Raw genomic sequence first — 72,089 nt, 5'->3', positions numbered from 1 at the left:
CAGTGATTCCATGAAAGTTAAAATGGCTTTATAGCATTGTTTCTAGAGTTTTTATTAATTACTGTGTTATAAGACCAATATGAGGCCTTGCCACCTCTTTTATACACTTCTCATCAAATCCATTCTGGAGCAGAGATCCCTGGGCTTAACTGGCCCATTGGCTCGATATTTTTACAGCATGTATTTAAAAGATGTGATTCAGCTACGGTGCATAAAATAATGAACACTTTGAGTTTTTACTACCTGGCTTGCTATAATGTTACTGAAACACAGTAACTTGTCTGTATATTTTATGTCCTTACAGCTGAATTTTATTTTTTTTTCCTAAAAGAAGTCCTCTTCTCTCCATTAAGGCTCGTAAGTTGCTTTCTACTAAGATGCACTGATTAGAAGGACATCAGCGACATGCTCTTCCATCAAAGAATGCATGTTGTTTATAAAAAAAGGAAAAAAAAAAAGTTATATTTCCAAAAGAAAAGTGTTGAAAACATTTTGACATTCTCATGGTTGTTTTTTTTTCAGTTATGATATAACACATTATTCCAAGAATAGGAAAATATTTCATTTTGAGATTATTTTATTTTTCTCTCTGTTTTAGTGCATACTATATGTTACTTCCCTTATTCACTGAAAAAGTACATATATCAAGTATGAATTCTGCTCTAGTATTAAAAAAAAATCAAGCTTAAAAAGCAAAGATTCGGTGTCTCAATGAAATAGAAACTTAATGCTTTGATGTTTCCTGTTAGCTATTTTCACAGCATTTGTTCCCTTGGAAATTTCAAAATTTTGGCTTGGGATTCCAATTCAGAGCACTGACCCATTTGAAAAGGTTGCAGTTCCCTGGGGAAAAGAGGGTATGTGCTGCACATGGGTGCAGCTGTAAACTCTGCACAGAGAACTCCAACGTTAAGGCAGACATCACGACCAGGTAAGGAAACTCCAGCAACAGGAAAAGCCCCTTGCAGAAGCTTGGACCTTTAGCTGGACCCTAAGCCTAACAGCCACTGTGTGATCTGCACCACTGTTATAAATGGGATGTGTAATCTTTAATCAGTGGTGAGACTTCTGAAATGAGCAAAAAAAAAAAGAAATTGCTCAACCATGAAAATAAGTAAATAAACACTAACCATAGGAAAAACTCAAGGTTACAGCAGCACTAAATGTTTCTTCTTTATTTTAGCAGTGTAGCTACATGTTAATTATATATATTGCTAAACATTTCACTGTGTGGTAAAGCAAGTGCACAATTCTATTTTAAAAAATATTACTCAGTGAAAGCGGCAGTCTGACCCAGCTGAATTGAAGCTGAGGTGTGGAGGGACCTGCAGTGTTTTCACTTGAATTAGACTATTTACGTACCAGCCAGGTGAGAAATAGCAACACCTAGATATGAGCAGTCAATTCTGAGACATTTGGTTTCACGTGAAGATAAAATATTATTTTCAGATGCTTTTTTTTTTTTTTCCCCCACTCTTTGCAGGGTAGGAGAAGGTCCTTGTGGGAAACTGGAAGGACAAGAACTGCTTGAAAGCCATCAAACCTGTTTCATTTCCAGCTCTTACTTTCAGTCAGAAGAGGGAAAGGAATGGATGTCCACACCACCAAGGGCTGGTGGATGGGATGGCAGCTGAAGCGGAAAGAAAAGGAAAGCTGACCAATCCTCAAATTACCCTGACCCTCAAAAAGCCAGCGAGCTGCTTCATGGGCGATTTCACAACTAAGCCATGAATGATCCAAAAAGCCTTTAAAGATTGTCTCTGACTTGTTTTGCTTGTTCATGAGAATATGTTGCTCCTGGGAAGTGATGTGGCCAGCATGTTGTGAGTCATGAATTGCACTGATTGCAAGCACAGCTGGGAATCCTCTTCAGCCATTCCCAATTGCTTCCTTTCTCTAGCCTATTTTATCATTTGATTTTTTACTGGCAGAAAAAAAAGTTACATTAAAAATAGGGCTTTGTTGCTTTTTCTGGCCCCAGCACTCCTTGGCAGCTGATTTTTTGTCTCTTTTTCCCTTTCTTTTCCTTTTTTTACATCTTCATTTATTTGGAGAACATCAGACCACCCTTCTCTGTCCAGAAATTCTCTCTGCTCCTCGTGACTCTGGCCACTTTCTGTGGCAATTCTTGTTCACAGCAGGTTGCCCCTGTATCCCACCCCTTTCTCCTTTCCCATTCTGCCTCCTGCCCTGCTCTTCCACGTCCACCCATTTTGTACACAGGCTCAGTGATGGAAATATCTTTAGTTAAGCCCTCTCATTGGCTTTCCGACAACTGGTAACTGAAACCCTGGCACTGTAACTCAGTAAAACCTTTTTGTGTTCTTCTTTGCTCCTTTTTATACAAAAGCCCAGAAATTTTCCCTGCAGGCTTGTAATTGTGCTGCCATTATAGGATAGCTCTTTTAAGCCAATCATTTGAAATGCCCATCTTTCTGTGCTCTGCATTATCTTGTGTTCAGAAAGAGCGAAGCTCCCTCTCTCCTTGCTGTGCAGACATCCCGATACAGAAATTAGGCTGTGCAAATCTGTCTCCTCAAAATCTAAAATAAGAAACGAGCCTCGCACCGAAGTCAGTGAAAAATCTCACATTGGCTTCAGATGGCTTTGAGTCAGAGCCTAAGGGTGAAGCTGAGGTCTGTGCGCCATTCAAGTTTCGTTTTGAACAAATTAATTGATGGGAATAGTTATTATTCGTTCTCAAGAGAAGAGCAGTAGCAACCTTGGAAAACTCATTCTGGGAACTGCAATGCAACGAGAGATTTGAGCACTGAGCCCCGCCGCCTTCCCTGCTCCCTCACACGTACCCAACAGCTGCCTCTGGCAAAAGGAGTCCTGCACTAAGCACTGCCTTTCAGCTCAAACAGTTATTTTGCCTGCAGCCCAAGCAATATTTGACACATATTGTATCCTGTTTCTGCTGCGTCAGCAGTGTTGTGTAAACACGTTAGCTCATCCAGGCATGAAACTCACAATTGTTTTCCCACTTGCAAAACAAACCACGTCCAATAAACCCAGGGGACGAGCCAGTTATTCAGATTTCTACTAAAGCAGCTCAACACAGGAGAAGTGGTTAATAGAGTTACTACTCTCCTCTGCGATCCGTCAGCTGCCTCTGATACCATGAAGTGTTGCTGACATGGCAGGAATAGATGACATTGCCTTTCAGCAGCCCCATCCTCTTCCCTCTGAGGGGACTAAGCAGGTTGAGAAGACTGATGGGTTGTCTCTCCTGATGGTAGCAGGGGTCTGGTTCCCTTTCTGCTCAGGGCACAGCAGAGGAAATAAAGCACCACAGCACAGCCTACAAATCCTACCTACCTGTGACTGGCTGCTGCCAACGCCGGCTGGATCCCAGGCTTGGAGGCTGGAGGGCTGATGTCACCCGGAGCAGACAGAGGTCAGGTTAGGCAGAGAGGTGGAAGTAACCTGGGGAAGAAAGAGCAAAAGATCTCTCAGCTTAGGGAGCATCCTCAAAGCAACCCTGTCACATTCATGCAGACCTGTTAGCTAGCAGAGCCCACTCCAGCCAGACTCCCATCCGTTTCGGAATGGGGAGGGATGGGAAGCAGCAGCCGGGAGATGTATTCACCATTCTGCTGTCTTAGATACACCACACCAGGTGCAGCATTTCAGAATGCCTTTTAGCCCTGCCGGCCATGAGAGCGTGATGGCCTGAACTCATCCCACCTCCCTGTAGGCACCCAACTCTTTCCCTGACTCGGGAGGAACAGAGAGAGACAGTCATCACTAGAAAGCTGTGCAAACGTCGGATGGGAAGAGATGCCCTCCTGCCAGTACCTTTCTCTCCATGAACTCACTGTGGTTAGGTGGGGCGTGCCTGAGAAGGATATGCGTGCATTTTGTCCTCTGCACTGATTTCTTTGCTCCCAGATTCAATTCCAGGTTCTTTTTTTCATTCATCACATGAGGTGTCACACAGACTTTGTGTAGGGCACAGGCTGAGAGCAGCCGAGGTGCTGGCAGCAGCATCCCCTTCACTGCCCCAAGCTCTCTCAGGGTTTGCCATGGGAGGCTGCTGCTGGTGCAGCTCGCTTGGCCTCCTACCTGTTGTCCCTTCCTAGGCCTCTGCACACATTCAAATTGTTTTGTAACACAAAACAAGCAAAACAAAACCTTTCTCAAAGGGTCTTTATAGAGAAGGAGATAAGGTCTTTGTGCAGATTCACCAGGGCTACCTGCCGCCTGTTTTCCCAGTACTGTCACATGCTATTAGTATGTCAACATATATTCTCTTTTATATCTGTCTGTCTAACAGCAATAGATTCTCTTTTTTTATATCAAGAAATGTCTTCATACACGAGGCAAGAATATTGAACGAATACCCTCCCTCAAATCACTGTGAAATAATGTCGTAAGATCTGTTGGGTCTTTTCCCATTATAAGAGTTTGAAGTCTGGTACTATGAGCCAATGAGTTTTAAGCAGCCTGTTTGCTAATTGGTATGTAGCTCCGTCACTTAGCCCTGGCCTTGACCCTGCTACCTCAACTGTCTCATATCCTATTGCCTAATAATTCCTCTGGGATGGAGGCAGAGGCTGCACCTGGTCGTTCTTTACTATCAGAAAGCACAGTCCTGGGATGCATCAGAAAGGATGAATTACACTGATTTGTAAGAATGTTGTGTATGGGCAAGACATGTTTTTCAGGACCTCTTAATATGCCTTTATCCTGCCACAGTAAAATATGCCACACAGTTTGTAGACTTTGTGCTCCAAAGATGGAAGGAAAGTATAAAATCATTTATGTCCTAAGGAACAGTTGTTTTAAATTCATTTCTGCTTTTATTAGGCATTCTTATTTATGTCTGAATCTGCAAAGAATATAATTCCAAAAGTGGGCAGATTCTGCACATGCCACAAAGCAGTTGATGGCAAATGACTGAAACTCAGAGTAAAATGTAAAAATAAATGGAAATCTTCTCAACACTGAAATTTTCTGAATTAATCTATGAAGCTTTACACATATTGAATACCAATAGAACTGGCAGTTCAGGATAAAATAATTGTATCTGGACTCATTTTGGCACAATCATCTTAAAATTATTAATTAAACTGCTGCATGGGGCAGCAAAGTCCATCTGAATACATCATCTTCTCCAGCCAAGGATCACAAACTTGTGGGAAAAAATGTGAGGACTCACATTGATTTTAATTAGAGTCAGGGTTTAACCCCATGGGTTTTTTTGTTAACTGAAAGATACATGTTGGACTTAAATGCCCTTATAATAATGAGTAATAGTTTTCCCAGTGAATCTGCTAAAAATACACCAATGTGATTTTAAGAAAGTAAATACTATATTGCCCTGGCACATACAGTAGGTTTCTTTTTCTCCTGGAAAGTGTCTAAAGTCTGAATGCCTGAAGTGGACTAAAAACGGGCCTAAAATGGCTGTTCTAAAGCTCCTTCTATAATCAGTGTACAGATGCTGCAGTACCACTAAGAATCGGGTCCCCCATATTTGACCATCAGATACTTACTGAATATTCTGGGATGCCTTTTCCTTCTAACCTCTGATTTGGTGATTGAATCCTCCTGAAAAGCCACAGAACAGAATTATTCTGCTGCACGAGGTAACTTGGGGATCTAAAGGTGTGCTTCAGAAGTGTCAGGGGGCTGAGCTTCAGGGGTTCAGCCTTTTACGGCGAGCTGCTGGGAAACAGAAACACAAGTGGTAAATCCCAGCTGAAGGAGCACAATCTTCCGCGATTCTGGTCATCTTCTTCTAGCTTCAGGATCAACTTTTGCTTTTAGAAACACTAACAGTTAAAACCTATTGAATCTTGGATGAACATTTACAAGAAGGGAGCATTTGTCCTTAAATACCAAAGGCTTTTGAAAAGCTCTGTCACTTCTTTCAGATGATGGAAAACAGCATTTGTGGAAGAAATGCTATTCTCTAATGAGTGCCTGCTTTAATCCAGAGCACACCAGAGGCTAAATAAACTGAGTGGGTTTAGCCAAATGTGCATACAGTTCACATAGGCCTTGCTCAGGCTAATGGATCATTGTTATGCCAGGATATAATGGATAAATTGGCAAGTGTCTGTCCCTTGCCTGTTTGATGCAGTCTCTGGATGAACCTGTAAGGCCACATTTGCTTGCTTTCTATAGTATTTTTTCTTACAGTCAAAACTTAATTTCTATTCTCAAAATGGCATAAAAAGTTCCAGAAATAATTCAAAGTAATTAAAAATAAAAGGGCAGGAATGCGGTGCCAGGGAGGGGAGCTTTTTCTCTTTTAGCCTCTTTTTGTGGATCCCATTGTGCCAAGACAGAAAACAGTGAGATGTTCAAATATTAATAAAGTGGTAGCACAGCCAAATTAAAATGCCCCAATTCTCATAAGTAATGTTTCCAGCAGAGCACAAAAGAATAATCAAGCCCCCAAACTAGTGAAGGAGAATTTATGACCCACCATCTGAGCTGCCAAGAACTCCCTACATGCCAGCACTGAGGATGGCACGGAATCGCTCTGCCTTTAAACTTCACCCAACTCTGCGCTACGGAAAGGATGCAGTGGGGAGTCTTCTGCTGGCTTCTTGAGGTCATTAGTCCCTTCTTAGGACTTACCTCTGTACCTGCACAAAGACGTGCAGCACAGTTTTCTTTAAAGCAGCAACTCTCAGAACAGGAGAAGCGGCACAAGTTGTGTTTAGAGTGCAGTCCCACGTGGTGATGCAGAAACAGCAGGTCCTGGAGCAATCAAAAGCAAAGTTGGACACCGAAACTGTACATCAGTTGGGAAAAATGGGATTTGTCTTTGCTTTTTGGGTTTTTTTTTTAAACAGCAGATTCAAGAGACTCTGTGTTTCTTGAAAGTGTTATTTAAGCAAACCAGACCAAATATAAAAACTTACATATTGACCTCCACATTTTGTATGTATTTGTCCTGTGTGTTGCAGACACCTAGGGCATGGCACTAGGTCTGGACTGGACTTTTCCTATGGTTCAGGCTAGACTTTAAGTTTTAGCTATGTACTATGGTATCATCCTGCATTTTGTGGGTTTTAGCATGAAGTGAGAAAACAAAACCCCAAACACTATCTTTTTAATATAGCTCTTCTCTGTGCTACTCCTCTCCCCCTTCCATATGTTAAGACAAATTGAGCTAACAGACAGACATCGTGGTCACCTTATTCCACAACTCAAATGACTTTGAAAGATAACAGTTTTCTTTACATGCTCTTCTACTGTCATGTATTCTGGTTCGTAACAAAGTTTTATTTATGTGCCTTTTCTTATTACATTCACTGGTCAGAAAAAACTTTCTCTTTCTGTACTGTTTTTCCAATCCAAAAACCTGTCCCACATACATTTCAGCTGTGATTTTGGTCCAATCTCTGACTGGGTGTAGAAGTGTTTTCTAATGTCAAGCACCCTAAATGAAGATTTTGAAAGGCAGCACCTATCATTTTATCCCTAAACTACCCCATGATAGACTTCTCTACCAAAGATCTGATCTCTGATATCTCTCTAAAATAGAGTCTGCCTTTTGCCAGAATTTTTCCCAGTGCATTTTCCGCTGATGTATCCAGCATTGAAATAGTCACAGTTAAGAGATACTTGAGTGATCTCACACAAATATTCCTACTGTCTCCCTCAAAGACTTTCTAGAGCTGTAGGACTAGAAAAAGAGAGACTTTGAGAATTAGTTCTGGTTTTCATGTTCCAATTCAGGCAGACAGCTGTGGTAACTACATGATAGCAAAATCAATGCTGACACAGCCATACATGGACAACATTTACAGAAATGTAAAAAGAAAGGTTCCTGGCCTAAGATTCCAGCCTAATTGAGCCAAATACTATAAACATGATAATTATTCCTTCTCACAGTGAAGTGAACAATTCAATTTGGAAGGAAAGATGTGCCATTCCTATTCCCTAGCCCTGCTGTTATTTTATTTTATATGCACTGTTACTGCTCATCACAGAGATTTTCTGCATTTAGTTAGGGAGTACCTTTGCCAGAGAGTTCAAATTACGGTCTAAACTCGGGTTAATGTGGCTTTTGAGGGCTTGCCTACACAGGGAAGTTAGAGTGCTATAATGGAAGCCATTAATTCCCATCACTAAGCCTTTCTGGACTCTCTGGGCTGGGCGCAGACCAGCACACGTTCGCTCGCTAGAGCTTGAGCTGGCTGGGCTTGAGAGAGCTCTGGTTTGACAGCTGTATAGCCTGCACAAGCAGAGCATTCCTCCCAAGCTCTGCAAGAAATCTGGCTGTGGCATCCCCGGCTTGGCACTCCTAGGCAAGAGACTGTCATCTTCTGGGAATGCTGGTGGGCCAGCCCCGTGGACTGCATGGTTGGCCATCCCTGCCACCCCTCCAAGGGCTCTTGTGGCTGCCAACACCAGCCACCTTGCTGCATCCCTTCTCCCCAGGCAGACAAGCCCACCACACACCAGCCTCACAGCAGAGCTTTCTGGGGAGGACACCCCCAAAAGTCTGCCATCCAACACCCTTTCCAGCTGCTGCTGTCGACAGTGTCAGCCTTATCTGCCCAACTGTCTACAAAAAAGTACCAAACTAGGGGACGTGTTGCTGCACTGTATTTCTTGACACTACAAAGCAGAAACGTTCCAGTCTAATAAAACCATGTAGTAGTTTAGCTATCTCCTCCCCTTAGCACCAAACACTACCACTCCTCAGTTTCTTGCAACGTTACCCATCAGTCACCCATCATCAGAAGGGAAAAGTGGTAAAAGGCTTTTCTCTCAGGAGAAGTGTGAACTTATTTGTTTAAATTTGTGCAGTGCTTGATTAATTTGGTGTCCTGGTCTTTGTGTCTTGATTCAAAGGAATAGCTACATTAGTCTGCAAAAAGTGGCATCTTACACGGTTTCTGTAAAGGAGGATGCTACTGCTTACCTGCTGTCCTCCAGCCTCCCACGCCCAGGCCAGCCTTGCATTCGCTGCCTCAACAGGCAACGCACATTCCGAGCTGCTCTGAGGACAAAAAAAGCAGAATAAACAATGATGAAAGAAGGCAGATGCAGAGAAAACATGTATTCTATCACCTCAGTACAGAGCAGGCCTGTTGCAAAAGCATGGAGCTTTCTCAAGCACAAAGATGGACTCAGCTCTGGTGCCTCTTCTAATGGGAGAGAATAAGTGTAGGGCTTTAACTTAGACTAAATATCTTGATGCAACATGGACAAGCCAGCACAGTTGAGCGTACCACGGGCTGGTCTGTGAGTAGATATCCTGCACTTCACCTCTCCCAAGCACAGCACAAAAGCACACACCTCAGGTGGATTAAGTGCCATCATTGCAGGTGGGAAGATGTTTTGAGTGCACCACTCATTTCACTATGTAGAAATACCCACAGACTTTTTTGAGGCAGTAGGTTTCTTAGCTAGACTAATTTGGTAGTAATTTTTACATCAAAGAAAAGTTGTCTCGGAGGTGAGAATGCTACTCACATTTGTATTATACCAAAGCTGAATGGAAGAACATGAGAGTGTTATTAGTGATTACTACTTGACCATCTCCCAGTTTTTGAGGAAGACTGATGTCTGATGTGGAAGGAGATGGCTAAATAAACTGCAGGTGTCGCAAGGTAGTTAGATAAATTGGGCCCAGAAAATTGCACTTTCTGTAAAGGAAGGTTAATAGTTGGTCAGGAAAACAGCCACTAATGGAGTGCGTACATGTGACAGAAAAGATTACTATCTTAAAAATCTATTTTTATATCTCTGCACCAAAATATCTGTGCTCCCCCTCTGATTCAACTGGCACAGAAAATTCTACAAAAAGCACAGTAAGTGTTTCCCCGAAATACTGTGATCAGTTATACATCCATGAAACCTTTGTCTTTTGTTTTATAAAGGCAAGGGACAGGAGGAAGCTTCACTTTATGGAGTTGAACTCCTTCAGTGAAAGCGGTAAGTCCTTGTTAAAAACTGCATGTAGGTTATGCATATGAAGGCTGGTTAAAGTAAGATTAAATGCTAATCAAAAGAAGATGGTATAACCCCTTGTGTTATTTTACAAGGGGACCCAGAGCATGCACAAACACTGCACCCCGTGGGCATGACATTCTGGGTCATGGTGAGGCCTTTTATGCCTCTTCCCAGAGTCCCTCTGATGTAGCCCAGCACAGGGCTGCTCTCGGCGCCCCTGCCCCAAAAGCCTACAGCAAAACTTACACCATCGTTGTCATGGGCCCCAGGTAAAAGAGGGAAGGAAAGAAGGAAGAAGGACAATAAGGTTTGGTAATATTCATCCTCAAACCAGACCTAGGGGAGTCTGAGTGCCTGCTGCACACGAGCCAGCTTCAGCGGTGGAGTTACATCAGACTGTCCTCCATTCCTGGATCCCCCATCCTGGAACCTCTTAGGAATCAGGATAAACCTCCCTCGTCCAAGATGGAAACAGCATCTTCTGTGCTAAACTAGTTGAGTCTTACTCATTCCCTTTTATTTCACACAAACGTTGGCAGAGGAGATTTGGATGTTAGGCATGTATTTCTAGCATAGGTTTTATGTATTTTTTTGTACCTTTGCCATTGAGATAAGTTGAGAAGAAATTCAGCATTCAGTATCACAAATGCTTTCTGCTTTACCTTTTCTTTCTCATTTCTCAGGTGTCCAAGGGCTTTGAGGGAAATGCATTTTGTATGTCACAAGGAAATACGGGAAGTGAACTTGACTTCATCAGCTCCCTCGTGTTTTGAGCTGATATTGTGCTTGTAGAAAGAAGTCTGTCTGTACGGGATGAGTTTTCATCAAATCTCGTGGAGGCTTTTTTGCTGGTATTCTCCTCCCAGACGAATCATACTGCAATCTATCACAATCCACGGAATGCTTAGCATACTTGCCAGGTTGCTTCGTAATTTTGTCATGCTTAAGTGGTGCTGATGAAAACATATTTTCATTCTGTTTGCTATTACAGCAATTGCCCTTATTAAGCTATACCTTTTTCACAGTTAGTATGGAAGAAGGCGAAGAAAAAAAATCCTTCTTTCAGTCACTGACACCTCAGCGATTTTGACTGCGGCAACTGAACGCCACAGATATTTCATTTGAAACTTCGAGTGAAAGTTGTGTTTGGCAGAAAAGGGCACAGCCATTTTGAGACATGTAAGATCCGTTCCCTTTTAGTCACAAATTCACAAGCTGTGGATGCTCCAATTTTCAAACATGCTTATTACAGTTAGCTCAGATCCCAAGTGCTCTGGCGTATATAATTCCTGAGAAAGCAGTTCTTCTGGCAGATTAAGGGAACAGTTTGCTTTTGCCTCAGGCCATTAACATTTTAATAAAATGGTCGTCAACTGTGATAACAATTTATCTTTAGGGGACTTTATCTATTATTAACCTTATTAAGTAACAAGTTTATTTTTGCTGACATTTAGATTTTCCAATCCTCATCAAGACTGATTCCATTTTTTTCTTTTAATTTCACGTTTCACACATAAAAGTGTGTTTTTCCAGTTTGCTTGGTTTGCTTTTGCACCGATTTTTCAACGCTTTCCATCTCCTCAGACTTAGGAGAAATACACAATCTCATCAGGAGTGGTTAGAAAAAGTCTTTTAGTCCTGTCTGCCAGTCAGTAGAGGTAAAACTCCAGTTCTTCACATCCTGATTTCTCAGGCACTGGGTTATCTGAAAATTATTTCTGTCCCCTAAAATCAAAATTCAGAGAAGAACTAAAATTTGTTTAGCAGAAGCTATAATCATCCAAGGTTTCAGATGTCTGCCAAGATACCAGGGTTACCATTATTCAGTGTAATTAATGCTTTCACCAATTTAGAAGACTGTACAAACATCATGGCCTCATGCTACTAGACAATGAGCGCTTTCAATGAGATGATGAATGCCTTTGCCTCCTATAGATTTATCAGTATCTTGCAGGTTCCGGATCCATGCTGGTCACGTATAGGAAAGGCTGAACCAGTTAAGAAAAAAACAGCTTTCAGCCCCAACTCTCCAGTGTGCCAGCTGACTAGAAACCACAGTCTATTACTGGAAGTGAACACAACTCCCATTTATTTTTTTTAAGTCTTCATAAGGGTTCATTTCATCCCTTCTTTCTATATACCCTCACTTATCCATGTTGCTACTGAGCTTGCAAGTAAAAGAAGTCCAAATGTGAGCTCAAAATTACTTCCTAAACTTCAGGGTTTTTATCTGCATATACATCACATTATTTCTACCTTCCTTGACAACTTCTAATTGCAGAAAATGGGAGAAAAAATGGGCCTTGTCTCTGCTTCCACTGTAATTTCAAATGCGACTGTAGTGTAGGGTGGAGATATTCAATCTACTTTCAAGTTAGTTTATATGGGAGGCAGGCTGGCTGCAACTGTCCTAGACTTGGTGTCAGTGAGTTTACCCCCTTCCTTGGCTGATTTACAGCCAAGTTGAACGTGCTGCACTGGCATCATGTCTGCTGCCTGGCAGACTGGATTCTCCTGGGTGGAAGTCTACACTGATGGTAGCAGGTCTCTGTGCTCCATGGTTGAGCCTACAGCGTAAACCAAGCAGGCCCAAAAATCATGAATTTGTGAACAAAGTCCTCTCTCCTACAGCATTTTAAATTTTTAAAACCTATCTAATAATAATCCATGAATCAACGTCAGTGGAATGAACAAAAACAGCGAACAGGTTCCTCCCCGGGTTATAAATAGAGATCAGTTTGAAAAGATTTATGGAGGATTCTGGTCTTAATAATTCACAATAATAATGATTTGTTATTAAAAAGCCATAAACTGTGACAAATACACAGGAAGCTCATTCAAACACATTCCTTTCAAATCATTCTGCATGAATCACGGACTTTGCAGAAGATGGCCTCTTGAGTCAGTAATAAAAGTCTGAAGGCTGGGATGGCATTCCTAACTCCACCACAAAATACGTTTCTGGCATTAGTTAAAAATTCTTTTGTGGGCTTCCTCATCCATCAGTCTCTGCCAACACTTTTATAAGAATATTATTTCATTCATATCAGTAGGACCTGATGTAAAAAGTGATCTCTGAATGAAAAACAGTCAGGATTGTCCTAAACCCTCAAATTAAAACCTAAAATCTTTTCCTCTGAAAAGATTCCTGGACTGAACATATGTCTGTTCCCTCTCAATCTAACAAGACAAGCCATGGGTCAAATCCATGTCAGCCACGAACTATGAGGAAATGCTAGTCTATAAGCAACCTCCAGGGGTATCGAAACTGTCGATTTCAGTTCTATTATAAAATTACCAAAAATGAAGAGTCTTCAGCGTCCTCTGCATGAGGACAATTTAGCTGACAGCCCTTCTCTTGGCAGCACTGTTCCCTAGGAACGTCCTCGAATGGAAGCTGTTGAGACTTGAGTGCTTGGCCTGCCTCAGGAGAACGATGAGCGGAAGACCTCCCTGCCAATACACTTCCAGCCGCACTTGCTAATTGTATTATTTGCTCTTTAAAATGCAATACCAGTGAAGCTGTCCTCACCACCACGAGCAGGCAGAATCACCTACATCTAATTCATCTCCTACTTTATTGCCCATTGAAAAGAAATGCAGGTTGCCCTAGTGGCATACAACAGGTGTCTGTGAGACAGCAACCATCCATTTCTACACAGCATACAAGTTTGATCTCGTTTGGCTAATTATCCCATTAACCTGTACCTAAAGATCCAATTACTGCAGCTGTGGGTGACTGCATAAAGGGCAACAGCGGGCCTGGAGTGTGGGATCTGTGTTAACCTTCTTTGGTGTGTTTGTATCTGCTTGAGCCAAACCGTCCCTTAGGAGACCCAGCAAAATTTGGATTTTTATTAAGATCATCAACAAATTGCATTTTCATTCTCTTTTTCTCTCTTTAAAAAAAAAAAAAAAAATAGAAAAAATTGGATTAGCATTGAAGTATTCAAATAGCAAGGGCCTGAGTTCAAAACCAGTCACAATTGGTGCACAAGCATGACCTGAATGGCTTTGTGGCAGGGTCTGTTTCTCAATGCAACTGGAAGAAGCTCCTAGAGGACCAGAACTCAAGCTGTATAAAACCCCTCTGTTTGCACTAGGGGCATGTGCATAGATCTTGTGCAAGAACATGAGTGTCTAGCCTGTTCCCTTCAACCATACCAACATTGACTTCATTCTTGCTTGGACAAGCAATAGTGGACATACAGCTTTCAGAACAGCACAGATGCCACTGGTACAGCAGATGTTGCTCCAGTCACTCACATAGAGACACGGGAAGTAAAATGCAATAAAAGGACCGTGTTGTTATTCTCACATCAAGTTCCAAAAGGAAGGTGGAAGAGAACACACCTGCAAAATGCATGCACTAAAAATCCCAGTGATATAAAAGATTCATAAACCTAACCAATACTCAAACCAGTACAAAAGATAAGATGAGGAGAGAAAGGGACCGTCTGTGAAATTAATGATAAGGAGCAATTATTTTGAATAGTACTAGAAATTACATAGAAGTAAACAAGAAAAAAGAACTTAACCTAACTAGAATCTTTAAGTTCCTTAGGGAGGGAAAGGTTGGTGAACACCCAGCATTACCTATAAGGACCTCTCAACCAGAAAGGAACAGGGCTGGCGGAAATGTATTCTGGGCATGCTTGAAGAAAAGGTTTATGATCTTTCAGGAAATATCTCCAACATCCCAGTAAGGAATATTTTGAGACAAGGAGGAATCCTGTTTCTCCTGATAGTGTTCTCCATTGCAAAGGATATTTATGTAATCCATTCAGTCACAGAGATTACCACTACCAAAAACTTCACAAGTGATTCTGGGAAGTACAGTCTGTGTATTCAGAATTTGGTGAAGATTTCTTATTTGGCAGTCATCCTACAAAGATCAAATCATTTATCCTGTCCTATTCTTAAAAACAGAGAATGAAATCCAGGCAGAAAGCAGCCTTCTCCATAAGAAATAGTTCCCCTCCTTACACCGGGAAATATTTTATTTTCTGCCTAAATAGGGAACAGCAAGGACCTAGAAAGCTACATGCCAGCAAGCAGCTCTTTTAATTAGACTTCTCTTCTGAATATCCTTTTGCACTAGTTTCCAGAAAACTTAGCAGACAGTGTTTTTCATTACTGGTACTCTCCCCATCTGTCCCTGTGTACAGGATATCTGTGCATGAAAAGAATTTGCAAGGCTGAAGCCAGAGTGGAGCCCGCTCGGAGATCATTATATTGGCGATTGCGGACAAAAGAGCAGTATAATTCCTTTCTATAGGATGAGAGTTATCTGCCGGTTGCCCAGCAACAGTTTGATTGACTGATTTTATTTTTCTTTTGGTAATGTTGGGTGTAATTTGTGGGCAGTGTTTCTAATCTCACATGGTCACAGGTTGGCGATTTTGTTTCTTGAGTTTCATTTCTTGTGCCTAGAGGCCACAATGCTGGGCATGTGTTATATCACAAAACAGCTGAGAAACAGGATTCCCAAACTAAGCCTCACCTGCTATACCTTTTATCTGGGCACTTTTGTTAACGCGTGGCTGGGATACACGCAGTGGTTTTGTATCAGCAGGAGTGATAGAGAAACCACACACGACCACCATTCCTACCTGCCCGGGGGCTTCCTGCAAACCCAGGTGTCGTATTTTCCACTCTCACACTCCCTTTCTGTCCTTTGCTGATCTTGCTGTCCAAGATGTTGGTGATAACCCTGAATTTTTCACAGCCTGCTGTAGAAAGGACACCACCTTTGTCTATACATCTGGCACTTTCCCCCCCCCCGGCCCCAGCCTTCTCAGATAAGTGCAGTTGAGCAGCTCTCACTGTCAGTCCCCAGAGCTATCAGGCTCAAAGGCAGCGCTTTCTCAGGCAAGGACTTTTGTTTGGAAACCCGCTCTTCTATATGCCTATTGATGCACACCTTCTGTGAGCTTCGGAGGGTGATTTAAGAATTTATTTGGTTTAGATTTTTGGTGATTCTGCAGTTGTTTGCTTTTTAATTTATCCGAATGCAAAGCTAACAAAAGGGTGACAATTTTAGCTGTACCCATGGTGGGTGGTGAGTTTTCGTGCTTTATTATTTTTACGAGAAGTGTTAATATGCAACTAACTGCTGTGTCAACAGGCACTCCAAATCTTTAAGTAACAATGCAGCAAAATATCCAGGTTTCAAGAGTACTTGTCTCTTTCTGTTTAGAAGCTGAAGAGGTTGTTATATTGCACCATGTACCAGGGAATATCACGTCCTACAATATGACATCATTTGACCTAACGTCATAGAAGCTGAGTGGCATCATGCATGAGCCAGCACAAAAAAAATCATGTAGAGGTTCCTGATCCTGTAAGTATTTAAATATGTATATGATAGGCAATAGACTAGCAATTGGCAGGTTACTCAGCTATTGCTTTAAAATGCAACTACCATAGTTCACAGAATCACAGAATTGTGGTGGTTGGAAGGGACCTCAGAGATCATCGAGTCCAACCACAAAAAAAAACCAAACCAAAACAAAACAAAAAAAAAAACAACAAAAAAAACCCACACCACCCACCACCTAAACACACAACAACAACCAAACCAAAAAACCATCACCCACCCACTCAGCAGCCCACGACAAAACCAATAATCTTGGGCACTAGAGCAGTTTGCCATGTCATTCCTCTTTTGTCACTGGCAAAAGAAAACCGGGTACCATTTGTAATACACAGGCCATTCCCAGGCAGGACAAAAGTGAAGCCTTTTTGCTCAAGCGTTTATATCTGATGCTATCTTGAACTTTGCTGATCTGGGTAAACCAGAAGCAGGAATGATCTTTGGTTTTGTTTCCATCACACCGTAACCCCTAACTGATACAGTTTTGCTGAACTGCAGCTCAGGCTTAGTCATCATCTATTTTTTCCCCTGGAGCCAAACACATACCTTTAATATTTTTTTTAAGTAGTTTAATATTGCCTGGTGGTGTTAGGCACCACCAATAGCACTTCCATGAAACAGCTCATATGACAGTTATGAAAACAATTTAAAAGCCCAGAAATATCAACTACAATGGTACAAGCCCTGCTTAGTCTGAAGCTACTGAAAATATTGATCTCACCTAAGAGAAGGTTGCTCTTTTGAAGCAACAAATTCCTGCAGGAAATCAGCATGCCACGTTGTGCTCAGGTGGTCACAATCCTTACTGTGCGTGCTTCCTTATCCAGGTCTCCTCTCTTCTCTGCCAGACTCATGGAAAGAGCTGTGGAAACAAGCTGAGGGGAATATGGGAAGCCCCACACCTTCCTTTCCAGCTTCCCAAACACCTTCTTAATTCATGCAGTTTTTCCTTCTTTAATGTCACGGCACAGTCACACAGGTAAAGAGACTCATTCTCATTTACCTGGAGACTTTCTCTAGGCTCTCCATCCCAAAGTCAAACTGTTGTCTATTTCAAGCAATTAAAAACAAAATCCACTTTGATGGAATACGTTTTTTGGTTTAAATTGTGAGATGTCTTGGGCAAACATTTGCACTTCCATATCTACCACGTAGAAAACTCTTTCACAGTTGCTAATGAAATAACAATACATATAGTGTTTTAGGAACTGACAACAGACATGCTATTATGCCAGGAGCTGGTACTGAACCATGTAAGCAGACACCAGTATGTGCAGCGTCAGACAATTTTCTGTTTAATGGTATAGGCAACTGATCTGCTGGACATCTTCAAGTTTTCATCTGTTTGGACCTGGGCCATTGGGTTCAGGTAGCCTTGTTAAAAAGGGATTTGCAGGTCTTTGCGGTGTTACAGCCCTGCCAAACTGGAAGCTACAGACAAGGTCAGTGTCTAGGACTCTCTTGTATTAAATGAGCAAGTAAGCTTATATGCATTGCAGATTCCCTGCCCATGAGATCTCTTGTCTAAAGCAATCTGCTGAAAGGTGATAGGGTTGAAGTGTAGGCTAGACAACATGCATATGGCAGAGGGTTTGTAATATTCTAAATAGCATCCACTGTGTTTTCTTGGGTCAACATACAAAGGGTGTTGGTAAATCAATAGTTTAATCCAAGTGTGACAAGACAATTTATCAAACCTCTTACAAAAATGCTTCTCTAGGAGACAAAGCAGGTTTGTGGCACTGCTGGCAGAAGCCACTTTGCACCACATGGCGTAACACAGCTATAGCCAGTGAGAGGTGCCTACAACTAGCCTGTCTGTGCTGGGAAATCCTAGCATTTGCACTTGGGAAATACTATTAAGCACACAGTGACGACTTGCATTGTAATATTATAACACAGAAGGGGTGGAAATAATGACTGTGTGCTCAACCTTAATTACACAGGGGAATTTGGTTTTGCTTTCGGTTGAAGAGGGTCTATTACTGCCTGGGCATTATAAAGACACATCTCACTGGTCTAAAAGACTTCAGCTCTTTCAAAGGCATGGTTAGGATGCTGTTACAAGAAAAGGAAGGGATATCAGTACATTGCAGTGACACCTACAACAGAGTAAAATAATGGGGTACCTGTGTCTCACTATTTGATAACTTCATGCAAACCAAGGGCAGCATTCCCAAAACCTGGGTTCCTCCAGTTCAGTCCCGAGCAACATATTCAGATGTTAAATTCCCTCAGCTTCTGAAATCAAAGGGAACAATAGGTATATGCGCAAACTAGCAAATGCGTGTGATCACAAGTGTAAGGCCTGCAGGTTTGAATGATTCAGGATGAGACTTTGCAGGCGTACATCTCCCTATATCAAATAAAGGTGCCCTTCTAAATTACCAGATTCAAATATGTGCGTAAAGCCCCCACAGGATACATATTAAACATAAAAATTCTTTGACCTAAGGTCTGAATAAAGCAAATTAAATTAAAGCCAAAAGGAAAAACAGTAGGGGAAAAAAACCCTGTGCCTTACAAAAATATGTACAGTCAGAAGCCAAAGATTTTATTCTGAAACAAGCCTATGTAATATTATTTAACAAGAATTCTTGAAAACAGTTGTATATCAAAAAGGGGTTACAGCTTGTGCACATATAGAATATTCTTGTTATAAAACAGCTGCTATAACATAGAATACTGAGCAAAAATTTTTTGTAAGGCCATTAGAGCCTTACAGCTACTTTAAACGCACGTATAATTGCTCACAGGATAAAAGCCTCTATTCATATTGCTCAAATGCCTCACCTCAGCTGGAGACAGTTGAAATGAGTATGGTGTGAAACAAGATAGAGTGAATGAGCTCTAACCTTTCTTCACCAAAGCAGGTACCAAAAGATACCAGGCTTGTTTCACTCTGTGGATAATGAACGCAGTTCAGTCTCTCATTCACTTACCTTCCTCATAGTCCGGGCTATGCATTGCTGTGCAAAAGCTGATTTTTAAATTTTTTTTCTCAGTTCTTTTTTCCCTTTTTCCCTCAGAGAGACTTTTGGATGAGAAGGAGAATCACACAGAATCTTCATGGTTAGAAGGGACCTTTGAGATTGTGGAGTCCAACTGTACACACACACACACACACACAAAAACCCACAAAAAATTAAAAACAACCCCCCAAAAAAAACCCCAAAACAAAAACAAGAAAGCAAAAAAAACCACACACCCCCCCCCACCACCACAAAACAACACCCAACCCAACAATCTCGGGCACTAGAGCATGCCCTGAACTGCCACATCTACATGTTTCTTAAATACCTCCAGGGATGGTGACTCCACCACCTCCCTGGGCAGGCTGTTCCAGTGCCTGACCACTCTCTCAGGAAAGTAATTCTTCCTAATATCTAATCTAAACCTCCCCTGCCCCAACTCCCTCTGGTCCTGTCATTATTCCCTTAGGAGAAGAGGCCAACACCCATCTCTCTGCAACCTCCTTTCAGGTAGTTGTAGAGGGCAACGAGGTCTCTCCTCAGCCTCCTCTTCAAACTAAACATGCCCAGTTCCCTCAGCCTCTCCTCATAGGACTTGTTCTCTAGACTCCCCACCAGCTTGGTGGCTCTCAAGCAAAGCAGGGAGGGAACTCCATCTAGGAGAATGCCTTGCTCTTGGCTCCTCCTGGTCCAGCTCTTTAACCGGCACGAAGATGTGGCTCTTTCAGCATCCTTTACTGGGATCACCTGGCATCAACACCCTTACTCTGAATGTACTCTGTGTCCGCACTGTGGGACAGGTATGACCCACCACATCCCCCACAGACCTGGCCTCTGACCTCTTAGAGGGTTTCTGGTTGCCTGCTTATGCCCAGAATTTCCTTCCCAGGGAAAGCAAGGTGTGTAAATGGAGTCTGAGCAGGGCAGTGCCCCAAAACACGCCTGTGGACACTGCAGAGCACCTGCACCTGCAAGAGAGAGGCAGTTACTCTTTACCACAGTTACTACCTACATTTTTCTAGCTGGTTAAATCCTAACAACACAGTAATGGTGAGTCAATTGGGAATGACTAGGAAAAAAAAAATCCAGGATGAAAAAAAACATCTTGCCTTAATTTTTTCATTGAAACTGAAAGACCCAGCACAGGAAATTGTGATCATCATGGCTCTATACAAGCAATGGAAATGGAAGCAGAGTCTTAGTCTTGGCCAAAACATTATTAAAAGCTTTAAATATAGCTGTTTCCTGATGTACCTAAAGTTTTTGCTCTTCCTTTTAGCTCACAAACTTGCCTCGTGTATTCTGCAATCACATTCTTGTTGGAAAAGAACTTTCTTTTCCCTATTGTTTCCTAAACTGCACAGTTCAGCTTGGAGCAGAAGTCAACTAATGATCACTTTCATGCTTTTACATATTTCCTCTACAAAACCAATTAAATATTAATGGCTAATTCACATAGTAGTGTAGAATAGCATGCAGAAATTGTCCTTTACTGTAATCAACTGGCCAAATATATTCAGTACTTAACTTTGTACATGTTACATGTCTACCACATTAAAGAAACATCATTCCCCAACAACCTTCCCCCAGAGATATTTCCATTAGGAAGAAACTTTATAGACAGTTTCTGATTGTCTCTTAATGAACCTAAATGTTTAAGTTTGGCCAACACTGCATTTAGTGTTTATTGTCCTTGGGGATCTGCAGAAAGAACCCAAACGAAAAGCATTACAGAATGGACACATTTAATTTTTGTAATTCCTAATGCATTCAAATATCACAGGGCAAGTGTTCAAGTGGGAACTTATTAGATTCTCATCCCAGTTTTGAAAATGGAAACAAAAAAATATGCAGGAGAAAACCAGAAAAAATTAAATAATGAAAAAACAGAAAGGCAGCATGAGCAGATAAAAGATAAATAGGGAGAGAAGGAAAAAAATGTGATGCTGAGGGAGCATCCTGTGAAATGGCAGGGAATTTTACATGCTAATCTCAGATATGAGCAGCTCCCGAAGATGTTCCTAGGGCATGATTCCTCACTGCCTCCCCACTACCACAGTCGTCCGATAACACAGTTAGGAGAAGCTTCAATAGCTGTCCTTTTTATCTATTAGTTTTCTAACTCAGTTTGTATGCAGCTACACCAAAGAACAAAATTGACTATGACAGTTTTTCTGAGTTTATGAGAAGGTCATCACCGCAGAAGGACAGGACTTTTTGAGGACTTAAATTATTTCATTCACTCTAAGTCTCCATTTTCAGCAATATCTTCCACCCACTGTGTAAGTTTTCCAAAGAAGCCAGTAAGTTTTACACACAGCTAATAGTAATACTACATAGCTAACAGAAACAGCACCAGTCACCTAAACAGGTCTTACTCTTGACTAGGAGGTGGTTGGAGAGAAAACCACACCAAGGTATGCCATTCTGTCATATCACTCATGAGGAAAAAGGGCTGCACCTACAGAGTGGTCCATCAGTAACAACGCAGAGCAAAACGCTTGCAAGAGTGTATGAAACAGCAGAGAGAAGAAGGGGAGACAAAACAAGCACTGGCCAGTGTCACTCTAATAGCGACGGAGCAGGAGGTCCTTTTTTTAAAAATAAAATAACTCCTGAAAGTATTTTTCATTCATAAGCTTGCAATAACCCTAAGGAAAAAATCATCAGTTTTTCACTGAGTTTCTTAAGCAGGGCAGATTTTTTTCCTTTCCCTGAGCCCTAAATGGGATGCACAGATTCAGCCCCCATGTCTTCCAGCTCTTGAAGCAGTTACGCTGATGGTGGGATGTGCTAGAAGCCAAGGTCATTAGCAGTGAAAGCCTGCGTCTTTGCACTCCCTCATGTGTGTCCCTCCGGCTCCTGCAGTTTCCTTTCCTGGCAGCAGCTGCTCCTGCTCTTCATCCTGCTTTTAAAAGCAGTAAGGAATGGGAAAGTGAAGGTAAAACTGAGTGAACAGCAACAGTGTAATCTTGCAAATGAGCCATCACGACATGCCCAGCCATCATGTTTTGTGAAGCTCCACGTTTGATACGTCACATTTAACAAACTGGCAAATACCTACAAATCCCTAGAATCTTCTTCTACTCCTATGTCAAATTTGCTTGAAATGAGCGAAAGTTATTGGAGACAGGGATGTACAGATGGATACACAGGTGAAACATGGTCCTATGCACTCTGTTTACATAGAAACATGCATAAAAACAGTATTGTGTAGAGCTGCTGAAATAGTTTGGTTAAAGAAATTCAGCTGGGCAGCCCCAAGTCCAGCTTTTCACACACATCACTGTGACAGCTTGAGCAATGCCAACATTTGCTTTAAAGGCAGCTCAGCATCCCTTTCAGTTCTTGTCCCCCTAGCTCACTCTGAAAGGCAGCACAAGACACGGCAGGATTTTCTCCAGTAGGCTACAGCTGGGACAACCTTCCCCACCCTCCAAATTAACCTGGCCCCAGACTCTCCAGATGAGCTGAGGGCAATCTGAAGCAGTGCTTCCTAGAAAGCTGGCCTGACCTGAAATCAGCAGTGTGTACCTGTATGACCTGCCAGTAATGATGCTCCACACTCTGCTAGTTACAGCTCATGCTTCACCTCTGAGGTGGAGCTGTAAAGAAATAAGGTTGCAGGATAAGACAGGATCTAATCCTGGACCTTTTTTTTCAGCCTAAATAGTGCAGTCTGTGTGATGCCAAGGTTCTCTGCACATACTTCTCGAGTCTTTCAAGCAAATGCTCCTCTACAGATACAGCTTTCCTTAGGCTGTGCAATATATAATACACACAGGAGAGTAAGTGGAGAAAAAAGACTAGCTCCATGAGATTTCAAGCTGGACTGCCAAGTTCCTGGAAGTTATGGCTTAACACCCTGAAGACTATCATGATGGTGGCTTGGTAACACTTAGAATAGAATATTTCAGTTGGATGGGACCTACAACAATCACCTAGTCCACTTTCTCAGAGTGAATTTCACATGAAAAATGCAGTTTCCTCAATGCTGAAATTTTTCCAGATTATTTTTGACAACATTTTCTTTTTTCTTCTTCCCCTCTCCACCTTTTTTTTTTAATTCCCCTGTCACAAATATCATCATTAAAGACTTTCTGTTGCTCATACTCATTCCAAATCAGAATTCCTCAGATTGCTGGACTGACCTAAGCCATTCATTCTGTGACAGTTCCAGTTTAAATCCAACTGTCTTTTAGTGGCACATTGCCTCCCAGGAGCCCATGCCTCCTGTTATGACCCAGAGTTTCCTCCTTCAGGGAGAGGATTTGCCAAGGGCACTGTATCCCTACAGATGTGTTATAAGAGTTGTAGCCCAAACAGGTAATTAGACCCTTGTAGGAAAAGTGGAAGCATAATGCTCCCCATATTCAATTTCACTATACCATAGTCAGGAAATGTGCTTTTCTGGTGACCCAGTGTGCTTTGGATCAGTTTAACTTATCTCTCAGCTTGTTTCATGATGGTATAAAAAATGCCCCTAAAGCACATTTCCAAGATAATTTATTTGGACTTTTGATGCCCAAAAAGCTCTATTTCTCAATTTTTTTGTTCTCAATTTTCAACAATCACAAATATTAATATCATAATTTTTTTGCAGGTTAGAAATGCATTTTTTCCTGCAACTTTCTTGCTATCTTCCCATATATCTGCCTTTCTATAATTACACGTGATATAACATTTTTCCCATGTTAATTATCACTAGGACCTAATCCCAGATGCCCAAATCCCATAGTAAAGATCTGTTCTTTCTGAGCTAACACAACAGTAGGCAATTCATTGAGCACAGACACATCTTTTCCATGAACGCATTTAGCATCGTTGCTAAAACTGTCTCACTAGCAATTTCAGCTAATAAGAAAATGAAGTTAGCTCAAAGCTTCCGAAAATAAATTCTGCCGAAGACGTCTCTCTGCTTTAATAGAGATTGAATGCCGTCCATTTCTCTTTCCCCGTGTCCCAAACAACGCATCAAAACAATGTTTAGCAAGTGAGCTGCATTTCACAACACACTCGCATCATAGACGGACGTAAAATAAGTTGCTTGGCAGTGTATAAGCCCTGGGGAGAGCAAAGTTGGTTGCTTTGGGGTGGTTTTTTTTCTGTCCAGCCTGGTTTTCCTCAGTACTTTAGGATTGCTCAAGATTATTCCATTATCTCACTTGGGTCTCTGGTGGCTGTTAACCCTCTGTGCTGCCGAACAAGTGCTACCACCAGAAGCCTTTTCTCCTTCCCCTTGAATTCAGGTTGCAGAGGTGTCAGGCAGCACTGCTGTTAGTTCCTGGAATATCCCACCAAAGTTAGACTCAAACAGCATGAAATCACAAGCAGGAGAGAGGTGCATTAAAAAACAGGTACTTAAATTTAATCGAGCAAGGGGGAAATAGCTGGAGACATCATCCAGAGCGGGTCATCAATTCAGTGATTTTTCCCAGTTTTTCAGTTTGCTTAATGGTCTCAAAGTTATTATTTTCTCAAGTGCACTGGTGGCTAAGTGGTATGTGGAAAATGTTATTTAACCCAAGATTTTCCCTTCAAATGGTGTGGCCTCCCTAAAGTGGGTCTTGCTAAGTTCTCTGTGTGCTCGTTGGCGGGAGTAACCGCAGGCCAGGCCCCGCCATCTTCAGTGGGGCCCATGCGGATTCATTTCAGAAAATTTGGCCCATAAAATACCTTCTTAGATTTCCTGACTTCTCTGCCTGGGAACATTAGAAATGTGGTACACGAAATATGCTTTCCCAAGACGTTCAGTCTAGTTGATGGCCTTCTCACAGTGTATGTGGCAACGGGGTCGCAAACACCGCTGGGACGAATGCTTAATGGTTCGGTAGAGGATGTGTGGACTCTTTTGTTGTTGTCTGCTACTAGAAAACTTTGTGCACTGCTGGTAATTACTGCATCTGGGGTTTTTTTGTTTGTTTGCTTACGCCTTACCCAGTAGCTTTGTTCATGGCAATAAATATATTCTGAACAGCTTGGAAAACTTCCTTTGCTCTGACTTGAAAAGGCTGAATTCAGTTTCCAGGGAAATCTGTGGGAGCTGGGGTAAGCTCTGTGGCAATATCCTGTACCTCTTACCCTGCTGGTGCTGTGGCAGGTGCTGAATTTCCTTTTACCGATTAGTTAATTCATCCTTTTCTGGTAGCAATGTACCAAAATCCCCTAAATTCCTCCCTTATGTAGGGTTTTTCTGAGCTCCTGCAACAGAAGAGACCCAGTCCTTCTGCTCCTTCTCCAGTCAGTTCAGAGCCCCAGAAGCTTTAGCTTTCCCAGGATTCATCCTGCACCAAAGAGTTCTCTGTGCCAGTCAACAAGATTTGCAATATTTCTTACTCTTTTTTTGTATGCCTATACAATTACTGCTCTTCCAGAGTATCTTGCCTATCCAAATCATAGTTCTGGGTAGAATGGGAAATGAGGACAGGTCTGTGCACTTACAGCCCAAGGGTGAAGAGGAGGGACAAGGACTTTATAGGTAAAGGTTGGTTGTTTTTTTTAAATTCAAGAAGAAACGGTGCATTTACCTTAACTAGTATCCATTTACAGTTTGATACATAGGTACAGTTATCCCCAGGACACAGGTTAGTAGACTTTTGTTCAAAAGAAATAAAAATACAGCATTCCTTCCTTCATAAAGAGCGATTTGTTTTCCTATCTTTCTTTGGTGCCCTTCAAACCCATTAGTTTGATATCTTTCAAGACTTAAAAAAAAAGCCTAACCTTCCGTTTTGAAAAATCATGTCATATTGAAAAGGCAGTACAGCAACAGGAGTCCCCAGAAAGAGAGCATTTTTTCTACAGCAATAAGTCTGATTGATTAATCCTACATAAATCACCAAATAAAAATCCTCTAAGATAATTAGAAAACCAATGAATGGCAGCTCCTCTGCTAAATTTTCAGTTTGACCAATACAATTTAATAATTACACCGACATCAAAAGTCCCTAACAGTCATCTGAAAATAATCTTCACATGCCATGTGGTGGAGTTCCATGAGACATCCTTGTTGAATTTGCTTGGATATGTTATTCTTTTCAGAATATGGTGGTCAATTTAATTCTTGTTTGATATGTGCCAAAGTACCTATGTTCAGGCACTCAAATAATTCCTACCCTCTGATAATAAGATGTGAGACAAAGCATTGTGGTGTTATTTACAGGTTGTAAAAGGTATAGGTGTCTAATCACACCCAGCAATTGTTACTGAGCTGATTTTGATACAGATACTCTAGATTTATGTCTGTGTAAGTTAAAAAAGAAAACCATAATTTTCAGACAATCTTACCATCAAAAATTGCAAAATAGCTTTGAGCAGAGCGGTTAAAATCTGTTTTGGGCTTTCTTTGTTTTACAGTACCTTCAATAAATAGCATTTAACCACAGACAGCTGTAGATCCAGTCCTATAAATCATGTCAAAATAATAAAAAGGAAAAAGAAAAGTGCATGTTCCCAAGTTTTGCCTTTTTCCCACCACTGGAAAAAGGATTTTTAAAACAACCCCCTCATAATCTTTTGAATGCTGAAATAATACAGGACTGAAACAGAAGCTGTAAGCAGCCACTGTGCCTCACAATAAAGTGGAAATGTTCTGTACAAACTGGAAGGGGGAAAAAATTAAGGAAAAAAAACAAAACAAAAACCCAAACAAAATAGAAAAGGCACTTTCCTTTTGTGTTACTGTAAATTAGTTTTAGAGATGGGCACAAACCATAAAACTCAGATTCAGACATAACCCTGGGACCATACGGCTCGAAATAAAGCTGATCATTGTATCCAGACCACCAGGTTTGCTGGTAAATTGATAATAACTGATTAGTTAACAAAGTCCACTGAACACCTATTCCATATGACCCTTATCTCATTGTATATCTCCCAGTATATCACCTTACATCCTGTACTGATGCACCACGGATATTTCTAACACCCTAGATCCTTATTACAGGTATAAAAAAAAAAATTAAAACCAAATATTCTTAAAAAACATAGCTTAGGTAAAAATTTTCACTGAAAAAATTGAGCCTCGTTTATGGAATCTCTCACAAATCCATCTCACTTAGTGAAAGACAAATTCTAGCTAAAAATCCAGCAAGAAAGGACATTCAAGTAGAGCAACTCACCTAAAATACGACCCAAATCTGAATCTTTATGTTCACCAACTCCTGGGAATTCCTGTTTAGTCTGGGACCAGAAAAACAGACAAATGTATAAACACATGGGACATTTTTTTCAATGCATTCATACAGAACAAAATTGAAGAAATGCAGAAAATGTGGTCATGTTTTTCGTTTTAGGAAGATGTAGATTACTAAAACAATCATTTAGCTAAAAAAATATTGGCAACACATTAGATATTTGATACCAAGGAAATAAAAAGGGTGAACAGAACAACTCAGATGATGGCAAGCAATAGGGAGCTAGGTCCTAGACACCCATATTGCCTCCTAAATCTTAACAGTTCCTACATTGTTTAAAATATAAATCACACAAAGTGCTCAAGATCCAGCTTTAATTCTCAGCCTAATGATTACATTGGTCAATATCCAAGACCATAGCTAAAGGCCATGAGAACTTTTAAAATATTTTCCCACCCATATACATATTGTCCCAAGCACTAAAAAAAAAAAAAAAAAGGCAAGCAACCAAGAAAGAAAAAGAAGAACAACCATACAGAAAACACAGTAGTGAAATAAAACATTCAGCATGCAGTTACTGATCTGCAAGTGAGCTTTCAAATTACCAGGAGACGTGACGATTTTGATTTAGCATCCTGCCGAATTCTCAGAACTGTTTTGGAAGGTGGAAGGGGCCACATAAAGTGCCTTGGACCTCTTTATTATGGGTTTGAGAAGTTTCAAGTTTCTTTTCTTTGATTTTTTGTTGGGTTTTTTTTTTTTTGCTTTCCTGTGTGAAACAGATTGTTCATAGAAAATTATTTCAAGAGCTTTCCCTTCACTTTCCTGTGCAGAGCTACAACAGAGTGCTATTAGCATCTGGTTCTGCATATGTCTAGAAGCCCATTCATTTCAAGTAACTTTCAGAATCAGGGCCTTGACGTGTAATAATTCACTAAAAATTCTGATATGTTTTTTTTGTTTTTAAAATATACTTGAACTTTGAAAATACCCCAAAATACCTGCAAGTCTTCGCTCAGGAGAAGAACTTTCTGGGGAATCGTGATAGTCTTCATTGTGTTCTGATAAAGAAACAGCATGACAAATACTTGCTCTGATGAAAAAGCTGAATAATATCGAAATAAAAATATGAATACAAATTTACGAGCTGTATCAGTCATAATTAACCAGTCAGGAGAAATGTCAGGGTGTACAGATCTGCTATGTGAAAAGTACTGAATATTTTAGCAATTCTTTAGGAAGGTATTGAACTTTTCTTGCAATTAATTATTCATCCATAAAACTTTCCTTTCCTTATTTCCTCCTCAAATTATTGCAGAACTTTCTTCTCCTCAGTGAGATCAGGAGTGTAATCACATGCATGTATACAGTAGGCAGACAAAAACACATACCCATAAAAAAAGCCGCAACAGATACCACCTCCAACTTTCCCCAGTTGTACATTTGATGCTTGCTGGTGCCATTAAGCAAACACAAAACAACAGCAAGCGCATTCTGTTGAAATGTTTAGCTAAATGGAACCAAAACAGTCACAGTTCACAATTTCATAAATACATTAATTAGAAGTGTCTCCAAATAGCATGTGATTTTGAATTATTAACATAAAACACTGCATTATAAATGACTGCAAATTGCATTCCTTAGTGCTCTCCATGCTTAATTTATTATGCCGTAGGAAAATTTGCAAATTACTTCCCTGTTTTATATTTAATGGATAGTTTTATATGTATATTGTTTCATTAAGATAAAATTAAACCACAGTGTACATATTATATGCCTTTCCAGTGACATAAATGTCACTAGAGACACTCAGACTTTGTCAGGAGGGGAACATGCTTCTGTCATCTCCTAGATTTAGTAAAGAAGTGAAGAGCAGGTTCGAGTTTCTGCCCTTTCCATGCCCATCCATAATCTCTCCTTCCAGCCAGCCCATTTCCGAGCTTTGCAAAGGGCATTGCAAAAAAGTTTCCTGCCATTTCAAAGTATGGAGAGGGCCAACAGAGCAGCCCTCCCTTCTCCACCTCTGTAGTTTGAAGGGAAAGGAGGCTTTTCAGCAGTGGCCTCTGCAGTTGTCATGCCCCCCCTGCTTTGTGGCTGAGAAAGAAGGTGGCAAGCCAGGTGAGCCTCCTGCCCCAAACCCCACAAGCAAAGGTACCTCTGGAAAACCATTTCAGCCTCCCAGGAAGAGGAAAAAAAGGCTGGCATAGGCAAGCATGCTGCACTGCCAAGGTTTTTTCTGTTACATCTTCCGACAGTGGAGAAAGGATGGAAATAAAACATATTAGGAAATCCTGGTGAGGCTTGGTGGGGGTAGATGTCTGGAGAAACACCAGGGAGGAGGGGTGAAAGACATTGTATATAAAAGGAAAATCCATTAAAAAAATGTAACTATAGAGACATTCATCCTTGACAACTTCTTTGCATGTTGTCTGTTCTTAGCCATTTGTCTTCTCTATTTGTAAATTCCTCAGAAGAGGAATTGCCTCTAACTATGTGCTTGTTGAGTGCATGTTACAATGGGGATTCAAATTCCCTGAAAACCTGAAATGCAAATAGAGCGTAAATAATAGATATTATTTATGATACATAAATAAATAACATTGGGCCATGAAGAGGGATTCTAGATGTATTTAAATAGGCTGTCCAATTCCCTGTTTTCTGACAACTAATATTATCCCTTTGGTGGATGTGTTAGCTGTTCCTTTGAACTCACTTTCAGGTCTTTTTATAAGAGAAAATATACTGGTTACCTGTCTGCACAGGTTCCACGTAGTTTTTGGATGTTTGTGTTTAATAAAAATATAGCACAATAAAATATTACAGGATAAGTAGGAGGTGGTGAGATGGCATATTTGGGAAAAGCCATAAATTTCTGCTTTAAGTTAAAATTGTATTAATGAAATTGAAGCTACAAGAAGATGCATGCAAGAGAGAGAGACAACCCTCTGAGCTATTCTTTTCAAGTAATGAAGATGAGACTCTGTCAGAGATTGAGGTGTCAAAACTGGAAGTGCTGGAACAAATTCACAAATTAAAGAGCAACAAGTCACCATGACCAGATGGCATACATCTGAGAGCTCTGAAGGAACTTAAGAATTAAGTGCTTGAGCTGCTAACAGAAAAATATGCAGCCTTTCATTAAACTGCTACCATGCCAGAGGACAGGAGGTAACAAATACCTCGGCTGACAAAATCTGGAAGGTGTGTTCCTGCAAGCTTGATTAAAGCTGTAGATTGCTTCTCTCTTTTAATCACCCTGGCTTCAGAGAGAAGTTCAGCACGCCCAGCAAAAAGAGCTAGCCTCAGCCGATCGCCCCTGGTGAAGGCAAGCTTGAGGGGTTTCCTGACTCAGCACACGCTGGTGACCATTAACCTGGATGTGGCTGGGGGGCCTTGCAATGACTGACTTCAGTGATAATTAAAAAACAACTGCCCTAATTACCCCCTGCCTTCTTAAACATGGTTTAGGTTCCACAACTACCTATCCCTGGCAGTATTTTCAGGATAGGTTAACTCTTTCCTTGGCACATTTATGAATGGGATGAGAGGACAAAGCTACCGTCTCACTAACCCAGGAATTTCCTTCTGGTTTTATGTCCCACTCGTGCTTCCTTATCATCCGGATAAGAAGCTCCCTGTGGTAGCATAGAGAGGAGAAGGCATGGAGAAGGAAAAATTAGCTCAACATCTACCACAAACCATGTGTTTGTATCATTGCATAGGTTTTAAGGTGGGTGTTCAGTCCTCTAGTCCTGCGGCGCACAGCTGCTGTGCGGTTACAGGCGTGCAGGCAGGCACACAGTCCAGCTGATGCAGGTGAAGGCAGTGCAGAAGTGCCCTCGCAGCCTCAGGTACACCCTGATCCCAGATCAGCAGTGCAGGGCATCTGCAGCACATCCCTGGCCTTTTCCTGCCTCCCCAAAGGCAAGGCTGAGGGATGCAGGCATCTCTCAGCCCGTCTTCTGGGTGTTACAGAGCAGAGTGTTTTTGCATTGTTATGCTCATATCAGATTGACTGAAGTGTATCTTTCTTCCTGCTAGATACGTAGGCTGGGACAGATAACATCAAGATTTAGGAAAGTCATCTCTACCAGTGAAGGTCTTTGCCAGTCACTGGCACTATTAAAAATATATGCCTTACTTCTAAATTGAATAGACCTGGCTTCCATGCCCAGCTGCTTGTTCTTGTTGCGTGCTTACGGTTAATGAAAACCCTTGGGAAACAAGTTATCACTTTGAAGATTACAAATAGATTTCAAACTATCAAAACAAGAGCTGTGGGAGAACAGCTTAGCCATCCCAAAAAAAAACATTTCTGAGATTAATGAAGTGTGTTTTTTTCCTCTGAACCAGGTGGTCTGCAGAGTGAACCCTTTTCTTCCACAGATGCAATAGAGAAGTGATGGTTACGTCAGCTGAACACAATACCAACTTCAGGACTACGATGCTGTTTAACCCTGGACCATCTTCCTAGCTAGAGTTGATGGCACAAAAAAGGAGGACTGATGTTGTCTTCTGATAGCTGTTAATAAATGTAGTTTCTCCTTCCCATGCATGTATACTCACATTTTAAAGGAAAACATGAGCATTTCTTGGAGCAGGGGGAGGAGGAGAAAAAAAGAAAGAATAACAGATAGTGTTTTAAACTTTGGCTTCAGGTCTTGATATTCTTAACACACACATCTGTGAGTTAGCAGCAGGGACACGAGCAGAAGTCCAAATCCTGCTAGTAGCAGGATGGGTGGGCTGGAGTAGACCATCATCTTTCATTTTTTCTCCCTCTGATGGATCTGCTGGAGAAGACGGCATATTTTTCATGATGTCTCAAAAATTCTTCCTTTTCTTTCATTATTAGCAAAGGGTCATTTTTCTCTTATCCTTACCTCACTTTCCACCTTCAGAAATCTAAGCTCTAGAAGATATATCCAAGTGCTCCAGATGGTCAAAGCCACTCAGTCTTCTCCTGGAATGGGAAATCCTAGGTTTTAGGTCATGATGGAAAGTCCCATCATGAGTGGCTTTTGTATTTTCAAAATCTGCTGGAGGAACCACAAACAGATGTTCTTGCAGAAATGTGAAAAACAGGATATGTGTGGGAGTCCTCGCTGGGAAGAATGGTGGCAGTCCTGCAGATTAAGTAATGGCCATAGGACTCACACTCAGAAGAAAGCAATGGCTTAAAAATAGCAAACTCTCCCAACATATTCCCTGTGCATTCTTTTCATGGCAGTCACTTCCTTATCCTAAATCAGGCAATAAATATGGACAAATTCACAACTTGCTCTAGTGACTTTTAACCTAGAAACACAAGCTGCTTTTATGTTTTATCACAAATTAATTCCACGCATGATTATGAAAGCCCATGCTTAACTCAAATCAAGTCCTTTGCTGTTTAGACAGCCAATGTTTTTGCAGCCCCTTGGTTGGAGTAATGCAGCCTATTCTTCATGAAGGGACCACTGGAAAACTCCACATGGTTCAGAAAACAGATGTCCGTCTTGTAAACACTCTGCAGTAGTCCTTGGCTGCTTTCAAATGAAGCTTTAACACCAACAGCTTTCTCCATAGTCAGGGACCCACTCTGCAAAGAGACAGCTCTTTTCTTTATGTCCCACTGCAGCCACCACGTCCTGGGGGCTTCTTGCAGCCCTTGAGGCTCTTTCAGCAGAGGGTCTCAGCTCGTTGCACATCTCTCTGGCTGCATCTGCTGGATGTTTCAGAGTCGGTTCGGTCTTCACACTCTTTTGGAACCACCAGAAGCTCAATTTGATAAGCTTCAAGTTGGCCTGAAACATCTATCTGTTTTTCAAATCTCTAATTGGCTTTTGGCAAAAATTTACCTTGGGCTCTACTTTTTACAGCATCTTTACTGCTGTTGAAACCAGCGGAAGGTGGGTAAGTGTCACAAATGCATGAAACTGTCAGAAAGCAGAGAGATGCCCAATGAAGCTGAAATTATTTCTTTCGTGGAGTTAGAACAGGCTCAAACAATCAAATGAAGTTGACCTTGAGTGAAAACCCAGCTTGGTTTCTTAGCTCACAAGCTGAAGTGGCCTCAGTACTTTCAGCTACGAGCCTGCTGAACCAAAAGCACGTCCTTTGTAACACTCAGTGGAGCCAGGAGATCCCTCGATATCCTCTTTCCCTAACGGTGTTTGGACACAGGGACCTGGATGCAGGCCATGGGCCCAGGCAGGCAGTAAGAAAGCAGGTTTGGAAAAGCCACTGTAATTTGTGTGTGCTTACTGCTGGGACGGCTCCCACCTGCTGGAGTTAACAGAGCTCCGGTCTGGTGCTGGGCTCCCCCCTAGCTCGCTTTCCTTCTCAATCCAGCTGAAAAAATTCAACTGGAAATTTGGGGGTACACTGGGATCAGCCTAAATCCCTCCTCCCGCCAGTGCAAGAGACTGCCACAGCGGAGGGACCACCTTGCTCCTGTTCGACGTTGCACAGCAGTTAGGGTAAGGTCGTTAACTTTTTCAGGCTGTAATTTCTTTCATTTTGTAGAAGTCTCAAGTCCCCAAGCTTTGCTCAAGACCCAGAATCTAATGTCTTTGTCTGTTTTCTCCCTGACAAGTCTCAGAGATATTAAAAATCAAAAGAAGGCTCTAAGGAGCAAATAAAGCCTCTTTAAAGTACTGTTTCACTTTTGTGTTAGCTCACAGAAGCTTTTTGCTCTCTCTGCCTGGCCCCAGTCAGATCTTGCATAAAAGGGAAAAAATGCACTTAAAAGTGCTGTTTTCTTTCCACTTCCCCGTGTGCTTCAAATCATTAGTCTTTCTGCATTTCTCTTTTATTCCCAGACTGGCTTGTGCCGAATCAGATTATAATACATTAAACCTCCAAGAAACACAAAGCTCTCCAAAGTGCTCTTTGGGGTCTGCATACATGTGTTCTCTAGCTCTTTCCTGCAATAATTACTGCCATCCCAGGGTCAGCTCCTCCGTGCGGGTCCCACTCAGACACGCTCAACCTCTCCTCCCATCACTGCAAAATGAATTCAGGATGGGGTTTGCCTCTGCTTTTGTGTGCAGAAGGAAGGGAATTGCCTTATCTGCAAGGATGCCCTGTCCTACTTTTCCAGGCTCAGAACCCTTTTGCAGCAAGGAGCTTCTGCACCTTCTTTGGAGCAGCAGGGATGGTGGCCTTCCAGCCAACTTCCATGGATACATCTTAATTGCCTCTACTAAAGGCAGGCCTGTCAAATCACAGTCCTGGCCTGGCTGACATCTATGCCAAGGTTCCCCTGATTTCAGTGAGACCAGGGTCTTGAGTGACGACAGCCCGTCCTGGGTGCAGTTCAATGGTATTTGTGCTTTCAGAAGGAAACACTGCCCTTAGCTTGGCCTTTACCCTGAGCAGGAAGAAGGCTGCATAGGGCTATCACCGCTGGAAAGAACAGCCTCCTCCTAAGGCAGCACTGTGCAAAGAGTTGAAGATAGGGCTCTTGCCAACCACATCAACATCAGTCAGAAAGCACACAGAGATAATTCACAGCAAGGCACTACCCCAACTGTTTTAACTCATTATTCAAGTTATTGGAGAGCAGTACTTCCAGCTCCCCATAAGAGGGACATGAGGAGCTCCAGGAGGGACTCAAGGGTGCAAACACCCATGATCTGCAGTGCTCAGGGCTGCTTTATCATGTGGCTGCTAAAGCTCCTGAGAGATCTGCTGCTGCTAAGGAGGTCAAGTGAAAGAGGCACGATCCACAGCTCTGGGTGAGCTCTGCAGCTGGGAGCACTTGGAGAAAACTTCTGCCCACTCAACGCCATATGGCTCAGTATACAAGAGTGGTTATGAACTTACAGCAAATAAGTCATTGTAAGTTTTGCAGAGAACTTGTTATGGGGGAAAAAGAAAAAAACCAACAGGAGAGAACAACCTGAACATTTGACATCCAAAGAAACATTAATGTATGCTGAAGCCATGTTCGCAGCCTGTTTGGCTTCTGTAGGGACAGAACACACCAAAACCCTTGGTATTATAAAAATTGCCCAATGTAGGTTTTGGTCAGGCCCTACTCCCAGAATAAATTTGTAAGGAAAGGAAAATATTTGTCTTTAAGCTACCACCACTGTCCCTTTCTTTCTTCTGGAGAAGTGAGTCCACATTTCTTCTGAGGGTGTAGGAATAGGAATGGCAAACTAAGAGGTACATCCTTCTACTACAGCTATGTTAGCAAAATTGAATTCCCTCCTGAAGTGCTACTCTCCTCCCAGACTTGATCTCTTCTTCTGAAATGAAGCCTACTCTCACATTTCTGTGGTGGTTCAATAATGCGGGAAAATGGGTGTATGATGGAAAGAGAGAAGGTTAAAATCCATTTCTACTCTTGCCCTAGGCAGGAAATGAGCAGATACCTCCCAAACTGAAAGCCTGGTTATCTAGCCTGCTGCAATGCCATGCCAATAAAGAAGCCTTTTTTCTATTTAAAGAAGTAATATAATAAAATGTTGGTTCATTTCATTATAATAGCTAGGAAGGATTTGCTAGTTTCACAGCATAAATTTAGATTAATTTTTTAGATTTGACAATGTTATAAAAATTATATTGATTCTGAAATTATAATTTTAGATTGGTTCTGTCATTTTAGCCCATTAGCAGTCTTTAAATGAAGTGATCCAATGTTACAATCAATCTTATCTTCCATTATGCACTTCCTGGTGCTAAAAAGTGAGATCAATTCTAATTAACTACACTGGTTCAGTCATTTGGGTGGTTTGTTCTGAAAAAAAAAATGTTACTGCCCTAATATCACTAAACAATTTATTATACATTTATGTACTGAATTTATATCCAAAATGAAATTCACTCCTATGGTAAAAACAATACAGTTGGAGCTCTCTAAAATATTAGGACAGCAATATTAGTGCTATGGCTTTAGCAAGTGCAGCACATGAAATATTTTCAGGGTCCACCTGAGTTTTAAGAAGCAAAGTAGGGTCAGCAAAAAAACTTTCTCTGCAGCACAGGCTATGAATCTGTATGTACATTGAGAGTGACTTGAAAAATGGCATTTCCAATGTGCAGTTGTGGGCTAAGAGAACAGGTTTAAATGCTGCTTAAAAAGCCACAATGGTGAAAATAATGCTATGAAGGAGGCTGATATGATTTAAATATGAATCAGATAAAACTTACTTACCTCTTCCTGCACTTCCTAGCTTCAGCTTGCACTGGTGGACTGAGACTCCAGGGGAATACTGGCAGAGATCTTGACACCCATCTTGCCCTGTGTCAGTGTCAAACTCTGTAGACCACTGGTCTTCAAATGAACTATAGATGGTGGCATAGCTGCAAGGCAGTGAGGGAACAAAATGTTCCGATCTCGCCTGGGAGTTTGACCAACACCTGAAGAGAAAAGTAGAACCCAGAAAGGTCTGAACCCTGATTTTAAAACAAAGACGGCAAAGGATGACCTCAGATAAAACTCAAGGGAAAACGTACATTGCTTGCAATTTTATTCCTTAGTATGTTTAAATCATTCTCGTAAGTCAAACAAACAATATTACCTCATATACCAATCTGTTAATTTTCTCATCTACAGTGCTTGTGCCTGGAGTCTTTTTGAACTTATTCCTTGCTTTTCCCTGCTACAGCTTTAAAGAAATGGAGCATATACACCCTTCACCACTAAATCAGTTCATCTCTCTGTCACACTCAATGCAACTTAAAAACGATCTGCATTTCCAGGGATGCTACACTTGCTTTTCCGATCACTGCTCTGCATCCTTTCGTGTGGAGTAACGTGTTGGGGAATGAGTCAAGAATGAGAAATGTGACTCTGGAATCCTGCTGCAGCGTATTTCTTGACCTCCCTCCCCTCATACACCCTCACACATGCTTTGTTCCTATCCTTCTAATGGCATCGTATTACTAAGAAGCCAAATTGCTGAAAAGAACTGTGAAAGGGAGCAGTTGCTTTAAAATGCTTCACTTATTCTTGTTTCTTTGTTGCTTTTCTTTAAGATCTCCTCAGTGGTCATTCAATGGAAAAAGATCAGAAAATTACTGAGGCCTTGTGTCTCTCCCTTTTGAGCTGAAAAAGCATCTTGCCAAGGGGAAGTCCTACCGAGACAGGGAAAACTGGATGGCAGGTGGAACCAGCACCGTAATTCCCTGTAAGCTCTCAAGTATTGCTGCTAGTCATCATGAAGCTCGACAATAATTCTTAGGAAGGGGAATCTCAGAACCCTGTTTTCTTGATGGGCTCCTTTTATTCCTTCCCTCAACATGTCTCAGTACTGAAGATGTTCTGGCTCAAAAGGCTGACTTTGGATTCTGTGCAAAGCCACTGCAGAAAACTACCCTGGTGCTGCTGGAAACTTTTCTATGGGAATCTGCTTTTTAAACTAGTGGGGTTTTAGTTCAGTTACAGAACTACTGTTTTGCAAGTAAAAGTCTTGATTTCACCGTTACTGCTGTTGCACTTTCATTGCACGCCGTCATTAATTATTTGCCATCTTGTAAGAAGCCCTCAGGAGCCTGATTCTCCACTGCTTCACACCTCATGTAATGATTTACAGCCATGCAAAGTGAGTGCAAAACACTACCACGTGGCTGCAAACAGAGAGGTCTGACCCAGGCTGCGTCCCACCACCCTCTTCCACCAGTGGAGCAGCGGAGGGTGAGATTGAAAAGCTTCAGAGAGGGTCTGAGGGCACAGATGCACACTGCTCGTGTTTGCACAAGACAAACAGTATTGGTTCACCTTTTTGCCTTTGACTTGAGGATGTCTTATTGCAGGCCAGGTCACAGGGAAATGCAGGGAAGTCTTGTTGTGCCTGCAAAGCAGCGTTAGCGTTTGGGTCTGTGCAAGGCAGGAGAGGACACTGCTGTGATTGAACACTGGCCTGGGGAGACTTGGGTATGACTCCCTTTCTACTCAGATCACCTATGATTACAAGCCTGAGCTGCACTTACAGCGGCAGAGCCTAAAGTCTTACGTACCTGCTGAGATGGTGGTGGGACGCAGAGGCTGGCCCACCTGGCCAGCCACTACTAGTGCCACTGGTGAAGTGGAGGACAGCCAGACTCCTACCTGTCTCAGGGCAGTCCCCTGAAGTTTTCTGAATCTCACCACCAGCAGCACAAAGTGCTATGGATGCTTTTTCTGTAACATGAGGTGCCATAGACAATAGCGCGTGGGAGATGTACCCTGTCCATGGCCCTTTGTGGGGTGACAGGGGTTCCCTGTTGCTGCAGCCCCATGGAGCTGCTGGGGTGTGCCAGGTCCCCCTCTGTGCCTAGATTTCCTCCCAGCAGAGCAAGGCACCCCTCACCAGCAGGATTTCTAGGGACAAGGATGACATGTTAAGGTGGGCGTCACTAGCAAGGCTGTGGAGGAGTAAAAGCCAGGGCCCAGGGCACCCGAAGGAGAAGACAGATGGGGGTGATGTGGAAAGAGACCACGCTGCGTGGCTGATGTCACCTAGAATACAGGAGGTGGGGGAGCAGGACGAGGTGAGAGATACCGCAAAAGAGAGGAGATGACATTTGTGCAGAAAACTGCTTTTGTTTCTTTCCCATTTCACAGGCAGTGTGTCTATTAAATGTGGCTTTTGCTGCCAAAGGACTTGTCATATTACATTAGGTTTAGCAACTTCTGCTGTGGCAAAGTGTGCAGCGTCTCCCTTCACATAAAGAAAATATTTTCACAAGTCTGTTCAACCTGCTAACTGTGATTACAGACAGTTGGCCCCTGACATGACATTTATTGCTTCAGCTTCCAAGAAAGAGCCTCACAGCACTGCCCAGCCAGCTACCTGAAGAGCACATATGTGTGTGGAGGCCTTAAACAAGTTTCTGCTAATGACTTCATTTTGTACCCTTTTAGTAGGTCTTTAGCAGCTTGATAGAAAAGATGGTACAGTAAAGTAGTAAAAACAAGTACTTAAAGAGTATGGGCGAGCTAAGACTTAACATTGCCAAACCTCATTTTATGCTCACCTTAAAATGTGTATTATAATATATTATATCCGTTCTCTACCACAAGTATGCATGCATATTTCTACACTGCTCAGCAATATTAATCATAACTGGGAATTACTGGGGCAGAAAAGAGCTTAAAAAGCCATTGTCTACCTCCACTTGAGAGACAATCTCACATAGAGTGAAAAAACAAGAGGGTGTGAAATGACACCAAAACTAGGGACGTGCAACAGGGCAAGGTGTGCTGACAGAAGCTGCAAACAAGAAGTCGACCTGGTTGGGTCTCCACATCAAGGAGTCCAAGAGAAAACTGGCCAGAGGAAAGTTTGCCATGAAATGAAATCAAACAAACCCCCCCCAAAACTCAAAGCAGAGCAAATGAGCAAAGGTCATACTTCCCTGTTCCTCGCAGGATCGTGGTCACAGCATCTACTGGAAACAATTGCCGAGAGACTGACTTCTCCATCACTTCATCCAGTAACAGTCCAGGCTACTGCAAGACATACCAATCTATTTTCCTGGCATTTGGAAAGAAAGGAAGGATAACGAAAGCTTTGTCAGGACAAGAGAATATAATCTGGCAATCATTTGGTTATTAATGATTCTTATGTGGGGGAGGGGGGAAATTGTTTTAAATTGGATTTGTAATTTTAAATATTTTGTACAAGTTGCAATAATTTAAAAATGTGTTAAATGGCCTGGCTTTTAGCCTTCGCTTTCCTTTCCTGCATAAGACATTTGTAGGGCCTGGATTCTTACATGACTTGGCCTATGCTGTCTTACTTTTTGGCAGGTCACTTTGCTCTATTCTTTTCCAAACAGAAATTAAGCTTTGGCCGAGGGAGAAGCAGAGCAGAATGCAGCCTGCTGCAACAGCTTGTAGTGAGTTGGAAAGAACTCTGTGTTATAGATGAAAGCTGAGCAAATACCCTTTTTTTTTTTGGTTAATTTCACTGTCTTATTTTTAAACTTGCATGTGCATCTGCCAACAGCACTGCATCTTGTTATAATATTCCTATTAAGCAGGTGGATGTATCGTGAGCAGAGAGAATTCAGTTCCATTTCGGTTAAGGTTATGCTCTTTAGCGATTAAGTTTCTTCTGTTGGATTGGGAATTAACTGGTGACATCAATCTGAACAGTCTCCCTTACAATTGTGTCTTCTGTCATGTCAGAAAATTATTTACAAAAAAGAAATATAAGATTCAATGGCAGGCTCTCGTAATTTCTTTTGCTAGATCTGTACCCCTCTTGACAATAAAATAACTTGCGACCAGAAAGGGTACGTAAGAGCTGTGCAGCTCTATTCTGCCTTCCTCGTTTGCTCTCTTATTTTTTAAAAAATCATCCCTTTCATTCTCTACATGTAACGACATCAGCTGAAGCAAGGCTGGACAAGCAACAGGAGGTGAGTGTCAATACACAAGGGTGGAAAACTCACACTCCAACCATTTTCCTTCCTTCTCTCTCCTTCATGGTTAAATCCAAAGAAATCATCTCAGAGCAAACTCTCCTGATGCCAGGAACCCTTTCCTGGAGGTTTCTAATATGCTGCAGTAAGAACCACTTCCCAAGACCCTCCATAAGTCCCCAGGGATTTTTCATGGTCCAGTCTTGGTTCAAATTAAAAGCACATTCAGGGGGAATGACTAATCCCCCGCCCGAATGCAACATGCCTTTTGGAAAGTTTGTGATCTGGTACACTAACTCCCTGATTTGTTTGGCTGTGTGAAAACCTTTTAAGCTGGCTCTGGAAATTCACCCCTGACGCCTCTTCTGGGGCCTGTATTTTTTATTTTTCTCCCATTTCCTCAAATCTTTCCCTTGTTTCTAAAAAGTGCCATCGTCCGTTCCTGAGCCCTCAAATCCAATTACCAAACAATGTACAAATATATGGCTGAGCGTGGTCTATGGGAACAGCTGCAAAATTGCTAATATTAGGTCTAATTTAGCTACAATAAATTAGCAAGTGTGTGGAAGCAAAATGATGACAGCATAATTATAACAAAAGTCGATGTGTTGAAGTATATGGATGACAATACATACTAATTTTAGCGAAAAAACGCACCAAATGAAATGCATGCAATGAACAGACGGGACTAATAGCTCAGACACATATACTTAATGTGACCAGTCAGTGTAAAAACAAAAAGATAGATGAAGCTGTTCAGAATCTAGTGCTAACAAGCAGTGTAGTCTGAAACCATTAACTGTCAGGGGTAATAACACTCAAAGTACTGAAGTGCAGTAAAACAGCAGCACTTTTCTCGGGATGATGTGTTGATGTACAAGCACACACCTGTGAAGAGGGTACTAAATCTATCCTTGCGTTTATTACTATGGAGGGAGGAAAAACAACACTAATAATGTAAAGTATAAACGAAAATAGCAGACAGCAGAGAGTGACATTTGCATGGTCCCAGTCAGCTTGTTAGCTGAAGTGGGTTTTAATTAGCTATTTTCCAGCAAGCAAACGAGCAAATTAGTGGCAGCCATAAACAAGCAGAGACAATCAGGCCCAAAGAAAAAAAAAAAAAAATATGATCGGACCTTTTTCTGTGTGTTTTCCTTTTGGAAATACAATGCCTTCATGCTTCAGCTAAATATTTCTATTAACTGAAAGAATGTGGAAAAGCAAAGACCCTGGCAACGGTGAGAGTTCCCAAAGTGGCTCAAAGCACAACGTTAACAGTACAGCGGGGGCAAAAAGCCCTGTTCTGAACAAAACTATGCCCTGCAGTGTGGGCTAAACCTCGGGCATCCCGTGCAGAGCCTCAGGGCTCCAGTGCATGCTGGCTCTGCCCACTCTTCCTCTGCTCTTGGGACCACAGGGCTCCCAGTGCCATCCCTCAATCCCACTCTGGGTACAGGACAGCAGGTGCTTCAAAAAGCGCAGCCCAAGGTGTAGGTGCACTGCTCTCCACCTTCACACCACACCAGGCATGAGATGACCCATAGCCACGTGGAACCAAAGGGGTTCCTGAGGCTACCAGCTGCTCCTGCTGCTGAGGAAGAGGGCTACTGCTCTGCAAAGGCTGCAGGAGACACAAACCACGGGGGTGAACACGAGGAGGGGAGAGCGGCGAGCAGCAGGGGACAAGTCCTGGTGCCCAACTATCTTGCTAAGAGAAGATGGTTGTCGGTGTGGGATTGCAGGCCTTGGCAGTTGACATAGATTCAGGCAGTAACAAACAAACCCACTTTTGGTGCTACCAGCATAGTACAACCGGCTGCATAATGAAACCTGCCCCGCTGTTACAGTAACATGAACACGGGACGAGGAGCCTTCAGAGCCTGGTCAAGCAAGGCCCAAGGTTAAGCAATTCACTGTAGTACTTTTGCCACTGAACTGATTATATTAATAATCAGCTGTAATGAAAAACACGGCAAGCTTATCCCTTGAGTCAGTCATGTTTACCCTCCTGTTCCCTCTGATTTTAAGAAACGCTGATGTTGCAAAGATAAGAAACCCAATACAGAGGACACGTTGCTTCAACTGGTAGGTTTTATACCTGAAGGATTTAGGTACATTCAGTGTAAGATGCAAGTGCACAAAAACAGGGAGCAGCAAACAACTAGTAGTCACAGCTGCTGGGCAGGAGGGTTCAGTAATTTGAGCGCTGATCTAGACCTTGGGAAACTTGTGTTCACGTTTCACTCTATCAGAGACTTCTCCAATGACCATGGGTGACACAGCCAGTCTGTCTGGGGATAACAGTACTTCTGCCTCAGGATTTTGCTGCAAAACATTCGTTAAATACTGTGTAGGGCTCAGATATTGTGGAAGAGGGACTAATTATTTGGAAGGAAGGGAAAATGCCTAATAAAAATTAATCTTATTTATGGATCACTATTGGTACACGTGGCACTAGAGAAAGACATTGCGGCAGGCTTTCAGTTGGTATAAATTATCAGAGAGCTGCAGGAGAGACTCTCTTGCATCCCTGTCCTTGTCTTGTGCCAAGGGTATTACAGTCTAATTAATACAGATAACATGAGTGCAGACGCCTACCTGTTGGGCGCAGTTGGAATACTAACACAAGGGGAGGGCCGGGGGAAGGCTCTTAAAGAAGGCTTACTTTTTATTTAGTTCATTTGTTTAGTAATGTTTTGACGGTCAGAAAACCCTGGCAATGAGTAGAGCCCAAGAGGCAATTAGTAATGGGGCAGAAAATGTAATGAGCCAAAAAATGAATTAACTTGAGCAGACTAGGCGCAGGCACAAGGGGCCAATGCATTTTGCTAGTTTATAACCCCTGCCCCTCCACTGGATTCAGAAAAGTAGGAGGAGGTGTGATTTAAGATGGGAACAGCCCGCAGGACATTTCCTGCCCCTACCTGGGGTAGCTCTTTGCCACACAAAGCCCCGGCTGATGCAGCTGGGGGCAGGCAGCCTGCATCAGCTTATGCCTAAAGCCATCCTCTACCCGTAAAGTTTCCTGCCATGACCACCACCACTGCTGCCAAGGGCACAACACCGGGATAACCAGCATCCTGCAGCTCACCGCCGTGCCCAGGGAGAGGGGAGCAGCCAGGGGTACCCCCTCAGGCACCACCTCCCAGCGCTGCCCCTGCCAAGCGAGCAGGAGCCAGGTCTGGGCAGTGCAGTGAGCTGTAGCCATCTCTGGCTGATTTTTTTTTTTTTTTTTGCTCTCTATGCCTCTTCCGAGTTTGTTTCGGTCCTCTGTTTATCTCTTTCCTTTGATGGCTTTCATTTTTTGCTCTTAGCAGACATACATGCTTTGAATAAGGATTCAGTCTTTTGTTCTGAACCACTTGCTGATATTGTTTTCAGCTTGCACAAAACCATAAGCACTTTCACCACATTCGAACTGTTTACACATTTTTTTACAATGAACTTGTTTCCCTGTCTCTGACAGCTGTACGCAAACACCAGAGGGAAAAAAAATAAAAAATAGGCAATTGCTCTTGCAGGCATACACGTATGGTAACTATCCGGCATTCATGCGAGGATGCAAGAGGTAACTATCACCCAAATTGTCACGTTAGCCATCATGTTAGCCATTAGAAGCAAAGATAATGATTCCTAGTTTAGAGAGCTGCTTGACTGAATCGCAGAAAAACACAACTGCCCCCAAGTGTGTGCTAGGATGATTTTCAACGCATGCTGCAGCTCTGCAACGCTCAGTCCTGTACGGCCCATAGGCTTTGTCCCAAGGGAGGTAATTCCAGCAAAAAACTAAAGTTGTTATGTGGAGTTCAGGAAGGGAAACGCTGAGGAGGAAAAAAAAAAAAAAAAAAAAAAGAAAAAATGTTCACGTCATTTTAATTCTCTTCTTGCATGGATAGTTCAATGCCAAATGAAAGCACAGGAAAGCCACAAAGCACATATGCACTTCAACACTGCTCCTTTCTTCCCAGGTCATGCCCATTGCTATTTCATCATGGCCAGGGGACTTTGGGGGAAAGTGGGAGCAGAAGGGAAAGAAGAAAGATGATCTTTAAAAGAACAGAACTGTTGAAAATTCAGAGCAAAGGAGTCAATTCATACCTTTATCAGCATATAGCAAGTGGAAAAGCAAGATATTCCTCTTCAAAGAGGAAAGTCCCCAAATGGATAAAGGTTAAGATAAAGGGGCAGAATTTCTGCCTGGCTCCATGCTGCTCACGGCTGCTCTGACATCAGCTGTATCTTCGGTCTTTTTCGGGTGAAGTATCACTGAGCACAGGAAAGTCATGACCAGCTCCCTGAGCATCCCAATGGAAAAAAACCAAGGGGTCTCATCCAAACCCTTGACACTTTATATCAACAACTGTAAATCTTTGCCTCGGCTCCTGCCAGCCTCAGAAGTTAAATGGACAGCACTGTTCATTTCTTACGCCTATACTGCTCCATTGCTTTTAGTGGAGATGTAATTGAGAGTCCAGTAAGGAACCCTTTCCACTGAGTGATGTTACTATCTTCCTTGCTGGAATTCTTTTAGCCTTGTGATAGCTCTTTTTAAAGGATAGTCTGATCTACTTTCCAAAAACTTCTGCAGAAAATAAGTTGCATTCATAACACAGGAATAAAGTCGAAATCCGAGGCCCTCCCCAGCAATATCTCACTCGCCTCAGGACATGTCCTGAGGGATCTCTGTGCGACAACGCTTCAGCAGCAGCAGGAGGAACAGCTTTCAGCAAGGATCCTGACAGATCAGAGACAAGAAGCCTTCAGCAGCCCAGGGAGGTCAGGCAAGCAGGAGCCAAACAAGCTCAGCGTTCAGCCCCACACAGGTCCAACCCGCCTGAAGTGGCTGGGTTACCCCCCACCTGGGCACTAAAGCAAATTATACCAGCAAAACCTGTTCTCTTTGGCTTCTCTGCCCAAACATTCCATATAGAGAATAAGATTAAATGGGAAGGGACACTCTGCTCACAGTTCACCCCCACTGAAGGGTTACTGCTGGGCTCTGAGGTTTTGTCTAAACACAGTGGTGAGGCCCTCGAGTTTTCATTACCCCAAGAGATGGCACCACACATGCATCAACGCCCACAGCAAAACTGTATTTCTTCTCTATTTTTCTTTCCCTGTCTCTCTCACTCCTTCACTTGCAATCCTCTTCTTTTCTTTAAAGTTAGCTCTGCCGTCATTACTTGCACTGAGTGTGTATTAGACACTTAGCTCTCAGGAATTAACGAGAGGGCTTAGCAAAGGCAGAGAAAGATAACACAGGGACCAGGATTGCACAACTGGATGTTAAATAGCGGCTTCTTTATGACTGGATTTTGGAGAAACAAATCTACCTTCCATTCTCACTGATTTCAGAAAGAGCTTCAAGAATCAAGCTCTTGTGATGTGACTTTTTTTCCCTCTGGATTACTGTAAGAAAACACCCAGTGGACAGAAATGAATTAGTCTAACTAGGCACACGCTAAAACCCATAGGGGTAAGGTCACATCCTAGCTAGCTAGGTTGTACCTGGCTTTGCTAGGCCAGCCTGCTCCACAAGGTCAAGCCATGGTCTCTCTGGTGTTGGTTTAGTTAAAGGAAGCAGCCATTTGGTGTCTGCCACTATGACAAAGGAATTGCAATTTTGGAATAGGTAGTTCTTTTAATAAGGGCTGTTTTGAGCTATCTCTGTGATATTTTTAACACAGTCAGTGTTTTGCAATTAATTTCCCCTATGGCAAGGCAGAAGATATATTTCTCTTGCAAGTGAACTGTGGCCAGGCTGACTGGCTAGAAATGAAAGCACCTGGGTTTCTGCTTTGCTTATAGTTGGGAAGAGTTAATGCAGTCACACATTTCCATAGGACATAGACCAGACCGAACAAGCACCTCTCCTTTCCCTTCCTGGTAGTTCCCCTTCTGAGAAAAAGGGGAAAGCGCCAAACTTCTAAATACAGTTGTTTCCCACCACGCAACGGAGAGAAACTGAACATCTCCTCCCATGTCTTCTCCTGCTCTCTGCCTGTTTTCCCTCTTGAACAGTAAAAGTAGAGTCATTTCAGGCATCTTACAGGGAAGTGGGGACGATGCCTCAGGCTGCTATTTTGCAAATGAATGACAAAGCCCTGATATGAACTTCGGATCAGACTGTAGTCATAATAAAACTACTCCCTGCACATGTGATTATTGGTAGCAGTGGGAATATGAGAAATTCATAGGCTGAGACACAATGAGCTCCCTCAAAGTCTCGGCATTCTTCTGTAATTTAAATAGATTAAGGGTGCAAACCCCCCAGGAGGTAATCTCACAAGTACATTTTCCTGGCACTTCATACTTAGCCAAGTAGTGCTTCCCAGAGGTGTCTTTTTCTTTCTCAGTATTTTCATCCTTCTGCATCTAGTTCCAGCAGCAAGCATGGAGAAAGAGAGGAACTGGACAGAACCAGAAACCGTCTTATTTTGAAACTGAATGATCCTTTTCAGGTCCCAAAGACTGGGTCCAGCTGTATGCTGGGGAAAACTCTTGACATTCTTTTTAATTATTTAGGCCAGGCAGGTCCCTTTTAATGCTTAATTCTATTTCCTTTAACCCTTTATCACAGAAAATATGCTCATGGTTTTCTGAGCATCCAGGTGTAATAGTGATTTCCTCATAAAAGATATATTACACCAAAAGACAGTTTCATAATTTTTTTTTTAAAAGAAGCTAATAAAACTTCATAAAGTATAAATGGGATATAGGCTCAGAAGTACTTTTTTCCATTGCAAATACAGAAGATCAGATTCCAAACTACTGAATATGATATAAACATAGCCTCTTACAGATTAAACTTAATGGAAACACCACTGTTGACTTCATTTGGCTTTGGATTGCCCAAATGGATCACTATGTGTACATATCCAAAGGAAAGGAGATTTTGACATAAGCACAAAGACTAGCCACAAGAACCAGAAGTCTGGAATCTGGAAAACAAATAAGCCACCAGTATAAAAATATCCAATGACTTTTCATGCTGCTAATATTTGCAGTGATGACTTTTCTTAAAAGTTTTTTAGACGATCTATGTATTCCCTAGGTCTCAATCTGCCTTTCTGTCATAACCTTAATTTTATTCAAGTGCAGCATCCAGAAAAGAAACACTAACTTTTTCCTTGGCTTGATTATGCCACTACATAACAGACCAAAACTCATGAAAATGTGAAACGCAGAAGAAAATCCAGAAATAGACCTATGTGCAGGAATGATAAAAAAAACAGTTGCTAAAATTATGTTTGTGCTATTAGCATTTAAGCAACAATGGGCAAACAAAAAAAATAATTCTCATTCTAATACTTATCTGGCAATAAGAATGCCTAACTGCTTGGATTTCCAAAGCTGTGTTGGCATCTTGTGAATTTAGGTTTGCATGGAGTCAGGCAAGTCCATTCTCTGAACTTCTAGAATCATAGAATTGTCTATTGGAAGGGACCTTTAATATCATCTAGTCCAATCATCATCCTAACTCTAATGAAAAAAAATAATCACTAAACCATGTCACTAGGCACTATATCAACCTGTCTTATAAATGCCTTCAGGGGTGGTGCCTCAACCACTTCCGTGGGCAGCTCATTCCAATGCTTAATAACCCTTTCATGGAAAAATTTTTTCCTAATATCCAATCTGAACCTCTCCTGGCGCAACTTGAGGCCATTTCCTCTTGTCCTATCACCTGTGACTTGGGAGAAGAGACCGACCCCTGCCTAACATTAATATGTCCTCTCCCTCTGGTTAAGCAGAAGGGATGACAAAAAAACCCCATAACTCCACTTTGAGAAAACTCCAGTGGTGTTTCTCCACGTGAAGTTCTTGGAAAAGTGTTTCCCCAACATCTCCCCTGCTGCACCCCTGTGTCTTTGTCATGGCTTTGCCTGGGGTTCCTGTAAGTGCTGAGCACTCACTCACCACCTGCACTGCTGCAGATTGCCAGCAGCAACACTCCTGGAGCTAAGCACAGACCCAAGCAGCATAAGTACCACTGGAGCACACTGCAGGTTGCTTTATCTGTCTCCTTTTATTTATTTTTTTTCCTTGCTTTCCTATGACATAGCAACGTGATAGAAAATGTGCGTATCAGACAAAAATCTCAGAGTAAAATGAGGCATAAAATTTTAGAAAGAAGTTTTCCACTAAATTCATCGTCTTCTGCTGTGGTAAACATTTGTGCTGTGCTGGGTTGATGATGATTAATAGAGGAGTCGACACCAAAACAGACAAGATATAAGAACAGCACTCTTTGTCCTTCTCTCAGCATATTTTTCTCTAAGCTTTTTCCAGATTAGAAAATAAATTGTTTTTCAGGACTTGGGCATTTCCAGTTGTGGAATCAAAAATGATATGAATCAAATTATTGAGAAATATTAACAACAATCTCTGAAGATACAGGAACTTTCAAGCTATGACTAAAAGGCAAGAGAGAGATTCTTGCCTAACAGGAGACTGCGAAGACACAGCCGCTTCTTTTGAAGGATACTGTGAAAATTCAGACAAGCCTCCATGCTGCTCCAAATCAGTGCAAAATAAAGTGCATACTCAAGATTTTCTAGGGAAAAGTATCAGAAAGAGCTGGGAAAAGAATCATCCTCCTGGAGCAGGGATAACTGGCTTTCTGAAGTGGTCTAAAGACAGAGATTGATTCACATCCCAAGGCAGTGCAGCTGGACAAATGTAATTTCCTGGACATTAACAGTTAATAAAGCCATGACTAGCATAGTAGCAGCAGATCACATCTGGCCATACCAGAATAGTTATAAGATAGAAGTGACAGGCTTTCAGAGTAAAACATGTCATTGATATTGTATGCACTGGAACTAAGAGATACTGTAAAACAAAAGGCCTGAACTGCTGGGAGACAAAGCTGATGAAAGTGGGAGCACCATTTGAACTGCACCCTCAAGACACCTGGCCTGCTCCAGGAATCCTTAGCCCTACAAAGAGTTTTGACGCCAATTTATTTCCTTTTATATTGTTTTGATCTCTCCTCGTTTTTTTTCACTGAACCCAGTTTTGAGACAGTCTTCCTGCCTTAGCCTGCATCTGGAATAATTCGATGTAATTTGCACTCAGAAACAGGGAAACTAATCCCTTGCCTCTGGTAAGAGACGGATGCTTATGCAAAAGCTGTGACCCAGAGCGCTCCGCCAAAGGCACCACCCACAGGGGTAACGACAAGAGGGAAAATCTCAGGATCATGAAGGAAGATGGGAACATGGGGACAAAGCTTACTTTAAACTTTTTCCCTGTTTAAACAGCTGAAGGGACAACACTCAACGTGCTTAAACCAGAAGGGACCTGAATGCTTGTGTGGTCAGACTTGACACGTAACACAGGCTAAAGAGAAGCATCTGCCTGTTCCTGCATCTACCCCAGAAACCTGTTCTGGGGCAAGAGAAACTTTTAGCCAAAGTGGCCAGTCCTGCCTACTCAGACACAGAAAAGTCATTTTCCCAGAGAGCTGCAAGCCCAAAAGAAGGAGAAAAGGTAATTTCCCCCCCCCCTCTTCGGGCTTCTCCTCTTTGCCCTCTTTCTCAGGTTCCTCAGGAGCTTACATCAAAAGGCTTCTCCCAGCTCTGGTCTGGGGCATTAATGCAACACACTAGGTGGGTGACAGGAAAAAAAATTGTTCTCCATTTCCCTTTCCAAATTCTGAGATTTGTGTTCTCAGCAAGACATCCTTTCCCCTGCCACCTCCTGCTACCCCTCTTCCACTCCCCACTTCTCAACCTCTGAAGCAAGCATTTGTTTTTCTCACCAGAAAACTCCTTGTCAATCAACCCCAGATCCTTTCCAGACTCTCTTCTCACCCCAGAGTCCCAACAAAGGAGCATCCAGGGCTGTGCAAGCAACTCCCACTGCTCCCTGCTCGTAGTCTTCATCCTGCCCCAAAACCACCCACTGGTCTCTCTTCAGAGCAGCTGACTTCGTCAGCTAGGGAGGTCCCAGTGCAGCTTTAAATTCAGTTTCATCTAAGCCTTAAATCAGTTTCTGCTTGAAGTGTGTACCTGATTCAGTGGAGGCCTGCTGCTTTTGTGTCTCCCAGAAGCTCTGGTTCTTTTTTGCACAAGTTGCTTTACTGTTCACGGGTCTTGTTCCTCCTTCCTGGGAGAAGACAAACCGGCACTGGATCTCTGAGGACGCCTCACCCAACACCCTTTAGGAAAGCTGTCACATCAGAAGCCACTTTGTTTTTCAGTGCTGACTTCCCTGCCTGCACATACACACACAGAGAAAGGAAAGGGATAAAACACTTAAGATTTCAAATCACTGACACAAATGTTCTTAACACAACCACTCCTGTGAGCCACAAATATTCCCGGATGCCTTTCCTTTAAATCAAATACCTAAATCCTTAGAAATTTCTAGTGCCTTAATTCTGGAATACTGCAAGCTGCCATTTGCGAAGTATGCAGAGTTTGGGACCTAGCCTGTCCTTCCTACCAAGGACAACAAAGAAGCAGCTAGGATACTTGTCTTCTCTTACTCATTCTTTTATTTTTTTTTCCTGTAAGAAAAGAGATATCCTGGGAGTTAACAGGAATTGAGATTGATTCAATAGGCAGGTACAACCGTATATTTGTCATAGTTGTCATGTTGTACTTCCCGCATGCATATTATTGCCCTACTTGCCACCCTTGCCATTGGTAGGAAGAAGAAAATACAGTCCCCACCATGTTATTGATTTCAGCAGCGTAAGCTGAGCTTTTCATTTCAAGAAGAAATGATCCATGAATCCATCTCATTTGTCTTTGGATTGGATGGGAGTATATCTCTTCCCCCAGCAAGAGAAAAATGGTCACTGTAGTCACTTTTCTCCACTTCTGTTATTGATTGCCTCCTTGCTGAGGAAAAAAGGGGATAGATCCTCTTCTGCAAAACAAAAAATGACCCAACGTTGGAAGGGGTTAACCCAGGCATAAAACCTTAATTGCTAGAGTTTCCTTTATCACTACTTCTTTCCTTTATCACTGCTTCTTCAGACAGGTGCCTCCTGAGAGTCCCCTCACAGCTGGCACCTGAACCTGAGACCTCTGGGTGCAAACATACAAGCTCTACCTGTTGCATTAAGGTGGAATTCCTATCAGACATCACTTGGAGTAGCCCCACATGCTCCTCCAGGCCTCCTGGCTCTAGGTTAGAGACTGCTGAAGCCCTGAACAGCGGGAGCTCATGCTTGCGTATTTTATTGATCCCGAGATGCACTTAGGCAACACTTTTTTTCTTTTAACATTAATTTTACAATTGCTTTCACAAGCCAGCGCAAAAGGTGGAGGCTTGCTCTCCTGTCCCCAGAGGAGAATGCATCCTGACACAACAGAGTGGACGCAGCGCTGAGGGCAGAGGGGAAACAGCCCCTCCACATGCCAGGGGGTGGTGGGAAGCCAGGGGCAGGGAGGGTTCTGTAGCACCAGGGCAGGTACTGGGAGGATGAGAGACCAGAAGCACCCCACACACTTGGCAATCACCTCAGAGGCAGCTGAGAAAACCTGTCAGACTGTGAAGGCTCAATATCAAAACCATTTTGTTATTTAAAGAATGACCCTACTAGTCACCTCAGGTTTGCCCTGGTAAAAAGCTCCCAGTCTTCTACTTTTATAGCTGGACTCCAGCCGTACAGACATCACATATAGGTTTTGTCCCAGCAATTTTTTCCAAACATCTTTAAAAAGAGAGCTGCTATAAATTGTTTTCAAATTGCAGACTGTTTTGTTCCCCAGACAATACTTCGGTTTCCTATAATCACAGATAAATGAAGAAATATTCTGTTAATTGTACTAGCAAAGAGCAGTTCCTTTCAGAAATAGATATTATAAAAAGATCCTGGGAAACAGCAGGTGAAGGAAAGAGAAGCTGTGCTCGGTTTGCTCTCCCCTCCCCAGCTCTGGCAGGGTTGCAGCCCCCCCACCTTCCTCAGCAGAGGCACCACAGGCTGGAGATCAGCATCTCCCATTGCCCTTGGTGGAGCCAGAGCAGGGCTGGGCATGAGAGTAGCCCTGGAGATGGCCAGTGGGGCCAGAGCCCCCCACGCCGAGACGAGGGAGAAGACCTGCCTCTTCAAAGGAGTCCCTTCTCAGGTGCTGCTTTACATATCTGGGCTTCCACTGACTTGACATCTCCTCCCTAATTTAGTCAAGAAAAATGCAGTCTAGTAATGCCACCAAGTCAGTCCCCACCAAGACTTCCCCTCAGCTCCTCAGCAATGAACTCTTTTCTGTTGGCACTGTTGGGGATGATGAACCTCTTCCAGCTCTAGGTCCTGGTTTACCCCATTTTGTACCCACAAACAAGCTGCCAAATGCCACTACTGCAGCATGCAGCATCTTTACATACGCCTTGCATGGGTGAAGGTGGGAGAGAAAAGTAGATGCAAGACCAGCCTCCAGTGAGTTCCACTTCTGACCAGGGCAGCCACAAGACACAGGAGGCTGCTGGTCATCTCTCAAAAGAGCAAAAGCATTTGTTAAAAGTGCTCAAAAATGCTGGGTTTGCAGATTTGAAGGGGAGGATGGCAGGAGTATTTCTGTCAGTGTCTGCAGTCGTTGCTGAGACCATCTGTAACAGAGGAGTGAAAAAAAGGAGGCCACACAAGATGCAGCTCTGGTGCAGCAGGTTATAATGATGCATCTCCTGGAGACAGCGCTGCCTTCAGATGAGATGTCTCCCCAAGAACACTGTCAGTCGCGGCTTACTGCAGGTGTCAGGTGCCCCAACTATTGTTATTATTATTATTAGATATTCGCCGAGTGCCAGCGGTGCACCTGGTGCTCATCATCGACTCAAACAAGCTGCCGATTTTTTAACAGTGGGCCGGCTGCATTTCCACTTGTGAAAATTTGCCTATTTGCTTCTTCAGGCACTATCTTCTCCAAGGGGAAATATGCAATGTAGTTTTGTTTCCTTCCTCCAGGACTTTCAGTAGCTATTATTTCTTTAAATGAACAACAGCTCAGCTCCTCACCACGGTAAGCCAGTCTTTTTTATCCGTCATCTCTTCGGGATCAGATCACTAATTCACGTACAGGATAAGACAACTGCCAAATTATTATACTACAAAGAGAAGATCTTCAGACACCTGTCATCTTGATGAAAGCAGCACCATCAACTGACCTTTGCCGGTTCAAGGTCGATAATGAGACAAGTCAGGCAGGAAGAGCAGCGTGTGCTGACTCCATTAACGCTGGCTGTGTGCACACTCAGTAGCACTGCGTCTCCTGTCAATTAGTGTGGGTAAACTAGGGACTGCTGATTGCCAGAGACATGGCATAGCGAGCTGCTGCTACCTTTACTTCTACACCCTGCTGCATTTTAATTAGCTCCAGTCCCCTGACTATTTCCTCAGAGCTTCATTACTGCCGTCTTCGAAGATACTCGAGGCAAGGCTTTTACATTGCACATCGCTAATGAGAAGAAATGTGAACATCCTCACCGTGGAGTTTGATAATGCCGGACTGCCTGCGCACACGCGTGAGGGTGCATGTGAAGATTTAAGGGGCTTCTCAGCGTAACGCAGCGTAAACATCGCTCAGAGACGGCAAAAAGAACAGACCGAGTCAGAGCCCACCAGGGAAAGTATTCCCAAAATGGCCCAAAAAACCAGGATGGCAAAAATGATGCGAAGCACACAGGTGAACGTGTGCGTGCCTGCATAAGGCATCATTTCAGTAATGATTATTAAAGACCACCCACCTACACTCCAGCTTGATAGCACGAGGAATAAGCTTGGAAATAGCGGGTTCCCCCAAGGGGCATCAGCTCTGCCTCACACAGCCCACGTAGAAGCCACCCATGTGGCAGCCTCAAGAGCTGGAGGATGAAGGACCTGGAGCATCACTCAGTATTTCCCAAGATTTCACATGGAGCACCACAGCTTTTCAACAGAAAGCCAGGTGTTTGGGAGGGGTTCTCTGTATTTTTAACCTTTTTGCAGTCCTTCTGATAGTATCAGCCTAGCTGTACTAATTTTCCTTGAGTTTCAATTATATTTGAAGCAAATTGTGATAGACAATTGCTGTCTTTACAGCCGAGCGCTGGCCAGACCCGCTTCCAAATAGCTTCAGGTTAAAATATTACGGTCTGTACAGCTCTCCCTTCACAAGGCACAGATGTGCTTGGTGCAGGTCAGCTCGGTGAGGGATTCGTGTTGACGTTTTGAGTTAAAGTCTTGGTCCCGTTCTGCTTTCCCACCAGCTGACAACTCCCTCAGCATATGGGCGGTTCTGCTGCTAATACTTGGCTCAGGCATCTATATATCCCAGTTATAGCTCAATGTGAATATTGTCTGAGTCCCACTCCCACCCTGTATGACCACCAGTATTCATTCCCTCCTCACAGCAACAGTTCTTTTAATTAACTTCTTTCATACGTCACTCATGCCCTTACAGACTCGCAGCTAATGAGCCAGCAAACCTACGTTAGGATTGTTTTCCTCAGTCAACGCTGGCACAAACCTTGTAGATGCAACAAAAAGTTGTGATGAGAGTGTACTTACTGGAGATGTGATGAAGAAGTCATGGGCCAGACTGAAGGAATTATGTTTTCTACGTGGCTTCAGCAGCATTCGGACCAGAGACCTGGGGGGAAAGGAACAAGAGGGTTTTTGCTGACAGTCCTTTTATTCTCAGCAACTGTCCAGAAATAAAAGATGGGTCTCTATCAACTCAGTGGCTGCCTTTGCTGCTTTAGAATGGGAAGGTTCCTCAGAACAATTTGTTCCTGGGAAGTCTCCTTTACAATTAGTGACCCACCTTCATTTGGTGTTTATTGCTCTCTCTACATTGAACAAACTTAGACCTCGAGAAGGCAGTGGATTGAAACTGGCTTCAACATCCTTTCAGTAAAGCTGCTTCTGAACATGCACTGGCAACATCTGCTGTCCTCTAAGTGACTGCCTGTACGATGAACCAGTCCTCCTGGAGGGGATGCTCCCATGACTGTGACTCCCATGGCTGACTGGCCACGGGGGAAAGCTCTTGCCACCCCGTAAGGAAGCAGTGCAGGACTGAGCCACTCTGGTGAGCCTGTGGCCTTTGCAAACCAACTACCCAACCTCTGGGGATGTGCAACTTTGTCCCAGTGCTTGTCACAGAGTTGTTCAACAATGATACACTCTGGCCTTGACATATATTTCACTTATCAAAACAAAAAAACAGCCAAAACCAAAACACTGCCTTCCCCCCACATCTTATGCCCTTTTTTAATTTCCCTTGAATGACTAAGAAAACAACAGTTTGCACCCAGGCATGAAATATGGTTTGTAAAAAAATAAAAATTAAAAAAAAAAATAATCACATCGTCAAAACTGGTTTGTTTTTCTAAAGTTCCTCTACCCAATGAGGTTTTTGTTTTCTCTGAAACAAGAGCCTGCTGTCAGCCTCCACACAGCCCTGTGCACTTCCCCAAAGCTAACTGGAAAAAACTAGTCCTTTCCTTCTTAGGGCAAATAGCCATTATCCAGAAAAGCCTGGGCACCCAGCACTGCTTCTTCCTTCTATTCCTCACCCACGAGCAGTCAGATTGCTTCAACATTCATGCTGTGCCATCTAACAAACACTTGCTAGCCACCTGTGTGGATATCTTTAAAACAGTAACTTTAAAAAACACCCACCAGCATCCAAACATATGGATATGTGCCTGAGGGCTGAACACATTCTGTACGTACAGTTATTCTCATATCTGATGCAATCTGATACTCCGTCCATGCTGTTGCAGGGACACCTCCCTGCATCTTCCTGCAGGCTCTTACACAATGGTGGGGCATCGGTCAGTGGGTACCAGTGGTAGCCACAGTCTAAATTCACTTTATCATCTCAGCTTCAGGGCTTTATTGTGCAGCCCTGATTGATAAAGGTATAGCTGACACGAAGGAATTGTATTTAAAAGGAAATGCATAGAAGTCGTACCAATGACAGCAAGAGTGGGTACGTGCCAGTTGCCACACGGGAGCATCACTTCACGGACGTCTCAGCAGAGCAGGTGAAGTGACTCTTACCAACACTGGCTATACTGTTAGAAATCTCTTTTTATTTATTTTTCATAATGCTCCAGCTGTGCATGCCTGCATGGCATGAGGCTGACTTGAGGAGTTTGAAAACATAAGCTTTAAGGCTCAAAACCAGAAGGAAACCACCCCAGACCCCAGATCTCTTCTCTAGAGGTGACAGAATCGCTGCCTAGAAAAGTGCTTTTTTCCATGCTTGATTAAAATTTTTCCATTAAGATGAACTAGTTTCTTGACAGAAAATGGTATCACCAATAGAGCTAGGACTATTTCTTCCCACACAAAACTGATGTGTCTTCAAAGGGAAAAGAATAACAATTCAAAACCCAAAGTATTTTTGCCACATACTGCATTGAAAGTCAAAAAGGCAATGTATTTCTGACACATATTTCATTGAAAACCAAAATGTTTTGGCTGGATATATTGCTGAAATGCCTCAAAAGATGTGCTAATTCATTGACTCCCTTTTCCCCAAGGGGCAGGCAAGATTTGTATGGCATGGCAAGGTGAAGGACTCCCATTTTGCAGCACCTCCGCTCTTTGAAGGAGGACATTTCCTGAGGGAAGATTTGGCGGGTTGAGACAATACCAGCTATAGAAAGTATACAAGTTCCTCAGGTGCCTGTACTAAAGTGCAACAACAGCCTTTCAGAGTTGAAGTTGCTCTTTTGGCTCAATTTCTTCATCTGATCCTGGACGTTATTCAAAATCCTAATTTTTCCCACAGTTTTAAAGAAGAAGAGTGTAGGAAAAAAAACCCAAAAAAACCCCATTAACATATGCACAGATTCTGTATTTTTCCCTTTCCCCACACTTCCTCAGACCACATTTACTGGCAAGCCAGGCAGCAGGCAAAGGACATCCCCTCTTGTTCCCCAAGCAAACTGCAGCGATGCACACAATGACCATGACAGTTACACATGAAGGACCAAGAAGTCAAAGGGAATATTCCCATAACCTTCTCCTAACTGGGCTGTACCATTTCCAGCCTGCACAATGGTATCTCCCTTCCCTGCCACACTGGGAGGCAGGACCTGCAGCTCCTGGACTACATCTCTCTGAGAAGCAGCTGTTTTTCCCAAAGAAAGGCATCTTGCAGCTTTTCATGCTCCACATATATGTAAAAAACTGTGGACGTCTGTCATACCTCATGACTCACTTTGGGGCTCTGGCACATCCCAAAGTCTACTCAGAAATGCCTGTCACTCTGCATCTCCTCTGCTCAGCTGACAGCTTAGTAAGGGGCTAGATAGTGTAATAAACAGAAGATAGCACGGCAGCAGTAGCATCCAACCATAGGTATTTATTGTGCCCTTAAAGACAGACACACATAGGTTTCCTTCTTGATCATAATTAAAGACTATTTTCATTCAAAAAAATAAGTGACAACTGAGGTAAAATCTTGCTGTGGTATGCAGCTGTCTTAAAAAGCAAAATAACAGAATTTTTGAAAGCATGTTGGTACCCTTTAGAAATAAGCTGACAAGAAAAGCAGAAGAAAGACAAAGCAACACTGATCAAAATAAAGTAAAAGAAGGATTTCGGGATTTATGTTTGCCCAGTAGCCAGCTACATAAATTGCCTGTGAATAAGGGTTTAAAGTGTTTTAAGATGTGTTTGAGGCATATCTCGTCTGGCTTATTTGCCAGGGAATAATATTTATGCCTTTCTGTCTGTCCTGTTCTAAATCACCCAAAATAGACTGTAATGTTGCTAGTAATGCAATATGAATCCAAAAAGAGCAGGAACAGAAGAAAACATCCCCAGGTAAAGGAAGAATAAAATAAAATATATGGATGGGTTTGGAAGCTGAAAGTAGTTCCTGCAAACCAACAAATCACTAAATGCATGCCAGAGAAGCAGGAGGGAGAAAACATGTGGTGTAGTAACTGTTGTGTGTCCATAAGAGATTTACCTCAAGGTTTTCTCAAGCACTAGTGTTATCTGTCTGCTAGGAGCACAGGGATATTTAAGCAACATGAACTATTAGCAAGGCTTCTCCAAACAAAGACCCAAAAAGGAGAGAGACCAAATGGAAAGCTGTATGATTTTCTGTTTCTCCCAAGATTTACCAAATTCCCCTGGGGACAGAGCCAGGAAAGAAGCAAACACAGCGCTTTGCTCCCCCACCCCAATAAAAAATTAAAAAAAAAAAATAGTAGAAGCTGAGAAACAACTGGCCTAAACCTGAGAGATTCAGGGCCAGGTTGTGGCCATCATTTCATAGCGTGGTGCCCATGCCAGCTGCCCTCCATCCTGCCAGCCTGTGTGGGTTCACCTCCAGGTTCCCAGCTGTATGGGTGGCTCTTTCTCAGCAGCTTCTTCTCCCTGCACTGCAAACCAGGCACACCTCACAGGACGAGCCATGGCTGGCCAGGCTCTTACAGGTCAGGGTGTAAACAGACCAGCATCATGGACCTGTCACGCTTGCTGCATCTGCCCTCAGCAGCCATGAGGTTGAGAAACAGCCCCGGAACCGCAGAGCTGTAACGTGCCCCTGTGTCAACACAGCATTTCACTTGCCAAATCTTTTAAGGTTTGGGTACATTTGAAGAAATTTCCCCTTAAAGATAATGATAACCCTAACAGAGGATTACCTTTATCTACAGCTTGTGGCTGGGATGTGTGAGAAAAGCCAAATTTCAGCATGTGTTAAAAATATAAGGGATAATTCAGGATACTCACTTTCCTAGCTCGGCCACCAAAATAAAAGTAATCCTGCTGGGATTGTGCTACAAAGATCAGTTCCTTGCTGTAAGGTTAAAAGCAGCTTCAAATGTTTTGTTCAAGCCATGTTTCAACAAGGCAAAGTTTAGAAGATGAAAGGCCAAGTAGAGACCACATTCTTCTTTCCCCCAAACTCACGTAAATTAATATGGACCATCTCCACTAGCTTCAGTACTTCGTGTTACAAAGAAGGATATGGCTCCATGGTTTTCAAGTTGCTGTGGGAACCAACACGCTAAAGCAATCCTAAGATTGCTTTTGTGAAAGAAATCTCCTTGGCTTCTATCTTCCCTAGCTACAAGGTAGTAAAATCCACAGATAGCAGTCTCCCCAAAAATAAAATAAAGGAGAAGGAAACCACTAAAAGCTACCAAAGAATAGACAAAGCATTAGGAAATGAGACTGAAAAAAAAAAAAAAAAGAGACCTCAAGACCCTAGCAGTGTTTACTAGACAAAGTGAGAATGGAAAAAGTCTCCATTCTTTTCCTCCCCATTAAAATGTGCTCATTCCCCCCTACTGACCATCTTATTTGATTTATTTTTTTTTCCTGGATGGATTTCTCTGATAATCACTGGGAAACCAAGAATAAAAGTCCACTTGGTCTCCTGGGCCTTGGCAGAATTATTTTGAATTCAACAGAGCAGGGAAGAAGGAGGGAAGGTTTTAATTTTCTTTTTGAGTCTTGGATCTTCCTCTAGTATACAGTAACCCTGCATGGTTTCAAACATGCTCATTAGGTGCTGAGCTAAAGGTAGCTATAATTAAATGCAATTTTCCATCTACTGCCAAGGTGCATGGGTTTCCAGGGAGCCAGCTCCTTGTCACCTTTTCTGTGTACTTGTGGCTAAATATGAATATTAATGAACTCTCGGTTCTCCTCACCCTCCCCTTTCCCAATTTATTCACAACTATTCTGTCTTTCTGCAATGAAAGAAGAAAAAAAAAAAAAAGCAAAATATAATTAGCTTCTCTATGAGCCCTCAGTCTGCTCTGGCACCAGTCACTGAGCCTCCCACTTTGCCAGTGGACAAAATACTGATGAAGAAAAGGATCTTTAATAAAATGGGGGTTTGATTACTTTCAGCAGCCCTGACAAGCTTCAGAGAGCCCTGGAATGAAAACAGGATTTCTTGCTTGTGTTCCTAGCCGTGTCGTTCAGAGAGGATGTTCCCCTGCCCCAAAATAAATATTTTACCCAACTTGGGTCACAACATTTTCTTGACTGAAAATCAGCAAACAAAAATCAGGGGGAGTGAGGACAGAGGATTTGGTCTAAAACTACTGGTGCTAATAAGAATAACGACGTCTCCCCTCTGCCAAGCTGTCACTTCTCTAGAGCTTGCAAATTAGCTTTAAAACTGGAGCGAGAACCAATAATAAGGAAGCCCCATCCTTGGTACAGTCTGCCAACAGTGCACACACCAGCGCCCCAGGAAAACTCTCCTCTCACCCCTCCCCACCATGGGAGCCAGGCAAAGCCCCCATGCTCAGGCACAGCGAGCTGGTCTGCCCTGCCACGGGCTGACCCCAGCTTGAGAGATGGGCAGCAGATGACCCCAGACACCAGATGACACAGCCTGTCATCTCCTCCCAAGGTTAAACCACCTCCCAGAACCAACAGCAGTGCAGCACTTCTCCTCCCACCAAGGAGGGCAGGAGAATCTGCGATGAAAAACCACCCAGAGGATAAGGTGTCCAGCCACCAAACAGGACTTCAAGGTGAGGAGGGGAAGGACACTGAGGAGGCAGCTCAAAACATGAGTGGTTTTTCTCACTAGCCTGGCCCCAGCAGGAAGGAGACCAGGCCTCCCCATCCTCAGCCTGCCCAACTTTCCTGGGCCATGTCACTGCAGGAACGGGTTGAGTCCTACCAATTCTTCAGCGCTAAGCCCCACAGAGCACCACCTCCACCAGGACTCAGCACAGCAAGAGCTCCTGTTTCCCACCTTCCTTCACCCCCCCAAAAAAGGAACTGTCACAAGGACTGCTGTGAGGACCCTCAGAGTGCGACAATTCATCGTTCCTGCCCGGCCAAGGTAAATGAGCTGGTTCATACCACCCACAGGTACATCACCAGCTCCCTCCAAACTGGGGCACACGCTGCTGCTTCTTCTAAAAGCACACTCCTCTTTTCACCCTTCTTCCAAAATAGCACAGGCTTGCGCCGAGCATCTCGAGGTTTGGACTGAAGAACGTTCCCCAAAATACAAGACAAAAAGCCGATTCCAGCCTTCTCCAAATTATTTTATATTAAAAATTAATTCTCCTCGACTCTGTTCACACCTCTGTGGTGTTTACTAAGTGAAAACATGCTGGCAAATGTGTTTACTGAAGAAACATTCCCTGCACCAGCAAATTTTAGGCAAATATTTGTGGTAAGCAATTTTCAAAACTGCAAACCCAAATATTTATCCCAGAAAAAGGATTCTAGAAGTCCACTCAAAGGACAGAAACATACCACATAACCTCTGTCTCCAGCCAGCCGGGCGGGCGGGCGCCCAGCAGCTCTGCAGACAAAGAATCCTTCAGAGGGGCACTGGGGTCGCCTGATAAAATCCAAGCTTGCTTATGTGCAGACCAAAACCCAAAGGAGAGGAAGGACAAAAATTTTTGAAGCAAGCGACTCGTGGCAATTATTTGCTCAGCGTGCCCATCATGTTTGTGGAAGGGAGAAGAACACTTGGGTCCTGACATAGCTCCACTAAGGTCTGGGTGAAACAGGGTCTATTCCCTTCTTTTTCTCTGGCAAACGAAGAGCAGTGGTGCTCACTCCAGATTGCATTCTGCAGGCTGTGCCCTTAGAGGCAGGGGCAGCAGGATGGTGGCCACTAGACCCCAATTAGATACAAAAATATCATATAGGTGTGAAGTTGTACATAGCTGCAGAAACACCCTTACGTCTGCAAAAACCAAAGAAGAAAAAGGTAGCTTAGGAGGCAAATTTTATACTAGATCCAAGCCAAGCGTCTATAATATATGTTTTGTTTGGTATTTACACAGAATCTATCTGAAAACGAAGGTGCCTTTAGTTGCCAAGGGTAGCAGATGTGTTTTCTGCAAACCACTGCCAAAAAGTAAGTTAAGAAAGGCGGAGAAGTGGAGAGGGAAGTTCAGCTCCTTCGGCATGGAGAGCCTGGTGTCCAAATACTCCAAGTTGACCCACTCGCAATAAAATTTAAAATATTTAACCCAGACGGCTGAGACTGCAGCTAATTATTTTTAACCTCACCAGCAGCGCAGCGATCAAACATCGGTGGCAGAGTTCAGCCTTCCTGGCATGTGACTTTGCCCGTCAGCTACAAGCGATATGGGGAAATGGCCAGAAGACCCGCCCTGGCCAAGCCTGAGAAACTCCAGGAGCAGGATTCGTTCGAGGACGCTGACGCTGCCTCCTCCAAATAAACCTGGCAGCTCAGGCTGCTGAACAGCTTGATCCCATGGGCCAGTCCCATCCAACCAGCCCTGCCCAGGGCCCTTTCTCACAGGCTTACCACAGAAGAGAGGGCTTGACCAGCCCGCCGTGGCACAAGGTCCTCTGAGCAGCTCCTTCAAATTCAGTACCTCAATGGGGGTGGCGGGAGGACATGTGTACTGCCACCGGCCCCGTGCAAGGGCCGTGCTGCTCTCTGAAATAAAATAAAAAACCACAGGGTTTTATTTTTTCAGACTTCTCAGCCTTTCCATCTTTCATGACCTAAAATTTCATCCTTGAATCACTTCCTTGAAAGGCATTTTAAGCTGAACTACACATAAAAAGCCCAAATGGCCAACAAAAGTTCAATAGCATTTTTCCCAATGAGACCTGTGGAAAACTGTATTTTTAACGTGCACTTTTAACCTCTTTCAGACTCCCTATCTCGGTTACTACCACCCAGCATATGGTTTCAGCCATCAGAAGAATTAAGCAAGCATCTAAGAAGATAAAGCAGTAAAACCCACAATAGAGTTTAAACTCTCTGGAAAACCTGCGAGTAACTGGAAAAGGTTTAGAACTATGCTTGGCTGCAAATAGGAAAACAAATAGAAGAGAGTTCTATTTTAAAGCAGCTGAGAATCTGAAGAGCCTGTGAAATTGAAGAATAATTCATCATGTACGTAAGGCAGACATCAAAAATGGGGAGGGCTAATCCATCCTTGTCAAGGGAGCAGAGGGTGCTCAGTACCAGCAGCAGAAGACTTGGTCAGAGCCTGCTCAGAGAATGAACTCTTGGGGCCACAATGAGAGTTTGCCAAAGAGGATTGCCCAGTATGGACAAGCCACAGAACACAGTATCTCTGCCAAGGCCACATTTGCCCAAAATTCCCATGGGGAGGAGGCAGAGTCTGACCTCTGCACGCCACCTCTGGCACAACCTTGGACAGGAGAGCAATCTAAACTCCAAGCATGGCTCAAAGTGTCCACCAAGATGCTATTTCATCTGCAGGGACACCCTCTGGACCACAACACAGCAGAGAGCATTTCAGAGTCTCCTTGGAAAATGTGTGGCAGTGAGCTGCCCTTGTCTTGTTGGCCCTGGGGAGGGAGACACACACACAAGCACATCTTTCTGAAGATTTTGCAGGAAACTGATTTGCACCAGTTGTTGTGTTGCACAGAGATTCATGTGACAGAGCACTGTCCAGGTTGCTAATTGCTAATTTTGCCAAGACTGAGAAGGAAGAACCTCAGCACCCGAGTGATGTGACAGCAACACGAGCTTCCCTACTAGAATATCACAAAACCTGTATTTGAGCCCCTGACACAGGCTTCCCACATTGTAAAGCCTTCCATATATTAATAAGCTTAACTATTTGTGAGTCCCTGAAGCCTAATCATTAACACATCATAATTAATGCAAATACCAGTCACTATGGTTGCATCTGCATTACCTGCTGAGATACATATCACCGAGTCTGGGGGACCTGGGGGATTGTGGTGTGCACTGCAGCTCTCACTGGGCCCAGGTTTCCCCTGCAGAGGTTAGTGTGCACTTGGGTTTCACCCTAAGAAAACACACCCCCAGGCTCAGGAGCTGAGAAGTGCTACCACAATTCAGTAACGCTCTGTGTCTAAGGGCAGAAAACCTCACCAACTGCTTTACAAGCCCATGCAGAAAGGCGGGCTCTCAAAAGCACCTTCCTTTGGAGGACAGCTAAGAGAATAAAAATACATCTTCTTTATTGCTTCACAAGGAATGAAGATTATTTAAAAAGGAGTAACCAATGACAGTAGCGGCAGCAAATAGAACTTTCTAGGATTAAACTGCAAAGCAGTATTTGCAGAAAACTGCACACTGGTTCTGACTGTGAGAGCCACAGAGACTTTTCCTTGGTGTGAGTCCAAGCTTCCACCTTGGCCCCACCAAAGCTGATCAAAATGGACAGCACAGGCTATTCGAGAAGCTCTTGTTTTCAGAAAAAGAAAAATTACAGTAGAAACGTTTATATCAGCACAATCATTTCCTTGGCTCTTTTGCCCTCCTTCTCCTAACCCTGGCTATTAAATAGATCACTCCAGCTAGGAAATCCTTCATATAAACTCCTCACCTATACACCACTGCTGACTGTTTGATGATGCTGTCAACTTCCCAATGTTCTTTCAGAAAAAATGCGGGTATTTTTTTCAGATGACATACTATTTAACAAAAGACAACAAACAACAAACCTCCAACTTCAGGCACTGCAGAAAACCATCATCCTGTGACCAAGAACCGCAGAATGCCTGAGGTAGGAAAATACTATTTATTCTTGTAATGGATTTTATGAACAAATCAAATGAGGTGAGATGTTTCTGAAAATTTGATCATTCATCACCAAAGCCTTTTCCCATCTTGTACTCATCAGTTCTACTACCTGCCACTGCTGGAAATATGTCCTGTACACAGAAATAGATATAACACGCACACACACACTTACTCATGTGCACACACTCCAAGCAATTGCCTGGCCTTCTTTGGAGAGCATCAGATTTACAAAGATGCAAGGAGCATTCATTCAGTCATTTTCATTTCCTTTTCTTTTAATAAAAAAAAAAAAAAAGCTACTCCAGATATGGAATGTGAACTCTTACCTACTTCTTAAATTTGGACTTAACTATTATCTCCCCTTCTTTTTCCTTCATCTCAGAAATAGTCTTATACGTGCACAGGATATGCATCGTATTTTTCAGATTTGTTTTGTTCTGTCAGAATGGCAATGATTTTAGAGTTACAGAGATACAAAAAATCTCAAAGGTTTGAATATACTGATAACTTATGATACCTTCAAGCATTTTCTGAAGCTTTGGGAAAGAAGATGCTGTGGTCACAAAAAAAAGCTTTTTTTAATCCTGGCAAAGTTTTGCATGTGTGTGTATACATGTTTGTATGTGTGTTTTAATGTCACGAAATGCCAGAAAAAAGTTTTGGGGTTTGTGGGAATAAATTTTCAGCATTTTTGCTCATTTAAGGGAGGGCGTCCAAAAAAAGTCTATTCACAGAAGTTTGGCAGCAATCCCTCATGGAGACAAATAAGTACATTACAAGATAGCGCTGTTCCCTTTCCACTGTGTAGCAATGTAAGATTTCACACTCTGTTCACATTGCAGAAGACTGAATGAAATTTATCATTGCTTGAAAGGTTCCTTTAAAAAAAAAGAAGCAAAACCCAGTCCTCACCCCTCAAGCACTCGAGGTCAGTAACTGCTGGTGTGGGCAGGTACTGTGATGGGTTCAAAGAACGGAGGATATGTCTGCTGGGGACAAACCATTACAGGCTGGCTTGTCTCTCCCTTGTCAGCAGTGTGGTCAGTCCTGGAGCCACTCCATGGCTTGCCCTTGGGAACTTTCCCTTGATTTTTAAGACTGAAGGCAGATGGTTTTCTGCTATTTGTGGCTCCTGCAGAAAAAGAAAAAAAAAGAAGAAAAAAAAAAGCATAGAGCTTCTCTTATTTTCTTTTCACCAACCCTGCTAGCTGGTGATCAAACAAAACAGTGGACAGAAACGGTCTTTGGCTACCTATCATCCATCATTTTCAAGCTGAATAGAACCTCACTCTGAGGAAGCAATATCGTAATGAAAAAGAATTTCAAAACAAGTTAAAGTATCCTGAGACTCCAGCTCCAAAAATTATTGCCCCAAAAAGAGAACCACAGAGATTATTTTCTTCCTGTCTTACCCCAACATCCTCCCTTTTTCCTCCTGCTCTGGAAGATGCTTTTTCTGCATCTTTTATTCTTTCTTTCCTCTTACCAGCTGTTTTATCTCCCTTGTGCAGATGAACTCCTTCTCAACATCATCCTACAAATTTTCTTCTCCATCTGCCTCTGAACAGTCTTAAAAGATACTCTCTCAGACATCAGTCTTCCTAGCAAGGCCCTCTTCAGTGATCCTGTCCCTCCAGAGGCTCTCTGGACTTTCTGGCACTTACAGGATACCTTGAAACACATTGCTTCTTTCTGACCCCAAGGGAAGCCCTGATGCTTCTGAGGTAATAAAAAAGCTGAGCTACAAAACCTGGGAGAGCATCCTAGAGGGAACACCGAGGTGGATATATTCAACATCATTCTTCACATGTAATAAAACTGGCCTTGCTTGAAGTGTCGTTAAGTCTTCACTGTCTTTCTGACCTTAATTTTTTATATAATTGAGACACACAAAGATCTAAATTGAGAAATTTCACAGGTTTGATTCCAAAATTGGTCAAATATTTGCAGTGCTATGGTACTGCGACATAACACAAGCATGATAATTGTTTCAATGAACGAATGAAGCAGATTTTTTTAAAAAACAAACAACAAACACCACAAAACATTAGACCAAAACCAATGGTCAGCATTATGATATTCTTTAAAATCTGAAATATGTTAATGGTAACAGCTAGCTTGTTTCTAATGCATTTGTTAAAAAAAAAAAACAACACAACCAAAATGTATAAGATTTATCACATTAGAGTAATTTTAAGAAAAAGAACCATAACACTTTTCTGGCTAGTGATTTGGCTGTGAAAATGCTTCATTTGCTTCCCTCATACTGTAAAATTATCAGTCAGGCTGGTCTGTTCAGAGATAATTGAAGTCAGATATTTTTTTTTTCCCCTTTTGTTTAAAGGTATTTCTGAAGTGGTTTCACAAACATACTCAAATATTACCATACTTACTGAATGAGAGGCAATTTCTAAAACGTATGTGTTATTTCCTTTCAGTGTTGGTACAAGAGGGAGAGAGGGGTTTGAAAAGGTACTTCGCATTCCCCCTGTGCCACGCTGAGACAAAGATCTGACCTCACACTTCCACACTGCATTCAGACCTTGGACCAAAGGGGCTTTGTCTTCTTCTGACACAGAATCTTCATGGTTGGAAGGGACCTTTGAGACCATGGAGTCCAACCACAAAAAAAAAAAACCAAAACAAAAACAAACAAACAAAAACCACAAAACACACCCAACCAAAAAAACCCACAAACAGACCCAAACCAACAATCTCACAAACTCAGGCACTAGAGCATGCCCTGAAGTGCCATGTCTACAGTTTCTTAAATATCTCCGTGGATAGCGACTCCACCACCTCCCTGGGCAGGCTGTTCCAGTGCCTGACCACCCTCTCAGTAAAGTAATTCTTCCTAATATCTAATCTAAACCTCCCCTGCCACAACTTTAGACCATTTCCTCTGGTCCTGTCATTATTCCCTTGGGAGAAGAGGCCAACACCCACCTCTCTGCAACCTCCTTTCAGGTAGATGTAGAGGGCAATGAGGTCTCCCCTCAGCCTCTCCTCATTTGTTCGGTTTTGGCTTCATCTGGGTCATATAGTTTGGAAATAGCCATACTTTGCTGAGAATCTATTGAAGCTGATGGAGCTTGGGTAATGCTCTCGGATCACCCTGCATTGTACAGGAGATGTTCTGGGAACTAGAGGGAGTTTTTTCAGCTGAAGACATGCTGATTGTTGGGTTGAACTTGGAGAGTGTCACTGCCCTCATAGCAAGTCTCCCTTATATAGCAGATATTGCTTTAGAGGAATTTGCTGGCAACAGAGGCTACATCTACACTACTGAAAAAAGGATGACCATCCTGGGACAGTGAGGCCAGCTGGCAGAGAACAACTGTCCAAGTGGTCTATGGCTTTCTTGAAGCTCAGTGCCTGATACTGGACACGAAACAGCTTTACCAGCAGAAGGGTTATTTAATGTCTTTGTTGTTTATACATCTCAGGATGGACTTTCTCCTTTTCACAACAGGCTGACATTGTTCACACCTACTCAGCTTGTGATCCAACCTAGTTCCAAGAACCTTCCTGGAAGAAACTAACAGTTTCTCAACCTATATTTAATGATTTTTTGCCCATGACCTTGCATGAAGCACTGTGGAATTTCATCCTATTTTTAGGAAAAGTCTCCAATTTTTTAGAATCACTTTTAATTCTAATCCTTTTCCCCATTGTGCTTGCAGTCTTTTTTAGACTTGTTTTACCTCCTGTGATCCAGGTCATTAAAGAGAGCATTGGATGAAACTGCATGGAAAACAGGCGCTTGTGCGCTATCGACAAGGGGAGGTTTCTAAAGAGCTGGCACTTTTTCAAAATTTTATAATACATATTTTTAAATTTTGACATAAACCACCACTCTTCTGGGCAGTGAGTTTCAAATTTACTCCCACAAAAAGGCTGTAATAAGATCCTCGCAAGCATTTTCTAATTGATAACTCTGAACTTCAGCCAGGCATATGAGTTCTGAGATCTTTAAGCTACTGTAATTCATACCTGTGCGGATTCACATTTACTACTAGACATTTTATATCCCTCCCAGCTAACAAAAAGGTTTGAAAATCCCATTGTCTTCTTTCTGATGCTCTGCTGAAAGTAAGTTTTTCCACACATTGCGATCAAAAGTCTATTATTTATCTACTTTTTGACTGGCACAAATTTGCTGTTTTTCCTGTGCTGAATTTCTTGCAACCTGTGTCTCTTTACTTGATACAGCAGATCTGTATGTTAGGGGTCTGTGACACACAGGCAGCAGGTTCCTGGACTGAGCAGAGATCTATGAGCCAGAAATTCCTGAGTTTCAACCATAATTTTGCTGTATAGACAGATGCATAGATCTAGGCAGATATTTTAGCTCCCTACCTTGTTTTCCTACCAGCCGGTGCTAAAACAACAGAGCAGACAATGTTGTCTCCCTCGTTTTCAGTAAAAGTCCAAAATTAATACCCGCAGTGAATTGCACCCAGCAAAATGCACTTAACTACAATTGTTCTTTCACATTTTCAGTGCATATTTAAAAAACAACATCTTGGAAATAGGCTACGAGATCTTCAGCTGGTGCAACCGTGAGGCTCCACAGATGGCCAGGAGAACAGTTCGTGAAGGCATTATGTTATCGAACTGTATTATGTTATCGGGTTCTGCAAATCCTATTTGACAAGATCTGCTATAAAACCAGTTTCTGTGCCCCTGAGCTTTACTGCTAAACACCTGCATTTAGACTTCTTTGTTCTGCTGAGGGCAAAAATATTTTAGGAACTGAATATCTTAATGGAATTCACGTATCAGGGAAGAGCAGGTGGATTTCTTAAAAAATTATTTTAAAAGGCAAACAAAGGAAAGGGAAGCAAAGGAAGGAAAGCACAGTTTCACTAGAAAGAGACTTTCTGTATAACAAAATACTGAAGAAACACCATGAGAAATCAACCACCGGAAGATTAGGAGCTACAAAACCCGAAGATAAAGCAGAATTAGAAGCAAAAGTAGCAGAACAGGAATACAATCCAGAAGGTCAATTGATAAAATATATAGCAAGCGCTGAACAAACGCCAATCAATACCACTCAGTATGAACTGAATCACAGCCTAATAACCACATCCCATCCACTTTGTGGCACTATCTATCACAGCAGCAGCAGGAGGCAGTGGCAATTTGACTTTCTGCACACCCAGATGGACTGGCCTCGCTCAGGCCTCCTGGTGCCATTTCATGCTGCCATTTAAGACAGCAGGGTCTCTCCAGGGCAGGCAACACCACCCCTGGGTTGAGCCCACCAGATGGATGGGACCACAAATCTAGGGTGGGAGATAGGCATGAAGGCGAGAAGCTGAATATACAGCCAGTGGGATTTGGGCCCAAATCAGAAGCATTTCATCACAGACTGCAAGGGATGCAACTCACAGACCAGTGTGCATGGGCACGGAGGAAAAGTGAAGAGAAGTATATGAAGTGTAGAGGAACATGCACTATTGAATGGCTTAATACACTAATGTGCACGGGGCTGGAGGAACAGCGGGGATGTATTTTGCTTTTGGTGCCATCTCCAACAACCGAGAAATCACTAAGAAATAACAGCACGGCAGATCTATGCTCCCCAAAGCAAGACTGGGATAGCAAGAGCACTGATGAGTGTGATCCCTCCAGACCTCCCGGGTGGGAAGCAGCCCACTCCCTGCACGGGAGCCTGCATGAAACAGAGTGCCCTGGTGCAGTGTCCTCCTCTACACAGGTTTGCACCCCACTGATCAGCCCAGGAACACCAAAGGAAGCTTAACCTGAGACCTGACTGCCCTCTGAGTAGGTCCTGAGGCTGCCCTGCAGACCCCATCTCCTGACAGATCCGCAGGTGGGCAGGGAAATCCTGCTGCCCAGCGCTGTTTGGTCACGGTGTGACCATCCCTGACTCTGCTCTGGAGTGAAAACTCTGCCTTCTCTGTAAAAGGAAGATGGACTCACAGAGAAAATAAGTGGAGATTGGATGGAAAAGAGTCCGTGATCAGTATCAGCGACATCAAAGTCAAGTCTGGCCCGTTCTCGTAAGTTATTATGGGAAGTGCTTGTCCTCTTTCGAATAAGTAAAAAACTCCCAAAGGGTTTCAAAAGGGCTGAGACTTCATCCTACCTTTTGATATAACATTTTGATATAACATTTATCACGTTTGACTTGCATCACAGTCTACTGTATCTTTCCCAAAATACTGGTGGATCATCTTGAGGATTTTTTATAAGGACAGATAATCAGTAGTACATGTGCTCCAGGTAAATACTGTATTAGGGCTCAAATATTGGATGGAAAAGAGTCCGTGATCAGTATCAGATAGCGACATCAAAGTCAAGTCTGGCCCGTTCTCGTAAGTTATTATGGGAAGTGCTTGTCCTCTTTCGAATAAGTAAAAAACTCCCAAAGGGTTTCAAAAGGGCTGAGACTTCATCCTACCTTTTGATATAACATTTTGATATAACATTTATCACGTTTGACTTGCATCACAGTCTACTGTATCTTTCCCAAAATACTGGTGGATCATCTTGAGGATTTTTTATAAGGACAGATAATCAGTAGTACATGTGCTCCAGGTAAATACTGTATTAGGGCTCAAATATGAGATCACATTTTATATAAGAAAAAAAAAACCAAACCAAACAAAACAACCAAAACACCTGCTCTTTCTCCAGTTATCTTTGTTCCAGAGAAGTACAGGACGCTTCATATTTTCTTATCTGTACAAAGCCACAGAAAACCACCTCTTCATCCTAAACTCTGCCCTGAGCCTGCAGGCTCTTTGGGCTGCCGCCGTCACAGCGTGCCGGTGCCTGTCGCTAGCAGCAGGCACAGGAGGGACAGGGCTGGCAGCCTGAGAGCTGCTGCCACCGCCGCTCG

The sequence above is a fragment of the Calidris pugnax genome, unplaced genomic scaffold (assembly GCF_001431845.1).
Source record: "Calidris pugnax isolate Ruff unplaced genomic scaffold, ASM143184v1 scaffold8, whole genome shotgun sequence".
NCBI lineage: Eukaryota > Metazoa > Chordata > Aves > Charadriiformes > Scolopacidae > Calidris > Calidris pugnax.
Note: the sequence above shows the minus strand (reverse complement) of the source record.